Below are 72,089 nucleotides of genomic sequence, written 5' to 3' on the forward strand. Positions count from 1 at the left end.
ATATATATATATATATATATATATATATATAGCTAACATTATATTGTAAATCAATAATTTGTTATATAAAAATAATACTAATAATGAAAATAATAATAATAATCATACTAATAATAATAATAATAATAATAATAATAATAATAATAATAATAATAATAATAATAATAATAATAATCATAATCATTTTTAATGATAATAATAATAATAATGATAAAAATAATAATAATAATGATACTAATATTAAAAATGATACTTTTAATAAAAATGACAATTTTAATTACAATTGATAATAATAATACTTATGTTAATAATAATGATAATACTAATAATTAAAATGTTATATGTTAATACCTATTTTAATAATAATAATAATAATAATAATAATAATAATAATAATAATAATAATAATAATAATAATAATAATAAGTAATAATAATAATAAGTAAAACTACCTCAAGAAAAAGTTCCAAAAAAATAATGCTTATGCTCGGGCTCGAACCCGCGACCTCCCGCTCACAACTAAACACCCATGACCATCTAAACCCATTTGATTTTTCTGATTCATATTACGGTTTACACATATTTATCTTATTTCTGTTTCCCTTTTAACTCAATCGGCCCATCACAAAACTGAATCCTAGTAGCCCAACAAATAAAAAAAATTTCGGCCCACCACCAAAAACAGATTCGTGCTGTTTTCAAACCGAAACCCAGGTATACCTCGTTCATATTTTTATTTCTATCTTTTCTTCAGCAAAGATATACATAGAGTAAATATATATGAAAATAACCAATATAATCTCATGAAATCTTGCGCTGGTCGGCCACATAGCATGTTTTCCCCTCTTTGCAAAAATGATGCGGCTTCTTTTCTTCTTTATGAGAGTCGGCCACCACCAATTTATTCGCTAGTCCCACTTGTAAATGATGACGTTCCACTTGCAATTTAAAATGATGTATGTTCCACTTGCAGTTTAAAATGAGTTCCATGTTTGACCCGTATTGTTTTTGTATATACCCAAGAAGCATCTTCGTTTATTCTTCTCATTATTCGCTATCATTAACACTAAAGTGTGGATGTCGGTTGTTTTTTTAAAAAAAATATATAACGGGTGGAAGTAGTAATAGTAAGGTCGATTATAACCAGCTGCAATCCTCAGTGTTTTGTCCTCTATATTCTTCACCTTTTATCATAAAAATAGCAACAACGAAAATCGTGTGTGGTGGTGATAATCAGATGAAGGTGGCGGTTTTTCTGATTGAAAAGGAGAGAGAGAGAGAGAGAGAGAGAGAGAGAGAGAGAGAGATAGTGAAAGAGTGAATGTTGAGCTGTGGTGGTCCGTAGGGTGATGATGGTGTTGGGTCTCTACTACGAGAGTAAAAGTGAAGGTGGTGTGACGGGTTTTAGTTGATCAATATGGTGACGATTGTGCTAATCGTTGAAGAAAACAGAAAAAGTAGTAGCAAGAACAGTGATCAATTGGTTGTTGTTTAAGAGGAGTTTTGATGGTTTCTTGGTGGTTTGATGGCAATGAATTGATTAGAAATAGAAAACACGAAAATGGTTAAAGAGGATGGTGGTGGTTTTCATGATCAAGGATGTAGAACGAGAGGAGATAGAGAGATGGTGAGAGACGATGGTTACTATGGTTCGATCAAGAAAACAAGGAACAGATAGTGCATCAGCTCGATGGTCATGGTGGTGATTCATGGGGTGGTTCGTGATCATAGAAAAGAGGTTATATGTTTTCAGTTTCTTCTCTTGTCTGTTTCAATTTGAGTTGCTGTAACGGGTAGTGATTATTGATAATGTGATTGACAAGTTCAATCATTTTTTCTAATAACTTTGAGAATTCACTTGTTTTGTAGTTATAATTCGTCGACACAGAAATATTCCGCAGGTGCGAATAGAAATAAAATAATAAAAAATGATTGTGACCTTCAACGGATTTTGTTGGTTTCCTTAATTTGTATTCGATTTGTAGACAAGAAAATAAGGAAAGAAGATATACTGACAGTGATATTGATTTGTACTGATTTTGTTAGTTAGTGTAACTGAATTTGTTTATATCTGTGATTTGATTCCATAGTTGTACGATTCAGGAGGTCAGCAAAACAATTCATATAAAGTTTGAGAGTGATGTCCAATGAATTCTCATTCCCAGCTAATATTTGTGTACTACTTGTATTATAAAACATAATTTTTTTATAAAAGTACATCTATTATTTATTTACATAATAAAAACACTGATTGTTATTAATAATGATAACCTAATACAAATTTTAATACTAATTATCCTAGTAATAACAATTTTTAAGATAATAACTTGTTATTTATAATAATGTCCTTAATGATATTATTAATAATATTATTAATAATTTGTTTTATTGATTCATAATAATAATAGTAATAATAATACTATTAATAATTATCTTTATAATATTAATACTGATTTCCTAATATGTAGTTATATGTATGTGTATTAACATACTTGTTTATCTCTACTTCTTAATTTTTAATAATTTACTAGTATAAATATATTACTTCTATTAGTAACACTAATAATAATATTATCACTAATTATGATGTTAATAATGATAATAATAGTATTAATAATAACAATACTAATAATTAACAAATTATTTGTATCAATTTTTTTTATTTATGTATAATAATAATAACACTGATATTTATATTAGATATTCATTCTAATATTAGTAATGAAAGTAATAATAATAATACTTATTATCAAAGATAACAAACTACATATCTTAAATTATATATATATATATATTTTTTTATAATTTCAAATTAATATACATATACTAACATTTACATATACATATTTATTTATAAATAATTGTTCTTGAATCGTCGGGAATAGCCAAAGGTTCACTGAATTCATATAATGAGTTCTAAGGTCAAATGTATGCATGAAAACAGTTCAATGTTTATGAGACTTCAACATTACATACTTTGCTTATCGTGTCGGAAACATATAAAGATTGAAGTTTAAATTTGGTCGGAAATTCCCGGGTCATCACACTTTAACGTTCTCGCTCTTTCAAAAGCAAGTATGGGTTGAGGAATTACCGAGTAAATCAATAGATAGTGACTTAATGGTTGCATCTGTTATAGAAGAACAGCAAAATTGGATGGACCCAATTTTACAATATATCTGCAGTGATATTCTGCCAGATGATGGTCATGAAGCCCGCTTAGTAAGAGAGCGAGCACCGATGTATATCATCCAAGATGATATTTTATATCTCAAATCATACTGCGGACCAATGATGCGATGTGTTGGCCCAATCGAGGCAGAAATGATTGTTGAAGAAGTACATAATGGTACTTGTGCACTGCATTCAGGCTACAAAACTATCGCAGCAAAAATTATGCGAATGGGATAATTTTGGCCATCCCTATACCGCAATGTAGCAAAAATTGTTAAACGCTGTAAAAGTTACCAAAGGCATGCTCCGCAGAATCGAATGCCGCGCCACGATATGATTCCTGTTAATTCACCATGGCCGTTTAATAAATGGGTTATTGACATTGTAGGGCCATTTCCTACAGGCCCTGGAAATGTTAAATTCCTGATTGTCGCGATTGATTACTTCACCAATTGGGTTGAAGCTAAGGCGGTTCGCACTATTACTGGTGTGCAAGTGTGAAATTTTGTATGGGAATACATTGTTTGCCGATTTGGCATTCCGCGAGAATTGGTTAGTGATAATGGTGCTCAAATAGCGAAAGATCCTTTTAAGACATGGTGCAATGATTTAAATATTATACAAAAGTTTACGTCAGTGGCGCACCCGTAAGCCAATGGGCTGTGTGAAGTAACTAACCGTGATATTGTGAGCGGTATTAAAAAGAGGTTATGTGAAAGGCGAACTGGTTGGGTAGATGAATTACCCAATGTGTTATGGGTACATCGCACTACTTTCAAAAAGAGTACAGGCGAAACACCTTTTAGTTTGGTATATGGTTCTGAGGCAGTTATCCCCGCAGAAATTCTGGTACCAACGCATCGATTTGCTAACTTTGATGGTGAAGCAAATGATGCTGCATTGAGCGAAAATCTAAATTTCATAGAAGAGCGGAGATTAATGGCTGCTATTAGAGAAGCGAATAATAAGCAGCAAATTGCAAAGTATTATAACAAAAGAGTGCGTGTTTTGTCTTTCGCTATAGGCAAATGCGTGCTGCGAAACAATGAAGCAAGCAGAGCAGAAAAGCTTGGCAAGTTGGGTCCTAATTGGGAAGGCCCTTATCAAATTGTGGCAATTAATGCCGCAGGTTCAAATAAGCTCGCAGATATGGAAGGGCGAGTTTTACCTAATGTGTGGCATGCTGTTTTGTTAAAGCGATATTATGCATAGTTTTGTGGAAACTATCAGATGTATATGTATAACGTGCGAAATTGGATATAAAGCATATGGCTGATGTACTTTTTAAGTGTTCTTGTTTTTAATTTCTTGCAAGTCTTGATCACACTTGACGAAATTTCAAAAATAAACACTTGTAAAAGTATGCGAAAAGTTTATATATGAAATGCAAATAGTTATTAAATGTTTTAAAGATTGTTTCATAATGATTATAGTATTTTGCAGTGTTCAAATAGCAAAGTGATGAAATTGCCCACTTTTGCATGCGAATTATTGTGAAAGGAATTTTTAAATCCTAAGTGTTTGATTTTGCCAATGCTTAGATGCTTCGCAATGCTAATTAATTGCCTAAGGATCGTTTCGGCTGACTTAGAAGATTCATAACGTATAAGCATATACGCATACAGATTGTTTCGCAAAAGTATGCATTTATTATGTGCACAATAATATATGTTGGAAGTTGCAAAGGACAAGTTTGTGTTATGAATATTGATAATGAAAGCGCTATAAAAATAGAAGTACTTGCAAAAATATGAAACAGCGAAATTTTATTAATAATACCGCAGAGGCAGCTGTGTGCTGTTATACAAAGTGCGTGCTAATCCTTGTTTAAGTCAAGCTTGATGATGTCATCTGCAGTGACATCTTCTTGATCACTTATTGCGGCTATCTTGGGGAGGGGAATTTCGGCTATGCCCTGCTGAGCAACCGCGTATGCTGATTTCGCATCTTCCAGTGAGCAAAGGTGATCAGCTATTGCAGATGGTAGTGGGTCTGGCAGTGGGCAGCGAATAGCAATCTCATCCATAAATTCAACCCTCTCGCATAGCCTTAATGCGGCGGCAAATGTTGAAAAATTTACAGAAACAGGCTTGGAATTGAGAATCTTTCTATCCAGTTCAGGGAGATGTTGGCGAACCTTGGTGAACTCAAGTTCCGCAGAGGCTTTAGCAGCAAGAGCGTTGTCTCGCTCTGTCGTTAGCTTCGTCACATCCTCTGACAATGCTTTAATGGTGTCTTGCAGTTGTTTTTCTTTCTCAGTCGCAGCAGAAACCTGCTGTTTCAAGTCATCAACGGTAGTTTTGGCTGCGGTGAGCTCATGGGAGAGATCAATACAGCGTTTTTTGCTATTTTCAGCTTTGATCTTCTCAGCATTATACTTCAGTTGTTCAGCTTTAAGAACATTGAAAAATTGTTCCTGACGGCATATAACGTCATATGCTGAATTGACGCACTTGTAGAAATTTTGAACAAAACTATTATGCGTGTCCAGCACAGAGAGTTTAGAGAACTCGCGGCGAAGCTCGCCGGGGATTGCTAACTTCATCTGTTGCCGTTGATCCAGAGCAGTAGCAGCTGAAGCATAAGTGTATCCTGCTAAACCGTCAATCCGCACTCCATAAGAGTCAGGTGGAGTGCGGAACAATTCGGTGATTTGATCAAGAGTATTCGGGCTAGCAAAGATAGGATCACCAGAAGAATCACCTGCAAAATAACATTGTTGGTTAGTCAGCGAAATAAAACTAATGTATATTTTGTGTATGCAATAACAATCCGCAATATACTAGTTTGCTGGTCCCCTTCCGATATAACTGGATTGTCGTGAGGGGGGGTCTCCTGTTGTTTATGTCTTTTGCTTTGCGAAGACGGCGGTGTTTGTAACGGTCGCTTGGTAGAGCTCGGCTTTGTGGAGGGAGATTTGGAGGTTAAATCGACGACTGGAATGGGTTGCTTTTCTTTTGATGATGATGATTTAGCTTCCGGGCTTGTTAATAGTTTGGTGATCAGAGTTTTTGGATCAGCCTTCCTATCTAACTCGTTAATCTTCATATCAAATTAAATACGAGCTGCACGTAATAACTAAAATGATAAAGGTTGATTGACGAATTGAGAAATTTTCTAATACTTTGGAAAAATGAGAAATGAATTTGTGATTTCAGGTCATAATATATTTAGGCGACGGGGTTAATTATGTTAATTAACCGTTGTGACAACTCAAACGGTAACTTTTTCCTATAACGGTAACTAGGTTAATGCGAAATTCTTCAATGCGAATATTGGCTGCGATAACTGTGAATTTTTAGAGTTTATCATGATACATTTGTTTCGCAATATGTATCATAATAAACTGGGGGGACTTGATCATATACATAGCATTGTATATGTATATTTTATTTGCTAAAAGCCAAAGGCAGAACTACGCGAATTATAAGGCAAAGCTGTGCAATATTCACTGAAAATGAGTACCGCGTTTATGTTTTCGCATTAATACAAGACCGCGGTTTAATCCGCTGAGTTTCCGCGGATAGTTATGTAACTCGCAGACCGCGGATATTTCGAATCCTATAAATAGAGAGCTTGGCCTCCCATTTATAGGTTGTTGATTCTCTGCCATTTTACCTAAGCCTTTGTAATTTCCACTTGTGATCTTGCCCAAGGGATTTTTACACCGCACAAAGGTGAATTAAGCTAATTAACAATCAAGACCGGGTCAGGGTGGTTGATCACTTTATAGTTAAAGTGAAAGACGATCATCGGGGCCCAAAATAATCATCAAACATCCCATCCTCCATTACAATCTTATTGCACTCAATTCGTGATTAAGTAACATCATTAATTATGGATTGATCAACATGCAAATGCTTTATTAACTGTTTTACAACATTTATATGTGTGAGTTTCATTACTCCCTTTTTATATATATTTTTGGGGCTGAGAATACATGCGCTGCTTTTATAACTGTTTTACGAAATAGACACGAGTAACTCAAACTACATTCTATGAATGGATTATTAAATCGAATATGCCCCTTTTTATTAAGTCTGGTAATCTAAGAATTAGGAAACAGACACCCTAATTGACGCGAATCCTAAAGATAGATCTATCGGGCCCAACAAGCCCCATCCAAAGTACCGGATGCTTTAGTACTTCGAAATTTATATCATGTCCGAAGGAGGATCCCGGAATGATGGGGATATTCTTATATGCATATTGTGAAAGTCGGTTACCAAGTGTTCACCATATGAATGATATTTTTGTCTCTATGCATGGGACGTAAGTTTATGAGAAATGGAAATATGAAATCTTGTGGTCTATTAAAAAGATGAAATGAATATTTATGTTAAACTAATGAACTCACCAACCTTTTGGTTGACACTTTAAAGCATATTTATTCTCAGGTATGAAAGAAATCTTCCGCTGTGCATTTGCTCATATAGAGACATTACTTGGAGTCATTCATGACATAGTTCAAAAGACGTTGCATTCGAGTCATCGAGTTCATCAATATCATTATTAAGTCAATTATAGTTGGATGTATTATGAAATGGTATGCATGTTATCAACTTTCAATGAAATGAAAGTTTGTCTTTTAAAAACGAATGCAATGTTTATAAAATGTATCATATAGAGGTCAAGTACCTTGCGATGTAGCTAACTATTGTGAATCGTTTATAATCGATGTGGTCTTCGTCCGGATGTATTAGGACGGGTCTTCACAATGAACACATGTACAAACTTTAAAGCATATTGTACAACCTTCATATAATAATTATATTTCTTAATTTTTTAAAAAAATTTAAAGAGGCATTTGTTATTACTAATAATTATTATTAAAAATATAAATAATCATTTTTAAAGAAAATTTTATTATTATTATATTATTATGATTCAAATATAGGTTCTCTTTACGAGATTAATTAGGTTACATATGTATGCGAAATACATGTCTCAATAAAAGATTGTAATGTAGACTTTTTATACCAAGATAAATAGTAATTGTGATGAAAATTGAAAGAGAATGGTGACAGAATAAATGTAGTTCATTTATTCTGATCAAATTAAGTATTTCAATATTAATAATGCTAAAAACGAACATATATTTCATAGCATTATCTCTCAAGAAAGACAAGCTTTTAGTTGCAATTGTTCTATTTACAAGTGATATTCGTTTAAATAATAAAAGGTGAAGACAAAAGACAGATTCGACGAATTGAAGACGCAAATGACCAAAAAGCTAAAAAGTACAAAGTACAATCCAAGTGGTTCAAATTATTGATGAGAAACGTCTAAAAATTACAAGAGTACAAGCCGTGAAACACAAAGTACAAGATATTAAATCGTACAAGATATTAAATCGTACGAAAAGGCGTTCGAAAATCCGGAACCGAGATATGAACCAACTTTTAGTGCGCGACGCAACGGACCAAAAATTACAAGTCAACTATGCACAAGAATATAATATAATATATAATTAATTATATATATTATTATATATTATAATTATACGCAGCCCACGTTTTGGATTTAATCTATGAGCTGGAATCCAGACCTCCACACTCGCGGAGCTGTGAAGCACAAAAGCTCCGCACTCGCCGAGCTGTACAATGAAACGTGGGCCTATAAAAGGCAGCGCATTCTGATTGATAAAACACATCCCTTTTCTAATTCTTACTCTCAATTTATATTTATATTTATAATTATAATTTTAATTTTAATTTAAGATTAATAATAATAAGGTTATGTTATCGAATGTTTTAAGGTTGTAAGTCGAAATTCTGTCCGTGTAACGCTACGCTATTATTAATCATTGTAAGTTATGTTCAACCTTTTCAAATTAATGTCTCGTAGCTAAGTTATTATTATGCTTATTTAAATCGAAGTAATCATGATGTTGGACTAAATATTAAAGACGGGGTTATTGGGCTTTGTACCATAATTGGGGTTTGGACAAAAGACCGACACTTGTGGAAATTGGACTATGGACTATTAATGGGCTTTATAATTGTTTAACTGAATGATAGTTCGTTAATTTAATATAGAGATTTACAATTTGACGTATCTATAAATAATCATATACACTCGATCGGACACGATGGGCGGGATATTTATAAATACTAATAATCGTTCATTTAACCGGACACGGGAATGGATTAATAGTCAATGGACTCATTAAAACAAGGGTGAATTATGTACAAGGACACTTGGCGTAATTGTTAACAAAGTATTAAAACCTTGGGTTACACGCAGTCGATATCCTGGTGTAATTATTAAACAAAGTATTAAGACCTTGTTACAGTTTAAGTCCCCAATTAGTTGGAATATTTGACTTCGGGTATAAGGATAATTTGACGAGGACACTCGCACTTTATATTTATGACTGATGGACTGTTATGGACAAAAACCAGATGGACATATCAAATAATCCAGGACAAATGACAATTAACCCATGGTAATAAATTAAAATCAACACGTCAAACATCATGATTACGGAAGTTTAAATAAGCATAATTCCTTTATTTTATATCTTATCGCATTTTTAATTATTGTATTTTTTAATTATCGCACTTTTAATTTATTGTCATTTTATTTATCGCACTTTAATTATCGTTATTTATTTTACGCTTTAAATTAAGCTATATTTATTTTTAATATTTTACATTAGGTTTTAACTGTGACTAAAGTTTTAAAATCGACAAACCGGTCATTAAACGGTAAAACCCCCTTTTTATAATAATAATACTACTTATATATATATATATATATATATATATATATATATATATATATATATATATATATATATATATATATATATATATACAACTATACTTTAAAAATATAGCGTTAAACTTGGCTAGATCCCTGCGGAATGAACCGGACTTACTAAAAACTACACTACTGTACGATTAGGTACACTGCCTATAGTGTTGTAGCAAGGTTTAGGTATATCCACTCTATAAATAAATAAATAACATGTGTAAAATTGTATCGTATTTAATAGTATTTCGCAATAAAAATATACCTATTTCGTATACACCTCGCAACACATCAAGTATTTTTGGCGCCGCTGCTGGGGAAAACTAAAACGCTGAAGCGAAACGCCATATAAAAAAAGAGATTTTTATTAAGTTTTAATCTATTTTTGTAAAAATATAAGTTTTAAATATTAAAAACAAAAATATAAAAACATAAAAAAAATCTATATCTATATTTTTAAGTTTATTAAAAAGTTTATATTTTTATTTATTGTGAAAAGTTATAAAAAAAACTAATAATTAATTTTTAATATAAGTTTTATTTAAATTACATTTTATATAAAATAAAAATAGAAAATAAAAAAATATTAAAATCTGAACCTACGTAATTTGGGCCTGCAGCTCACTTGAACCTGCATCCTCCGCACTCGCGGTACTTTTAGGCAGCTAGTATCCGCACTCGCGGAGCTGTCTGACAGCTGCAACCTCAGACTGCTTTAATTATGTTTTAGGGTTTTAATTTAATTATTATTATTATTAATTAACCTAATTAGGGTTTATGTTTAATATTAATTAGTTTTAGTTTAATTAAATTTGTATTTTTAAGTATTAATTAGTTTTATTACTTATAAAATTAATACTTTTATAAAATAATAATATAAAAATAATATTTTTATAAAAATTGTATTTTTATAACTTTAAGTTTTATTTTTATATTTTGTATCTTTTTTATTCGTAATTGTATAGTTATCGTTCGTAACTAGTTTTAAGATATAGTTTTTGCCGTACCTATTTTATATTTCTAGATTTCTAGGCTTTGCCGTAAAATCCCTTAAGTGATTTTTCTTTAGACTAATATTTAGGCGCTTTATAATTTTACGACGTCGCTTATCACCTTAATATTTTATAGATTTTAGTGACTTTTAAGTTATTGCCGTTTTGAATATAGAATTCCTTTTAAGCTTTAATACCTTTAGACGTAAGTTTTAATTTTTAGTATTTAGTACCTTTTAAGTTTCGACGCGCTACTCTCTTATTATTATTTTTCGATCTTTGTTTTTGGACGCTTATTTTCGACCTTTTATTTGCCGACGCACTCTTTTTCCTTCTTATTTCTCGACGCTCTAGTTTTTAGGACATAGAATTTTCTATTTCTTCTCTAAAATTTCTTTAAACTTCGACGAAAAATTATTTTAAGTGGTTAAATTGATAGACATCCAAAATTTTCTGGTTCGTAGTAATAGTTGGATTTGTTAGTGGCGAGTTGTGGGCTTCCGATTTAAAGGGTCCTGGCTACCCGCTGCACCTATTGGCTATTCGAAATGTGGGCAAAATCCGAAAAGTATATTAATTTGATAACTTATATAATTTTTATTTTTATAACTAATAGGATATTCTGTGAATGCACCGAGCAAAACGTTCACCACCTTTCATACGTTCACCACCTGTAACTCGATCAAGACATCTAGCCAATATTGTCGCCGTTGATTTTTCTTTAGAATCGTCATCTAGTCGACCAAGTACTCCAATTCAAATTTCCGATAATCCATTTTTTGAACCCGACCTCACAATTGAGAACCCGGAGGATATTCAGGGACAATTCAGAGATCCTGAACCACTAATCATTCCTCCTGGACCACAAATCACTCATATAGAGATTGTCGATGAAGAAATCATTAAATCAGAATCCTCTAGTGATTCAGATTCAACAAATTCAATCATGGAAAATCTGAAACCTCTAAGCATGGAAGACCGAATGAGGGCTAAATGCACTGGCCAAGGTCACGCAATTACTCAACCAGACATTAATGCGCAAGATTATGAAATCAAAGGACAAATCCTACACATGGTAACTAATCAATGCTAATTTAGTGGTGCGCCGAAGGAAGATCCAAACGAACATCTTCGTACCTTTAATAGGATATGTACTCTATTTAAAATCCGAGAAGTGGAGGATGAACAGATCTATCTCATGTTATTTCCCTGGACTTTAAAGGGAAAAGCCAAAGATTGGTTAGAATCATTACCTGAAGGGGCAATTGATACATGGGATGTTTTAGTTGAAAAATTTCTTAAACAATTCTTTTCGGCATCTAAAGCCGTGAGACTTCAAGGAGAAATTGTTACGTTCACGCAAAAGCCAAATGAAACTCTATATGAGGCGTGGACAAGATTTGGAAAGTTGTTAAGAGGATGTCTTCAGCATGGTTTAGACACTTATCAAATAGTACAAATATTCTACTAAGGATGCGATATTACTACACGCAAAGACATCGACATAGCAGCTGGTGGTTCCATTATGAAGAAAACTGCAACTGAAGCTTACAAAATTATTGATAACACTGCTTCCCACTCACATGAGTGGCATCAAGAAAAAGATATCGTTAGATCATCTAAAGCGGCTAGAGCCGATTCTAGCAATGACTTTGATTCCATTTCCGCAAAGATAGATGCTGTCGAGAGACGAATGGAAAAGATGACTAAAGAAATTCACTCAATACGAATTAGTTGTGAGCAGTGTGGAGGACCATATTTGACAAAAGATTGTCTCAGTATTGAACAAACAATGAAACAAAGAGAGAATATTTCATATATAAACCAAAGGCCTGGAAATAATTATCAGAATAATTATCAACCGCCAAGACCAAACTACAATCAAAATCAGAATTATAACTGAAATGTTCCATATAACAACCAACAAGGTCCTAGTAATCAACAAGTATCCAACAATACTTACAATCAGCAAAGACCTATTTTTCCAAATAAACCACCACAAACCGATGATAAAAAGCCAAATTTAGAAGATATGATGTCGAAGCTAGTTGAATCTCAATTTTTCACATCTCAGAAACAAACGAATGAACAAAATGCTCAAGTATTTAGAAATCAACAAGCTTCTATTTAAAATCTGGAACAAGAAGTAAGCAACCTAGCAAGGTTGATAGGTGAAAGAAAACCAGGGAGTCTTCCTAACGATACAAATGCTAACCCCCGGAATGAAACAGCTAAAGCCATTACTACAAGAAGTGGTATTACACTTAAACCACCTGAAATACCTAAAATTTCTGATAACTCTATTCCTACTCCACAAGAACCACAATCTGATCAAGAAAAGGAAAAAGAACCGGTAGTTGAAAAGGTTAATGAAGATAACACAGTTAAGGCTAAACCTTATGTTTCCTTACCCAAGTAAAATGAGAAAAGAAAGACTTGAAGCCGAGCAATCTAAATTCTTGGATATGTTTAAACAAATAAATGTCAATATTCCTTTCATTGATGTGATTTCAGGAATGCCTAGAAATGCTAAATTTCTGAAAGATCTAATCACAAATAGAAAGAAAAGGGAAGAACTTTCTGCTGTTACAATGAATGCTAATTGTTCTGCAGTGCTGTTGAATAAGATACCAGAAAAATTATCAGATCCAGGAAGTTTCACAATTCCATGTTTTTTGGGTAGTCTTAGTTCAATAGAAGCAATGGCAGACTTAGGTGGTAGTATAAATTTAATGCCGTATTCACTATACGCTAAACTAGACCTTGGAGAATTGAAACTAACACGAATAAGCATACAACTAGCCGATCGATCAGTAAAATATCCTAGAGGGATAATGAAGAACATGCTAGTTAAAGTTGGTACTTTAGTATTTCCAGTAAATTTTGTTATTCTAGATATGGAATAAGATTCTCGAATTCCTCTCATATTAGGAAAACCATTCTTAAACACGGCTAAAGCAATAATAGACGTGTTCGGTAAGAAATTGACCCTAAGTATAGAGGACGAGAGTGTTACCTTTTCAGTTGATAGAGCCATGCAAAAACCGCAATCTACAGATGATACATGTTATTATATTCAAACTATAGATTCACATGCAGAATTGTTAGAAGAATTTCCAGAATTACAAGGAATAGGAGAATGTTCTTTAGGAGAAGGAACTGAACCAATTGATGAAACCGAAATGTTAGCTACACTCATGGCTAATGGATATGAACCAACAACAGAAGAAATTCAAATGCTAAAAGAGGAAGACAGATATCGATACAAATCATCGATAGAAGAACCACCGACATTAGAGTTAAAGCCACTTCCAACCCATTTGGAATACGCTTATTTACATGGTGAATCTGAATTACCTGTAATATTATCGTCTTCTCTTACGGAAAATGAAAAATCTCAACTCATTTCTGTGCTAAAAGCTCATAAACCAGCTATTGCATGAAAAATTCATGACATTAAAGGAATAAGTCCTTCGTATTGCACACATAAAATCCTTATGGAAGAAGGCCATAAAACCTATGTGCAACGCCAACGAAGACTAAATCCTAATATGCAAGATGTTGTTAAGAAAGAAATTATTAAACTGCTAGATGCCGGTTTAATTTATCCAATTTCTGATAGTTATGGGTAAGCCCACTTCAATGCGTACCTAAAAAGGGTGGCATGACTGTCATCACAAATGAAAAAAATGAGCTTATTCCTACTAGTACTGTAACAAGATGGCGAGTTTGTATTGATTATAGAAAATTAAATGACGCCACCAGAAAAGATCACTTTCCTTTACCTTTCATTGATCAAATGCTGGAAAGATTAGCCGAAAATAGTGACTATTGTTTTCTTGATGGTTTTTTCGGATACTTTCAAATTCCAATCGCACCCGAGGACCAAGAGAAAACCACGTTCATGTGCCCTTATGGTACTTTTGCTTACAAACGCATGCCATTTGGACTTTGCAACGCCCCTGCAACCTTTCAAAGGTGCATGATGGCAATTTTTCACGACATGATAGAAGAATGCATGGAAGTTTTCATGGATGACTTTTCAGTCTTCGGTGATACTTTTGAAACATGTCTAGTTAATCTTGAACGAATGCTTATTAGATGCAAGCAATCAAATTTAGTTCTTAATTGGGAGAAATGCCATTTCATGGTTAAAGAAGGCATCGTTCTTGGTCATAAAATTTCAAAGGAAGGAATTGAAGTGGATAGAGCTAAAGTAGATGTAATTGCTAAACTTCCACATCCCACCAATGTTAGAGGAGTTAGGAGTTTTCTAGGGCATGCCGGTTTTTACCGATGTTTCATAAAAGATTTTTCTAAAATTGCCACTCCTATGAATAAACTCTTAGAAAAGGATGCACCATTCATCTTTTCGGATGAATGCATCAAATCTTTTAATATTCTTAAAGAAATACTCGCTAATGCGCCGATCATGATAACTCCAAATTGGAATCTACCATTTGAACTCATGTGCGATGCAAGTGATTTTGCAATAGGAGCCGTTTTAGAAGAAAGGATTGAAAAACGATTTAAACCTATTTATTATGCTAGTAAGACATTACAAGGAGCACAAACGAATTACACAACTACTGAAAAAGAACTCCTTACCATTGTCTTTGCTTTTGACAAATTTCGTTCATATCTCGTTCTGGCAAAAACGGTGGTCTATACCGACCATTCTGCTCTTAGATACCTATTTTCAAAACAAGATGCTAAACCACGATTAATCCGTTGGATCTTACTCTTACAAGAGTTCGATATTGAAATTCGAGATAAAAAGGGAGCAGAAAATCTTGCCGCTGATCATCTTTCTCGTCTTGAAAATCTTGAATTAGAAGTTCTAAATGAATCGGCTATACAAGATAACTTTCCTGATGAATATCTTTTGAAGATCGATTATAATGAAATTCCATAGTTTGCAGACTATGCAAACTATTTAGTATGTGGACTCCTTGAAAAAGGGTTGTCGTACCAAAAACGAAAGAAATTCTTTAGTGATATAAAACACTATTTCTAGGAAGATCCACATTTGTTTAAAACTTGTCCCGATGGAATAATACGCCAATGTGTATTCGGAATGACGCTAGTCAAATCTTAAACCATTGTCACACAGGACCAACAGGAGGGCATTATGGGCCTCAACTTACAGCAAGAAAAGTCTATGACGCTGGATTCTATTGGCCTACAATTTTCAAAGATGCACACCTTCTTTGTAAATCCTGTGATGCTTGTCAAAGGGCCGGAAAAATAAGTCAACGTGATGAAATGCCACAAAATGTCATTCAAGTATGTGAAGTATTTGACGTTTGGGGTATTGAATTTATGGGTCCATTTCTAAAATATCTTAATAATCTCTATATTCTCGTTGCCATTGATTATGTATCTAAATGGGCGAAAGCACAAGCTGTCGCAACTAACGATGCACGAGTTGTAGTCAAATTCTTAAAACATCTTTTTGCTAGGTTCGGAACACCGAAAGCTTTAATAAGTGATCGGGGTACTCATTTTTGTAATAATCAACTTGAGAAAGTTCTCAAAAGATATGGAGTAACTCATAAAATCTCAACCGCTTATCATCCACAAACAAGTGGAAAAGTTAAAAATACCAACCGAGCATTAAAACGTATTCTAGAGAAAACCGTGGGATCGAATCTAAAGGAATGGTCCATGAAATTGGAGGATGCACTCTGGGCTTTTAGAACAGCCTACAAATCTCCAATTGGAACCACACCTTTTAAACTAGTTTAGAAAAAAGCATGTCACCTTCCAGTAGAAATTGAGCACAAAGCATTTTGGGCTTTGAAGACATTAATCTTGATTTACATGAAGCTGGACGTCTAAGATTAAGTCAACTAAACGAATTAGAAGAATTAAGACATGAAGCATATGAAAATTCGTTAATCTATAAAGAAAGAACAAAAAAATGGCATGATAAAAGAATCAGAAGTTCAAAAGAATTTAAAGAAGGCGACAACGTTCTTCTTTTCAATTCACGATTCAAGCTATTTTCTGGAAAATTGAAATCAAGATGGTCTGGACCATTTATTGTCAAAAGAGTTTTCCCATACAGAACTGTAGAATTAATAAATTCAAATGGGATTAAATTTAAAGTAAATGGTCACAGAGTTAAACATTAAATAGATAATCCAATGGAAGTTGAAGATGAAGTTAATCACAATTTTGACACCACAGCTAACTAAGTGTGGGAAGATTCGAATCTTTTTAGGGTAATATGTATTTCTGTTAGAGTTAGATATTCTGTTTTCGTGTAGTTTCCGAGAATGGAATCCGAATGGTCTTTCCCTTGCAGACCCTAAAGAACTAGTCTTCTCCCTCCATTCTGAATTTTTATTTCTTTTAGGTTTTACGAGATGATGAATTCCTTTGATATGAACCATGGTCTAATGCTACACGCTATGATTACTAAACGTAATAATGACACACTTTCGAGTGAACTGGTATCATTCATAAGAGAAGAAATGGACGGAGTGAGAAAAGAACTCAGGAAAGATCATCATAAGATACATTTTGGTAAAGGAAAATCAAAATACGCAACAAAAAGAAGAGCATGACACCTTGAAAGATGTCATAAATGCGGAAAATGGTCACAAGAAAGTAAATGTTCGAACAATCAAACATATTCAAATACCGAATTTGTTACTCTATGCAGAGAAGGACCGTTCATATGTTTAGAAGAAAAGATATTGAAGAATCGAGGTTACGCTTATGTAGCTATGGAAAACCAAATCACACGACTCTCCTATGAGTCGGCTAAAGCAGGTCTCTGAGAATTCTTTCTCATAGGTAAGTATGTACAATTTTTATTTTTTTTTATTACTTTTAACCTTTTGATAATAAACCCTGAATCATTCGCTATAAAGTATTAAATTGATATTCAATAAAATTAGGTATGCGAAATCGAAATTATTGATATCATACAAAAATTTATTACATCACTGTGAAATTTACCGTTTATTCTTAAGGTATAAATATCTTTAATTAATCAATCCAAAGTATTTCAGAAATTCGTCAGGAGTAAAACTAGGTAATATAGCCGAAATTACTTTACCCAAAAGAGGGGCGTATATTTTTGATAATATTTGATTGATTAAAGTGGGATAAAAGACCAAAAAGATTTTTAATTTTAATTTTTACCTTGTTTTTATATTAATATTAAATTAATATTGTAAATTTTTTTAAGTTTTTAAATATTTTAAAAATTAATATTTTCAATAAAAGTTTGTAAAATTAATGTATAAAAATATTAATATGAATTTTTAATTTTTTTCGTTTTAAATTTAAGTTTGGTGTGAATTTCAAAACAAAAATTTACTTTATTTCATTAAGTTAAAAATATGATTTCTAAAATTCGTCGTGAGTTGAAGACTAGGTCGTTGAACCGAAATTGCTTTACCCAAGGGAGGGACGAGAAATTTTATTATCATTATTTTTAATCTTATAAATTTAAAGTATGCCAAAAACATTTAAAAAACCCAAAAATCTTTGCTTTTAAAACAAACGCTTTAAAATGACAAATTTTAAAATTTTGTCGAGGGACGGACTAGGTAAACGTACCGAAACAACCTCGTCCTAAATAAAAAGGAAAATTTTTTTTTAAAATTTAGTAATTTTTGTTTATTAGTTAAAGGTTTTTATAAAAAAAAAGAAAAAAAGTAAATCCGCACTCGATGAGCTGGAAAGGGACCCCACATCCGCACTCGCGGAGAAATAAAAATTTAGAAAGGGTTAACTGGTCGAACAGACCAGTCCCCAACACACCACACCCAATTTTCTGCGAAAAACACACACAAAACGCTCTCAAATTCGAAATTTTTCACCGTTAAACATCAAATTTTTTGCTAAAATCATGTTGAGAAGGATCCTACCAAGAAGTTACTATAGGAGATCGGTAATTTCTACATCTAAATACTCTTTAATTTGAATTTTTAGTGTTCTTGAATAAATTTATACCTAATTTGATCTTGATGATTTCTAGTTTAATTATGCTTAAATTGTTTGTGTATTATGCTTGTATAACCTAGATTGATGCTATTTAACATGATTAGAAGCCTTAAACTTCAAATTTTGAGTAATCTAGGGTTCGTGTTCTTGAGCAAAATTGGGGCTTTTTGATATAAACGAGTTATGATCGAATTTTATTGTTAGTTTATACTAAATTGAGTAGTGTAACATGTTTAGGTTGCTAAATTATCAAAACTTTGATCCTAAACATGATTTTAAGTATTAAAGTGGACTTTTTGAGTCAAAAATGCATGAACTCGATTTAATTGATATGAATGCCATTTGGAACTTGTTTAATTGCTAGTAATGATTATTTTGACATGTTATTTGAGATAAAGGCTAAAGAACATTGTATACATTTTCATATATGTTTATTTGTAAAAGTGTAGAATTGTTAATATTGTGAAAATGCGTATAAAGTTTAATATGGATTAAACATGTCATTATGATTGTTTTGATTTATGATTTTGCTAACACTAATGCATATTTGGATGCACAAAAATTGTGGTTAATGTGTTTTGCAGACTGAAAGGGGTGAATCTTCATCCGCATCCCAGGCTCACAATGCTCCTCCTGAGAATGCAGAAGAACAAGAGATTAACAACCAATATAGACAAAATCTACTGCATCAATTCATTTCATATTCAAATATAGAATTGGCAGATTTACACCCTAATTTAAGGTTTGACAGACATTGGATAGATTATCCAAAATATCAGAGGAACTTGCACACCCTTCAGTCTAATGTTGTTGAAGTACCCAGAGTAATAGATTGGGAACCGTTAGAAACAGTGGGATTGGCCGATCCAATCAGAGAATTACTTACACAAAGGTATGGTAATTCTACTTTTAATGATTGGGAACGTTTGTTCAATATACGTAGGCGTGTATATAGAGAATGGTGTGTGGAATTATTATGTAGTGTTGAAATAAATGATCGGGTAGCTACCTTAACCGATCAGAGTTTTATTAGATTTTTATTAGGAGGTGTGATGCGCCATATGTATCTACTAGACATGGCTCAGGCTTTGTGTATATATACGCCTGAGGAACTAGCATCTACTGATTGTCAAAGGTTGATAGTTAATGGTAGGAGGGTTAATGAAAATTTTGATATGAATGGAATATGGATTAGAATGACTAGACATAACCGATTTCGTGGGGGGAATAACTCTTATACTGATATTGATAGAGCTGAGCTAAGAGTAATCCATAGGTTCTTAGCAAACTCGATTACACAACGAGGTAGGAACAAAGAGAAGGTAAATGAGAATGATTTATTTTATCTCATGTGTATTCGAGACCCACAGAGCGCTGTGAGTATACCTTATTGTGTGGGTTATTATTTATCGGTTATGGTTAGGAGTATACGGCCTAATAGTATAATAGGAGGTGGTATCTTTGTTACTTTAATTGCTGAGTATCTCGGTGTCGATAAAAGTCAGGGGGATTAATAATTGCAGCACCAGAACCCCGTGGTACAATTGGTTTGAAAGTATATCATGGTGCTAAGGTTTTAAAGAAACGACATAACGCTGCAGCACCATATGATGGCCATCATCCACAGGTCGAAAGAGATCAACAGCAATGTAATGCGGGAGGGGGGAATCAGATGACAGAAATGCATATTTTTATGGCTCAACATGAGTATGAAATGGCTAGACAACGAGCATTTCAAGATTGGCAGTATCATCAAAACCAAATCATAAGTCATTGTACACACATAAATACAAACTACATTCCTACTCCAATGCCCGTATTTCCTCCCTGGACTATACAGACCCGACCACCATACCCTACATATGACCCAGCTCAAGTATTCTACAGCACATACGGCTATGAATGGAATCCCTACTGGCACCATCCTCATCAACCCTAATTTTCTTTTATGCCTATTTTTATTTATTTGGTAACTTGTAATTTTATACTTTTAATATTTCTTTTGATACTATAATAGTTTTTTATAATTTTCTAACTTTTATTATTAGATTTTTAATAATTTTTGAATGTGGGGTGATATACCCAACTTCAAAAATATGTATATATATGTTTGTAGTTTATCTCATGTACAAAACAGGGTAAAACAGCGCACTTTCAAAGACTGGCATTAAGTCCAGCAAAAGCTATTAATTTTGACAACAAAACGAAAAACAAGTGTGATGTAACAACAGACGGAATGAACAAACGATGTGCACCATTTATCATTCAACATATACAACAATATGTTTGGAAACTTTGGTAAAATTTAATCATTTTTCTACGCTAATCACCCTCAATAATTTAAATTGTTATTGATTTCTTGCAAATGAGGGCATTGCAAGATCTTAAGTGTAGGAAGGGTTTAAATTCTTTTCGATTTTTAAAATTTTAAATTTAAACACTTGGTTACCATTAAAAATACTAGTAACGCAGTAGTTGTATTAGAATCTAGTGCTCTCTGATAATAAAGAACAGCCCTAGTCTTATATACTGACTACCCAATTCTAGTAAAATTTTTCAAAATTTTCAACTAAATGAACTCAAAATCATGTTTATACATATTTATGAACGATAAAACTTGGTGTTAACACCGAAATTATTGTTACCTAGGAAAGGACATAAATTGAGAAACAACTCAAAACGCTTGAATTCATTTAAAATGGAATAGAGGAAAATAAAAAGGCAAAGAAAGGAAAATAAAAGCAAAGTATGGGAAAATTTACCAAGTTATTTAGAACATATATCACATATTTTTGTATAAATAATTGAAGATACTTTTGTTTTGGACGATATTAATCAGTTTTACCCAGTTTATTGTAATATAAATGGAATTTAAAAGGAAGTAAAGTCTTCCGAGAAAAAGACACGCGCTTCTTGATTTAGGTCAGGAAGTTGTCGTCCAGACCAGTTGTAGAGTCTACGAAAAACCTTGAAAAGTTTTCTCGAAAATCAGCTAGAAATCCACGGACCTCAGCATCAAACAGGGTCGCCATGTGGTCAGACTTATCCTAACCATGAGAGGATCTGTCTCGTACAATGGGGGCACCGTCCAAATTAGCTTATAAGACTAATGAATCAGATCGCCAGAAAGGATAATCTCCTTAAAGATCAAAAATTAGCTTTTACGACAAATATTACTCAATCCTTGAGATTGACCTTAAAGATTGAGAATTCAAACTCATGGAATTCGATGATATCTAAACTCGAGCTTGAACGAGAAAATATTTTGATCAAATTACAAATCGATTTGTTTTCTGAAAACCCTATTTTCAATGCGTTCATTACCATTGAACGTAAAATCCTAGGAATTCACCTGGAATTCATTAGGTCACCTGAACCAAATCGGGTGTCAACCGTAAGAACGGTGGTTGCATAGCATGGTCAAAGACAGGACCTTGTGCCAAACCGAAAAACTATATGGTGATCTTTACTATTAATCCTACCAAGGATAGTAATTGCATCCGATACGATATAGACCATAATCAAAAGCATGTCACGGGACATTGCCTTAACAGTTGCTTGTTCAACGCTTTCCTTTACAACCGGACGGTAGTTTACCGAAAGGTAATATACAGAGCAAGTAAACTGGATGTGTTGCTTTCCTAATACAAGGTTAGCAAGTGGGTGACACAAAACCACAAGTTTTGAGCTAAAATTTTAAAATCTGAAACCCACAAAACCCACAAAAACATTTTTGCAAACACCGGTGAAGGGTTTGTAACATCCCGCCTTTTTCTGTTTACTTTTTCATTTATTTATTTAAAGTCTGTTATATGTTTATAACATCTCCCGTTGATACGCGTTTTAAAAATATCTCGTTTAGGTAATTCATGCAACCGCAACCGAACTCGAGGGACTAGTTTCGCTAAGGGAGCAAAGATGTGACTAGCTTTTGACTAGTCAACACCCACCTCCCTTTCTTTTTCTTTTTCATTTCTCTTTTTCTTTACTACTTCCATATTTCTCTCTCAAACTTCATCACAAAGATTCATCATCCAAATCAAATCTAGCAAGCTTCAATCCAAACAAATTACATATTTGGAATCCTTGCAACTTTCTCTTCGATTCCATACCATACCGATTACATCTCATTTGGGTAACTTTCTAAAATCACTAGATTTTGTGTTCTAGATTTTTTTAACTTATAAAGTTTTTAATTAGTGTCTATGGCTCAAGTCTAACATGAATATATGATTTATATGTTCGATCTTGTTATTTTTAGTAACTAGCATGAACTTGAAAGTTTGGTGTGTTTGATTGATGATTTGGTTGCTTAAATGTTGTTGTTATGATAAAGTGCAAGTATTAAATGTGTTCCTAGTATCACTAGCTTCAATTTGATGTGTAGGTTGCTCTAGAAAACTTCATGAACTTGATTAGTGATTTTGGTGAAATTGGGTTAGGGTTTGATGAACTTGAAATGGACTTTTGATGCTTTGAATGACATGAAATGTTATTTGTAAGTGTTAGGTTGTATTGTATGCTTGATTACCTTCGAAACGGCATATCATTCATGTAAATTGGTTGCCGAGTCATCGAATTGTATTTGTGAACTTGGATGCATTAAATGAGGAGTTTTGAATGTGATTTTGGTTGTTGAAAAGGTAAATGATTTGATGAAATGTGTTTAGTTGCTTTCCTTGTCAAAATACCTTTCCGATTATATAAGATACATGTTTTGGTTGTTTGCGGGTCATAAATGGTGATTGTTTGAAGTTAGGTTCGTGCATTAAACTTGAAAACTACCAGAATTTCTGTGTACAGGTACTGACGCGGCGCGCCATAACCCCGCGCGGCGCGCCAAAGTGGGCTGACCAACTTTTCATTTAATGGAAAAATGTTTGATATGCTAGGGACCTCCGATTCATATGAAACTTGTTCTAATATGCTTATATATGAATAACTAGCACAGAAAAATAGTTCGGGGCCCGACCCGAACGTGTTGACTTTTTCGTTAACTTTGACCGACCAAAGTTTGACTTTTTGTCAAACTTAACCAAATGATTATGCAATCTTTCTAACTTGTATTTATACTTGTATCTTGCATGAAACTTGACAATTTGATTCACATGCTACATAATCGAGTCGTAATGAGCCATAGGACTAATTAAATATCTTTGACCTATCGTGTTTACCGTTATTGATACGACCTATTTGTTTAGGTCAAGACTAGCATTGTTCTTTGCACACGTTACTTGTTGAAGTACTACTTACTCGTGCACACAAGGTGAGATCATAGTCCCATATTTCAAACAACTTTTATGCTTTAAACTATGGGATGAGAAACATATACGTATCATACTTTTACACTTTGAACACAAGTACGAAAACGAACATTCCACGTACGGGTTTGAACAAAAATCCTCAATTCAATTATCATTAGTTACACTTGCAGGGTGTAAACGAGAACTTATATTATGTGATTACATGGGCTTGACGAGCCTCATTCGGACGGTTCGCTACCGTTAGTGGATGAAATATATTTTCGAGTATAGTGTATGTTCTAACACTACGTAACAGGGTGCAAAACAGTTAAGTTTGAAAATTGGGTGCCCGCGAAACAAATAACAACTTTGGAATGCAAATGATTTTGATAATCATCTTATATTAAATCTTGTGGTTCAAATGCAACGTTTACTAAAACACCTATGATTTCACCAACGTTTTCGTTGACAGTTTTCTATATGTTTTCTCAGGTCCTTGAATGCTTAAGGATACATGCTTCCGCTTACTTTATGATACTTGCTTGGATGTCGAGTATACGTGCATAGTTGGAGCGTCTTTTGACTACTTTTATAAATTGTGTCACATAGGTTTCATTAGTACGTTAAACAATGAAATGTAACTAGTCACTGAACTACTTTTGTAAACTTGAAACATCCTTTTACTTATGAAATGAATGTGACATATTTTGGTCAAACGTCACGTTAAAGACTTATGACCACGTAACGGGACCTAAGTAGTCGGCGCCGTCAAACATGATTTGGTCGGGTTGCTACAGATGGTATCAGAGCGTTGGTTGTAGGGATTTAGAGTTCATTGGTGTCAACCCCGAGTCATAGGGTACATTAGTGAGTCTAGACTACAACCGGCATATAGACTTGAAGTAGGAATTACTTGACTACTTATACATTTATACTCGAACGTTTCTACTCATATCTACTCTTATTTCATCTTAATCTCACGTTGTTTAATTTAATTGACACGCCACCTTGACTTAGTGAAATAATGTCGAATGCACATATGAATTAGGGTAATATAATTTCTGGGATTATATTACGGTGACTCATATGAACGTTCCGACATTATGGCATGAAGAATTTAAGGCGAGTCAAGGAAAATTTTTCTCTATCCTTATTCCATATCATGATTAGTATTATTGAAAATACTAATCAGCGGTATTCTTCTGTTTTGAAGGAACAATGCCTCCTCGTCGTGTACCACGCCATGAGACTCCCGAACAAGCTCTACAACGAATGATAGCCACCGCCATGGATGCGGCCATGGCCGGTCACTCCTACAACAACAACAATAACAACAACCACAACAACTACAATCAAGGGGCCGGTAACTCAAGCGAAGGGTGCTCCTATAAAGCTTTCATGGGGTGCAAACCTCATACTTTTGATGGGACCGGGGGACCGGTTGTGCTTGTGACAACCCGGAAATTTCCAACCAAATTTAAACTTTAATCTTTATATGTTTCCGACACGATAAGCAATATTTGTTAAGTTAAATTTCAAGAATTTTAAACTATGTTCATACATTCATTCAACCTCGACCAAGTTCCAACAATTCACGAACTATTAAACGAATATGATTATATATGTATATGTGTATATATATTATAACTTGAAACGTAAACAAAATATTAGATTAAATACTTTATATGATTGTATCTGTTTCAAAATGTTTATCAATGGAATTAGAAGATAAGATCAAATGATTGAATTATCAGATATATTGAATTATGATTACAAGTCTCTGTTGAAAGGCCCACGTTGATTTGAGAAATCTTTTCATTTTAACAATATTCAGAAAATGGTAAAGTGATTTATAAATAAGAACAAATTGTCAATCATTGAGAACTAGACAAAGGATAGTGGAAGATTGAATCTCATAAAGACTCGTTTGATCTATTTAGTTTCAAACGTACAAAAACGTTTTCAGTTTAAAAAGAACTTTATTATTAAAACGTATATAACTTTTATAAATATCTAGAACCACTTTTGACAACTCATTACTTAACTAGTATGATAAAGATAACGATATTTATATTTTATTTTATTAAATATATATAACGATTTAAATTAATATTATATATATTTATACGCGTATTATACGTACATAGTTTTATACTTTTACTATACTTAAACTTTACCTTTACTTTATTTTTACTTTACTTTAACTTTAATAATTCATACTTTAATAATTTACTTTAATAATTCATACTTTAATAATTCACTTTAATAATTCATACTTTAATAATTCATACTTTAATAATTCACTTTAATAATTCATACTTTAATAATTCACTTTAATAATTCAAAAATCTATTATAAATAGAATTCAATAGGTTTCATTATTTCATAGAAACTTGAAAATATTTTTCTCTAAACTCTCTCAATCGATTTACATATATATATTTACTCCGTATTATTTCAAGATATTATTAGTATACATAAAATATTACGACGGAGTGCTGTCCAAGTGATTTCGAAATTGTTTTTCGAGTAGGATATGATTAAGGAAATTATGGGTTATAGCTATGGAGGTGATTGAGTATGGTTCATGGGTATGCTCGCGAGGTCAATATAGTGTTTATCATTTCCGTTGCGTCTACGTACTTTTCCTACAATATTGAATATCAATATTGATACGTGAGTACTCATAATTTAACTTTTACATACTAATAGTGTATCCCTGACTAGTGCTCGAGTATTTAGGATTATGCATGCTTGTACTTTTGATATTGCCCTTAGACAGGTTAGGTTGAATCTTGAATTAGTTACACTTGCGGTTGAGATAAGGTATAAGATATGCATGTCCTTGGAAAGCTAGCGAAAAATTAAGAACTTTTCCTTTAGATATCGAATGGTTTCGATGAACGGATTAGAAGTTATAATCAATTGAATTTTTGATATTTTTATTAAAAATGATTATTATTATTATTGTCGTTTTTATCGTCGTTCTAGTTTTATCTTATTATTATTATCATTATTATTATCTTTATCAATAAAAGGGATTTATCATTAAAAATTGTTATTTTTTTATTATTACTATCGTTATTATCGTTAAAGTTATAATTAGTATTATTATTATTATTATCCAATTATTATTATTATTATTATTATTATTATTATTATTATTATTATTATTATTATTATTATTATTATTATTATTATTATTATTATTATTATTATTATTATTATTATTATTATTATTATTATTATTAGTATTATTATTATTATTATTATCATTATTAATATATATATCATTATTTAAAAATGGTTATTGTTATTGTTATTATTATTACTACTATATTATCATTAAGATAATTATTAGTATTATCGTTAATAATGTTATAGTAACTATCATTATTAATATTAGTGTAATTAAAACAAATATTTGTAACACCTAATTATTTTGATTACTATTATTATCATTATTATGAACACGATATAAAAGACGATTAAAAGCTATTAAACGAAACGATTAGGAAATAATGAGTAAGAGTATCATGATGAAATTAAAATATTATAAGATATTGATTTAGATAAAATTATCGTTCTTATTTTTTTTTTTTGAAAGGCAAACCTACAATCTACACACGAAACCACGAATATTTACATCTCACTGCCTCAAGTGAGGCTTGAACCCACAACTTCTTGGTTGAAGAGTTCCTCTCATACCACTAGGCCAAGGGCCCTTTGGTATTATATCATTACTATTATTATTAAAAGTATCGTTAGTATTAAAACTATCATTTTAACAAAAAATATCATTTTAATAGAAATGTCATTGTTACTATAAAATATCATTATTATTATTATTTTAAATAGAATTATTATTTTAAAGATAATATTAAAAATTATCGTAAATATTAAAGTTATCATAATTAGAATTATCGTTTTATCATAATGTCATTCTTGTAATTATAAATATTGATATTTTTATAATAATAATTATTATTACAAAATAATACAACTTTTACTTACTATCATTATAGATATTATTTTATCAAATAAATATGTGATACAAACATATTTTACTACGTCTAATAACTTACTTTAATAATACCTATCATATTATCTTTATGATATTAAATGAACCCTATAAATTTTATTACTTAATATATATAAAAGTATATTTTATTATATAAATTTAATATAAAATTTTATTTATTAATAAATAAATTATATTATTTACTCTAATAAATCTTTTAAAAATATTTAAAAATATAAAACGACGATATTTAAACTCTATATTAATCATGTATAGATTTTTGGAAATTATTTTGAGTCAAATTTACTTTTGTTGACTTTTGCATATTAGTCTCGAGCATTAGGATTGTGGTACACTATGACTTGACCTAATTTGTTAGACAAATATTGACCAACATATAAATATATATAATTAATTTAGGTTCGTGAATCCAAGGCCAACCTTGCACTTGTTCAATGACGTTATATGTATTTTTACTACGAAATACAGTATGGTGAGTTTCATTTGCCTTTTCACCCTTTATATTTTTGGGCTGAGAATACATGCGCAATTTTTATAAATGTTTTACGAAAAGGACACAAGCAATCGAAACTACATTATATGGTTGAATTATCGAAATCGAATATGCCCCTTTTTATTAAGTCTGGTAATCTAAGAATTAGGGAACAGACACCCTAATTGACGCGAATCCTAAAGATAGATCTATCGGGCCCAACAAGCTCCATCCAAAGTATCGGATGCTTTAGTACTTTGAAATTTATATCATGTCCGAAGGAGGATCCCGGAATGATGGGGATATTCTTATATGTATATTTTAAATGTCGGTTACCAGGTGTTCACCATATGAATGATATTTTTGTCTCTATGCATGGGACGTATATTTATGAGAACTGAAAATGAAATTCTTGTGGTCTATTAAAATGATGGAAATAAATGATTGTGATAAACTAATGAACTCACCAACCTTTTGGTTGACACTTTAAAGCATGTTTATTCTCAGGTGTTAAAGAAATCTTCCGCTGTGCATTTGCTCATTTTAAAGATATTACTTGGAGTCTTTCATAGCATATTTCGAAGAACGTTGCATTCGAGTCATTGAGTTCATCAAAGATTATTATTAAATCAATTTATAGTTGGATAGTGGATATTATGAAATGGTATGCATGCCTGTCAATTTTCGATGTAAAGAAAGTTTGTCTTTTAAAAACGAATGCAATGTTTGTAAAATGTGTCATATAGAGGTCAAATACCTCGCAATGTAATCAACTATTGTGAATCATTTATAATGTATATGAACGGGTCCTTTCAGTTGGTATCAGAGCGGTGATCTTAGCGAACCAGGTCTGTATTAGTGTGTCTAACTGATAAGTCGATAGGATGCATTAGTGAATCTGGACTTCGACCGTGTCTGCATGTCAAAAGTTTTGCTTATCATTTTGTGTCGAAAATTAACTACTTATCATCCTCAGGAAATTACCTACTTATCATTTTTAGTCTAAGATACGTCTTGCTGCATTGATTGCATGAATAGTGTATAGACAAAAATTCATATCTTAGCATATCTGCTAAATCATATCTTATCGTATCTGTTACTTTAAACTTTGCCTGACATATCCCGCAAAGTCCTCTGTAATCTACGAAATCTTTTGATATATATATATATATATATATATATATATATATATATATATATATATATATATATATATATATATATATATATATATATTCTATGTAATTAGAATACCATCCGTTAGCCAAAATCATTTCATATCGAAAAAAAAATCCTTTATCCAATCGTACGAAATGGAATTCGTCATCAGTTCAAGTCACTCAGTTTCCGAAATGGAATCCCATTCAAGCTCCGAAAGCAGTGTGACCGAAATAGATCAACCAATCAGTCATCACCTATTCTGGATGAATTGGGGATGGGTTCGTAGCCTCCTCAATCATTGGAGACAAGAAGAAGGTGATCCCTTCCATTCACCACATTGCCTTCTTGACGAAGAACCTGAAGCACTTACCGGCGAACCTGTCCAAAACACCATTTTCTCGCTCATTTCCAGAGTATCTCGTCACGATTATATATTACATCAAATTTTAGATTTTATTTATCCGCTCGTCCGAACCGACAATCACCCCGGTGTAATAGAAGAAGTCAACGAGCTTCGCGCTCGAGTAGTGGCTTTGGAGAATATGGTGCAGAGATTACAAACGCCAGCAACAGCATCAGCAGCATAACCAGTACCACCATCATCAACGCCAACAGTACCATTACCACCTCCAACCACAACCGCGTCGTAAATCTCAACTTCACAATCTATCCCACGAGCATCAACGTCATACGCACCATAGATACCAAGGAGTACCAACAACAATAACTGACGAAGTATTAATTCATAACTTCATTGGAGAAACATTCCGCGGTGATTATGTAATCTCTAAAGTCTTAGAGATTATCTAATCTAGCCCTAACCATAAATCAGTTAAGCGAACCAAAATGATAGAAGGAAGAGTAGAAACCCTGACAAAAATGGTGTGTGATTAACAAGCTAAACTTGCTTTACCAAAAGCATCAATAATACCGTCAGCGTTACCAGCATCGTCAGTACAGTCAACATCCGAATCAACAACACCGATAACATCACAAACTCCGTCAGTTCAAGAATCACTGTGGACATCAATACGAATCAATAACGTGTATATTGTATCAACGAGTTATGAAGAATTAACTCATTCCCTCTGAAGAAATTATATGTATATTATATATATATATATATATATATATTTTGAAATAAATCTTTCCGTGCTAAGCTATTGTGTGTGAATCTTAACTACTCGGTTAATTCATATTACAAATATGCAATAATGTACGTCCTTCGGCCGCAACTTAACCAGCGTTAACTACAATCTTTGTCGCAATTCAACAAATTCCAATTCATAATAAATCAAGTATATATTTGATTTTACACTTTCATCATCGATGTACCCGAAACTTTTCAGATAACATCATTCGTACTTTGAGAAATTCACAAGAATTTCACGAACCGGACATCATACATCAACAAATAACGAAGTATTGATTCATAATTTCAATGTCATTAAAGAAATACTGCGTAAAAGTTATGTACTTTTTAAAGCCTTTAGGCATTATTCAACTCTAGTTTCAACCGTAAATCAAATGAATTTAATTTAACATTAACTCATTAAATCTATGTTACATATGAAGAAAATATACATATATATATATTTTCATAAAGACTGTAATAAAATTCTTTTGTACAAAATATTAATTGTGAAATTTTTTTTAACGGGTAGGTAATACCCGAGAGATATATAAATTCACAATTAATATGTTACATTCTTCGAATCTGATTCAGAAAATCATCCATTATACTCCCTACTTTCACAACAATATACATTATTTTATAGAAATCAAAACAACCATACTCATTCAAAATTTAATTACATATTCTGATTTTGAAATCTCAAAATTTAACTTGAGATATGACCAAAATCATCACTCTTAGATCCTTACATCTTTCACAAGCTATATTTTGACTTCAAAACTGTGTTAGAACATCAAATGTATGTTAACGATTGCAATCTGTGTTGAAACCCTTCGAAAATTTCTGAAGAAACTTCGAATGATGAGCAATCGAGATAATGATCAAACCACATGTTACCCACAGTTATATACCCGAAAAACTCTTGAAACCAAAGTAAAATTTTAAACAACGTATCCGCGTCCGATTCTTTGGCATTTATTAGCAAAAATAACTTTGCGACTCCTATTCAAAGTAGCCAGTTTTGTCACAGCTCCAGCAAGTCAACTTCGACTTTTCAGTCAGACTAACCTTATTATAACCTTGAGATATACACCATCGTTACCAGGGAACCTTTTACATTCCACCACATTATTAGCAGATGTACCAACAACTTCATTACCCTTTGACTTTAGCCTCTCCAAAAAGTCATTATAATTATTCATTGAAACCCCATCATTTACTCATTCGCATCTTGTAATGAGAATTGCCATATGAATCATTGAGAATTAGCAATCAGTATTTTAAAATCTCGCAGCATGTCTACGCCAACACTTATATGTGTATATATAACGTCTATCTTCTGGACTTAATTTGAATGTGAAGTTTCTGAAAAACACTCCGAACTACGAATTCGTTCTTCGAAAATGGAAAAATTGCTGATGAAGCAGCAAAAACTATAAACGACTTTAAACGGTAAAAGTTGGATGATAATGATGAAGTGTGCTGGCAAAGCGCAGAAAAAGAGAAGTTTTGGAACTGGAAAACGGATTGAGCAAAGTAGGAAGGAGGTTGTGGACAAATTACAAAGACTAAACCTGACTTCAAAGGATCCAAATGATTCAGTACCTGCTGAAGTCATTAACGAATACCTTACTCCCGACTCTAAACCCCTGCGGACAATATTCTTCATCATCCTCTGATATTAGAAATTCTAAAATATCATCATATCTTTCATTATAAATATCCTCCATATTTCTGAAGTTATTTTCTTAATTTTTCTTATATGAAATCATTTACCTCTTCGCGCTATCTGTATTACATCATAAAAGAAACTATTTTAGTTTCTAAATTCTGAAACATTCAAGTTTAAAATAGGAATATTTTGAAGTAGTGTTGGGAACTGAAGCATGAATTAGTATAATATAATGACACTTGATCAATGTGATTATATTACAGTAAGTCATGATGAGTTTCTAAATGGAACGTGATGATTCACAGATCATAACATCATCATGTGCCATGTTATACGACTCTTGTATTCTATTTAACCTCTAAAATATCAAAAAAATATTTCTTGATGATTCGGCCTTTTCCAAGGTATTCTAGTAATTTGACAAGTCGAGATCGTGCCATCACAATTTCCTTCCTAGAACATTAACAATGTTCATTCCGAAATTCATATCTGTGAATTCTGGACCATTACAAGCGGTGCTTAATCGCAAGAAGAAGAAACGAAAGGACAAAACTCCGAAATAGAAATTGGGTATAAATTGCAGCAAATAAAAGAGAGCATTAACTGTGAATGATAATGATTATAGAAGACAGAAGCAGAGACTTTGAAATATAAGGGAACATATAAAGCCCAACGACAAACCAGAAATTATAAACCATATATATCGATGCATATAGCAATATAAAGACACGGGAGAACTAGAAACACTATAAACCCAAGAGTATAGTAGAAGTAAATAGATTCTTCCTGCGGTAGATGAAAAAGAAGAATGACCGATATGAAAGTTAGAAGTATATCGAGAATCAGAACTGGATGGAGCATATTGATGAATACTTTAAAATATGAGTTGAAGGGGAAAGAATAGAAGGTGATGAAACATGACTAGGAACTTAGAAATCAACAGATTTAACTCACACAATGGCGGAATAAGTGAATCAAATCCTCTAGTGAATAGGTTAAGTTTTTTTTGATTAATTTAGTTAAACCACAACTAAATCAAGTGTGATTAGATCAACACCTAGAGCTATTATTCACCACCTGGGTGATTTGGACTGAGAGAGAATTGGAGGAGCTCACTAGATCTGAGTGTGTGTAACAAATGAGAGGCTTAACTTAAAATGAAGAACATAAGACTTTATATACCCCTACTGTTGAATCACCCATACGATTCATTCATCACACGTACGAGTTGGCTTCATCAGCCGTACGGGTGATCACTCACTCGTGTCTTCTCATTTAGGTTGTAATTGTGACTTAGCTCAGCATCAACCGTGCGTATGAGCCTGTCAGCAGTACTAGTGAGGCTTCACTCGTACGTCTGACTAAGTCTAACATAGTCAAACATCTAAATCACGTTCCTGCAGTTCCTGTAACCACATACAAACATGGATAGGATAATAACGAGCAATCATGGTGGCCTGTTAACTGTTGTACCTGCAATGGACGTGGGTAGATGTCTAGGGACTTGCATAAAATGCATCAACAGAAGGTGTGAGTTGTAAGGAAACGAAGGAGGTGAATTTATAAGAAAATCTCCGATAGAACAATTAAAATGGACGATCGCATTTAAAGCGGATCCTAATTCCCTTGATTACCGGAGAGTCAAATCTTATTAAGAAGATTTTCTTTAAATCCCTTGAAATCTGGGAATCAATCATATCTACGTCAAATGATAAGATGAATCTACACTTACTCATTTCACTCTTCTATGTTAGCTTCATTCGTACTCTTTATATAAATGGATTGTTTATTCAAATTATTGGCTGATGATAAAACTCTAATTTTCAGCCCGTATGCATCATGAAAACATACTTATTATCATTCACGACCTTTCCACTCAAATATCGGGACGAAATTTCTTTAACGGGTAGGTACTGTGACAACCCGGAAATTTCCAACCAAATTTAAACTTTAATCTTTATATGTTTCCGACACGATAAGCAATATTTGTTAAGTTAAATTTCAAGAATTTTAAACTATGTTCATACATTCATTCAACCTCGACCAAGTTCTAACGATTCACGAACTATTAAACGAATATGATTATATATGTATATGTGTATATATATTATAACTTGAAACGTAAACAAAATATTAGATTAAATACTTTATATGATTGTATCTGTTTCAAAATGTTTATCAATGGAATTAGAAGATAAGATCAAATGATTGAATTATCAGATATATTGAATTATGATTACAAGTCTCTGTTGAAAGGCCCACGTTGATTTGAGAAATCTTTCCATTTTAACAATATTCGAAAAATGGTAAAGTGATTTATAAATAAGAACAAATTGTCAATCATTGAGAACTAGATAAAGGATAGTGGAAGATTGAATCTCATAAAGACCCGATTGATCTATTTAGTTTCAAACGTACAAAAACGTTTTCAGTTTAAAAAGAACTTTATTATTAAAACGTATATAACTTTTATAAATATCTAGAACCACTTTTGACAACTCATTACTTAACTAGTATGATAAAGATAACGATATTTATATTTTATTTTATTAAATATATATAACAATTTAAATTAATATTATATATATTTATACGCATATTATACGTACATAGTTTTATACTTTTACTATACTTAAACTTTACCTTTACTTTATTTTTACTTTACTTTAACTTTAATAATTCACTTTAATAATTCATACTTTAATAATTTACTTTAATAATTCATACTTTAATAATTCACTTTAATAATTCATACTTTAATAATTCATACTTTAATAATTCATACTTTAATAATTCACTTTAATAATTCAAAAATCTATTATAAATAGAATTCAATAGGTTTCATTATTTTATAGAAACTTGAAAATATTTTTCTCTAAACTCTCTCAATCGATTTACATATATATATTTACTCCGTATTATTTCAAGATATTATTACTATACATAAAATATTACGACGGAGTGTTGTCCAAGTGATTTCGAAATTGTTTTTTGAGTAGGATATGATTAAGGAAATTATGGGTTATAGCTATGGAGGTGATTGAGTATGGTTCATGGGTATGCTCGTGAGGTTAATATAGTGTTTATCATTTCCGTTGCATCTACGTACCTTTCCTACAATATTGAATCTCAATATTGATATGTGAGTACTCATAATTTAACTTTTACATACTAATAGTGTATCCCTGACTAGTGCTCGAGTATTTAGGATTATGCATGCTTGTACTTTTGATATTGCCCTTAGACAGGTTAGGTTGAATCTTGAATTAGTTACACTTGCGGTTGAGATAAGGTATAAGATATGCATGTCCTTGGAAAGCTAGCGAAAAATTAAGAACTTTTCCTTTAGATATCGAATGGTTTCGATGAACGGATTAGAAGTTATAATCAATTGAATTTTTGATATTTTTATTAAAAATGATTATTATTATTATTGTCATTTTTATCGTCATTCTAGTTTTATCTTATTATTATTATCATTATTATTATCTTTATCAATAAAAGGGATTTATCATTAAAAATTGTTATTTTTTTTATTATTACTATCGTTATTATCGTTAAAGTTATAATTAGTAGTATTATTATTATTATCCAATTATTATTATTATTATTATTAGTATTATTATTATTATTATTATCATTATTAATATATATATCATTATTTAAAAATGGTTATTGTTATTGTTATTATTATTACTACTATATTATCATTAAGATAATTATTAGTATTATCGTTAATAATGTTATAGTAACTATCATTATTAATATTAGTGTAATTAAAACAAATATTTGTAACACCTAATTATTTTGATTACTATTATTATCATTATTATGAACACGATATAAAAGACGATTAAAAGGTATTAAACGAAACGATTAGGAAATAATGAGTAAGAGTATCATGATGAAATTAAAATATTATAAGATATTGATTTAGATATAATTATCGTTCTTATTTTTTTTTTTTTTAAGGCAAACCTACAATCTAACACGAAACCACGAATATTTACATCTCACTGCCTCAAGTGAGGCTTGAACCCACAACTTCTTGGTTGAAGAGTTCCTCTCATACCACTAGGCCAAGGGCCCTTTGGTATTAAAATATCATTACTATTATTATTAAAAGTATCGTTAGTATTAAAACTATCATTTTAACAAAAATTATCATTTTAATAGAAATGTCATTGTTACTATAAAATATTATTATTATTATTATTTTAAATAGAATTATTATTTTAAAGATAATATTAAAAATTATCGTAAATATTAAATTTATCATAATTAGAATTATCGTTTTATCATAATGTCATCCTTGTAATTATAAATATTGATATTTTTATAATAATAATTATTATTACAAAATAATACAACTTTTACTTACTATCATTATAGATATTATTTTATCAAATAAATATGTGATACAAACATATTTTACTACGTCTAATAACTTACTTTAATAATACCTATCATATTATCTTTATGATATTAAATGAACCCTATAAATTTTATTACTTAATATATATAAAAGTATATTTTATTATATAAATTTAAGATAAAATTTTATTTATTAATAAATAAATAATATTATTTACTCTAATAAATCTTTTAAAAATATTTAAAAATATAAAACGACGATATTTAAACTCTATATTAATCATGTATAGATTTTTGGAAATTATTTTGAGTCAAATTTACTTTTGTTGACTTTTGCATATTAGTCTCGAGCATTAGGATTGTGGTACACTATGACTTGACCTAATTTGTTAGACAAATATTGACCAACACATAAATATATATAATTAATTTAGGTTCGTGAATCCGAGGCCAACCTTGCACTTGTTCAATGACGTTATATGTATTTTTACTACGAAATACAGTATGGTGAGTTTCATTTGCCTTTTCACCCTTTATATTTTTGGGCTGAGAATACATGCGCAATTTTTATAAATGTTTTACGAAATGGACACAAGTAATCGAAACTACATTATATGGTTGAATTATCGAAATCGAATATGCCCCTTTTTATTAAGTCTGGTAATCTAAGAATTAGGGAACAGACACCCTAATTGACGCGAATCCTAAAGATAGATCTATCGGGCCCAACAAGCCCCATCCAAAGTATCGGATGCTTTAGTACTTCGAAATTTATATCATGTCCGAAGGAGGATCCCGGAATGATGGGGATATTCTTATATGTATATTGTGAATGTCGGTTACTAGGTGTTCACCATATGAATGATATTTTTATCTCTATGCATGGGACGTATATTTATGAGAACTGAAAATGAAATTCTTGTGGTCTATTAAAATGATGGAAATAAATGATTGTGATAAACTAATGAACTCACCAACCTTTTGGTTGACACTTTAAAGCATGTTTATTCTCAGGTGTTAAAGAAATCTTCCGCTGTGCATTTGCTCATTTTAAAGATATTACTTGGAGTCTTTCATAGCATATTTCGAAGAACGTTGCATTCGAGTCATTGAGTTCATCAAAGGTTATTATTAAATCAATTTATAGTTGGATAGTGGATATTATGAAATGGTATGCATGCCTGTCAATTTTCGATGTAAAGAATGTTTGTCTTTTAAAAACGAATGCAATGTTTGTAAAATGTATCATATAGAGGTCAAATACCTCGCAATATAATCAACTATTGTGAATCGTTTATAATGTATATGAACGGGTCCTTTCAGTGCTCACCCGATGGTTTGAGCAAACGGAAGCCGTCTTTAGCATAAGCGGTTGTCGGGACCAAGACAAGGTCAAATATTCCACCCACACCTTTACCGGTATCGCCCTCACGTGGTGGAATACGTATGTACAATCGGTGGGTACCGATGAAGCTCACGCCCTCTCTTGGGCCGATTTAAGGGAAAGGATTGTAGTGACCCGAACTTTTCCATGTTTATATATATATTAAATGAAATTGTTATTTACATGATTAAGTGTTTCCAACATGTTAAGCAATCAAACTTGTTAAGACTTGATTAATTGAAATAGGTTTCATATAGACAATTGACCACCCAAGTTGACCGGTGATTCAGAAACGTTAAAACTTGTAAAAAATATATGATGACATATATATGGTCATATATATAGTTAACATGATATTATGATAAGTAAACATATCATTAAGTATATTAACAATGAACTACATATGTAAAAACAAGACTACTAACTTAATGATTTTGAAACGAGACATATATGTAACGATTATCGTTGTAACGACATTTAATGTATATATATCATATTAAGAGATATTTGTACATCATAATATCATGATAATATAATAATTTAAAATCTCATTTGATATTATAAACATTGCGTTAACAACATTTAACAAGATCGTTAACCTAAAGGTTTCAAAACAACACTTACATGTAACGACTAATGATGACTTAACGACTCAGTTAAAATGTATATACATGTAGTGTTTTAATATGTATTCATACACTTTTGAAAGACTTCAAGACACTTATCAAAATTCTTCTACTTAACAAAAATGCTTACAATTACATCCTCGTTCAGTTTCATCAACAATTCTACTCGTATGCACCCGTATTCGTACTCGTACAATACACAGCTTTTAGATGTACGTACTATTGGTATATACACTCCAATGATCAGATCTTAGCAGCCCATGTGAGTCACCTAACACATGTGAGAACCATCATTTGGCAACTAGCATGAAATATCTCATAAAATTACAAAAATATGAGTAATCATTCATGACTTATTTACATGAAAACAAAATTACATATCCTTTATATCTAATCCATACACCAACGACCAAAAACATCTAAAAACACTTTAATTTTTCAATTTTCTTCATCTAATTGATATCTCTCAAGTTCTATCTTCAAGTTCTAAGTGTTATTAATAAATTCTACAAGTTCTAGTTTCATAAAATCAAGAATACTTCCAAGTTTGCTAGCTTACTTCCAATCTTGTAGAGTGATCATCCAACCTCAAGAAATCTTTCTTATTTACAGTAAGATATCTTTCTAATATAAGGTAATACTCATATTCAAACTTTGATTCAATTTCTATAACTATAACAATCTTATTTCGAGTCGAAATCTTACTTGAACTTGTTTTCGTGTCATGATTCTACTTCAAGAACTTTCAAGCCATCCAAGATCCTTTGCAGCTAGATCCATTTGTCACTTTTCGAGTAGGTTTATCCACAAAACTTAAGGTAGTAATGATGTTCATAACATCATTCGATTCATACATATAAAGCTATCTTATTCGAAGGTTTAAACTTGAAATCACTAGAACATAGTTTAGTTAATTCTAAACTTGTTCGCAAACAAAAGTTAATCATTCTAACTTGACTTTTAAAATCAACTAAACACATGTTCTATATCTATATGATATGCTAACTTAATGATTTAAAACCTGGAAACACGAAAAACACCGTAGAACTGGACATACGCCGTCGTAGTAACACCGCGGGCTGTTTTGGGTTTGATAATTAAAAACTATGATAAACTTTGATTTAAAAGTTGTTCTTCTGGGAAAATGATTTTTCTTATGAACATGAAACTATATCCAAAAATCATGGTTAAACTCAAAGTGGAAGTATGTTTTTCAAAATGGTCATCAAGACGTCGTTCTTTCAACTGAAATGACTACCTCTTACAAAAACGACTTGTAACTTATATTTCCGACTATAAACCTATAATTTTTCTGTTTAGATTCATAAAATAGAGTTCAATATGAAACCATAGCAATTTGATTCACTCAAAACGGATTTAAAATGAAGAAGTTATGGGTAAAACAAGATTGAATATTTTATTCATTTTTGTAGCTACGGGAAATATTAACAATTCTATACAAATCATATCCTAGCTAACTTATATTGTATTATACATGTATTCTAATATATTATGTAATCTTGGGATACCATAGACACGTATGCAAATGTTTTGACATATCATATCAACCCATGTATATATATTATCTGGAACAACCATAGACACTCTATATGCAGTAATGTTGGAGTTAGCTATACAGGGTTGAGGTTGATTCCAAAATATATATACTTTGAGTTGTGATCTAGCCTGGGACGTGTATATACTGGGTCGTGGATTGATTCAAGATAATATATATCAATTTATTTCTGTATATCTAACTGTGGACAACTAGTTGTAGGTTACTAACGAGGACAGCTGACTTAATAAACTTAAAACATCAAAATGTATTAAAAGTGTTGTAAATATATTTTGAACATACTTTGATATATATGTACATATTTGTTATAGGTTCGTGAATCGACCAGTGGCCAAGTCTTACTTCCCGGCGAAGTAAAAATCTGTGAAAGTGAGTTATAGTCCCACTTTTAAAATCTAATATTTTTAGGATGAGAATACATGCAGGTTTTATAAATGATTTACAAAATAGACACAAGTACGTGAAACTACATTCTATGGTTGAATTATCGAAATCGAATATGCCCCTTTTTATTATGTCTGGTAATCTAAGAATTAGGGAACAGACAACCTAATTGACGCGAATCCTAAAGATAGATCTATTGGGCCTAACAAACCCCATCCAAAGTACCGGATGCTTTAGTACTTCAAAATTTATATCATATCCGAAGGGTGTCCCGGAATGATGGGGATATTCTTATATATGCATCTTGTTAATGTCGGTTACCAGGTGTTCACCATATGAATGATTTTTTATCTCTATGTATGGGATGTATATTGAAATAAGAAATCTTGTGGTCTATTGTTACGATTTGATATATATAGGTTAAACCTATAACTCACCAACATTTTTGTTGATGTTTTAAGCATGTTTATTCTCAGGTGATTATTAAGAGCTTCCGCTGTCGCATACTTTAATAAGGACAAGATTTGGAGTCCATGCTTGTATGATATTGTGTAAAAACTGCATTCAAGAAACTTATTTCGTTGTAATATATTTGTATTGTAAACCATTATGTAATAGTCGTGTGTAAACAGGATATTTTAGATTATCATTATTTGATAATCTACGTAAAGCTTTTTAAACCTTTATTGATGAAATAAAGGTTATGGTTTATTTTAAAATGAATGCAGTCTTTGAAAAACGTCTCATATAGAGGTCAAAATCTCGCAACGAAATCAATTAATATGGAACGTTTTTAATCAATAAGAACGGGACATTTCAGTTGGTATCCAAGCATTGGTCTTAGAGAACCAGAAAATTTACATTAGTGTATTTTATCGAGTTTGTTAGGATGCATTAGTGAGTCTGGACTTCGACCGTGTTTTCTTTAAAAATGATTGCTTAACATTTTTGTTGGAAACTATATATTATTAACATGTAAATATTATGTGATACTAGTATATTAATCTCTTAACGTGTTTGATATTATGTGATAGATGTCTACCTCTAGAACAAGTCCCATTGACTCACCTAATAATAATGAAGAGTCAAATGTAAATCGGAATGATTCGTGGACTGATTCACAAGTTCCCGAAGAGGAACCGAAAGAAGAGTCGGAACCGGAAGAAGAATCGGAACCGGAAGAAGAATCGGAACCGGAAGAAGAAATAGAACCAGCGGGGGAAATAATAAAACGGTTAAGTAGAAGAAAATCCTTAACCAACCGACCAAAGTTAATTCTGGTCAATGGTGTTTCCGCCAAGGAAGCAAAGTATTGGGAGGATTACCAATTCTCTGATGAATCGGATCCCGACAAGGATTCCGATGATGTTATAGAAATAACCCCAACACAATTTAATAAGGAAAAAGAGAACAATAAGGGAAAGGGCATAAAAATAAAGAAATTTGATTCCAACCCCGATGAACTTTATATGTATCGTCAACACCCGTATTTCTTAAGTTGTGACAATAACCCGGGAACCTCTAAATCACCAGGTTTTTCTTAACCGTGTGGAAAACAACAGCTCGTATTAGGGGAACATCATATATACCTAGAAACTTGGCAAAATGAACCAAAACCGAAGAAGAAGAAACGAGCGAGTCAAAATAAGATAGTTGTATTAGTGTGGTGTAATATATGTAATATAGTGTGCTTATGCTTTATGATATATGTAAAAATTGCTTGTATTAATAAGTATTTTTTTTATGAATCTAACTCTTGTCTATTTTACAGTATAAAAACACAAAATGGATAGACAACCCAATATTTTAAGAGACCTACCCGGAGACATGATTGATGAAATCTTGTCTAGAGTCGGTCAGAATTCCTCGGCACAACTATTTAAGGTGAGATCAGTTTGTAAGACATTCGAAGAACGTTCCAAGAATGCCTTGGTTTATAAAAGGCTTTCGTTCTAAAGATGGGGGATATCACATTGAGAAATCCATAAGTTACGATGTGTTACTTTGACGCATATATTGCGGGGAACCCAAATGCAATTTTATGCAACGGGTTAAGAAATTATTTTGACTCAATATATCCGAATATAGGACTTCGTGATTTAGAAAAAGTGGCTAACATGCAACATAAAGAAGCATGTTATGCTTACGGGTTAGTAATGTTCGCTTCTCACCAAAGTGAGAACAAGAACATCGGGCTACAACTATTAAACAAAACGTTCCCACAAGTGACGGAGTCGGTAATTGGGGTAAGAAATGAGGTTTTTAGGTTATTACGAGACTGTTGGTCATTACGTAACCTTCATCCTTTTGACGACGTTACAACACATTGTCATACTATCGGTCACAATAGTTATGTTCCACAAAACCAAGGATGGGAACTGGTATTAGTAAAACCAGAATGCATGACTTGTTTCTAGACGTATGAATTACGTGTCTTTATTGCCTTTGCTGAACGCCTTATTTATTAACTAGAATTATCTTCGCAACTACTTTGTATCAAAGTTTTATGAGCTATATTTCAAGCTATATGTAAAATAGCGGTATTGTAAGTTTGCAAGTTATTGTATAAAGGTTTGAATATGATATTTTTTTTTTGTGATTAGTTTTTCATATAGAATTGTAGTAGTTGAAATGGTATGTTAGCTACTAAGTATGAACTTAACGGGTAGGTACTACCCGAATTAAAGAGTATAAAACGCTAATATGAAGAAAGAGCTTTTATAAATAAGTTCATATTACGCTACGAAATACTATTGACTACTCTTGATATTCTATATGATTAACTCGTTTCATTTGACTATTTTGAAGAAAATGGCACCGACTGCTCGACACACCTTGAATATGAGCGAAGAGGAATTTCGTGCCTTTCTTGCTACAAACATAGCCGCAGTACAGGCCGAGCTACATACCAACAATAACTCTGAATCTAGCAATACAGCTAACGGCACAAGAAATCGTGTAGGATGCTCCTACAAGGAATTCACTGCCTGCAAACCTTCAGAATTTGATGGGACTGAAGGACCAATCGGATTGAAACGGTGGACCGAGAAAGTTGAATCGGTCTTTGCCATAAGTAAGTGTGCTGAAGGAGATAAAGTGAAGTACGCTACGCATACCTTCATAGGTATTGCGTTAACATGGTGGAATACCTATCTAGAGCAAGTGGGACAAGATGCTGCTTACGCGCTACTGTGGTCAGCATTCAAGCACTTGATGAACGAGAAGTACCGTCCTAGAACCGAGGTTAATAAGCTCAAGTCAGAACTTAGAGGGTTACGAACACAGGGATTCGATATTACTTCGTACGAAAGACGATTCACAGAATTGTGCCTATTGTGTCCGAGAGCGTTCGAAGATGAGGAAGAGAAGATCGACACGTTTGTGAAAGGGTTACCGGAGAGAATCCAAGAAGATATAAGTTCACACGAGCCTGCCTCCATACAAAAGGCATGTATAATGGCTCATAAACTAGTGAACCAGATTGAGGGAAGAATTAAAGAACAGGCGGCCGAAGAGGCCAACGTGAAGCTAGTCAAAAGAAAGTGAGAGGAAAACGGTGATAAGAGTCACCAATACAACAACAACCATCCCAACAATCGCAACATCAATCGCAACAACAACAAACGATACAACAACAACAACAACTACAACAATCATCCCAACAACAATAACAACCGCAACAACAACAACAACAATCAGAAGCAGCTATGCCAAAGGTGTAAAAAGTATCACTCGGGGTTCTGCACCAAATTTTGCAACAAGTGTAAAAGAAATGGTCATAGCGCGGTGAAGTGTGAGGTCTACGGACCAGAGGTTAACAGAACAAAAGGAACAAATGGTGCCAGAACGAGTAATGGTGGAGCAAGTAGTGTCGGAGCAAGTTTTGCCAATGTAGTTTGTTATAAATGTGGAAAACCGGGCCAGATTATTAGAAATTGCCCGAACCAGGAGAACACGAATGGACAAGGCCACGGAAGAGTTTTCAATATTAATGCGGCAGAGGCACAGGAAGACCCGGAGCTTGTTACGGGTACGTTTCTTATTGACAATAAATCTGCTTACGTTTTATTTGATTCGGGTGCGGATAGAAGCTATATGAGTAGAGATTTTTGTGCTAAATTAAGTTGTCCATTGACGCCTTTGGATAGTAAATTTTTACTCGAATTAGAAAATGGTAAATTAATTTCAGCAGATAACATATGTCGGAATCGAGAAATTAAACTGGTTAGCAAAACATTTAAGATTGACTTGATACCAGTAGAGTTAGGGAGTTTTGATGTGATAATCGGTATGGACTGGTTGAAAGAAGTGAAAGCAGAGATCGTTTGTTACAAAAATGCAATTCGCATTATACGAGAAAAAGGAAAACCCTTAATGGTGTACGGAGAAAAGGGCAACACGAAGCTACATCTTATTAGTAATTTGAAGGCACAAAAACTAATAAGAAAAGGTTGCTATGCTGTTCTAGCACACGTCGAGAAAATATAAACTGAAGAAAAGAGCATCAATGATGTTCCCGTCAAAAAAGAATTTTCCGATGTATTTCCGAAAGAATTACCGGGATTACCCCCACATCGATCCGTTGAATTTCAAATAGATCTTGTACCAGGAGCTGCACCAATAGCTCGTGCTCCTTACAGACTCGCACCCAGCGAGATGAAAGAACTGCAATGCCAATTACAAGAACTTTTAAAGTGTGGTTTCATTCGACCAAGCACATCACCTTGGGGAGCTCCTATTTTGTTTGTCAAGAAGAAAGATGGTACATTCAGGTTGTATATCGACTACCGAGAGTTGAACAAACTTACCATCAAGAACCGCTACCCACTACCGAGAATCGATGACTTATTTGATCAACTACAAGGCTCGTCTGTTTATTCAAAGATTGACTTACGTTCCGGGTATCATCAAATGCGGGTGAAAGAAGATGATATTCCAAAGACTACTTTCAGAACACGTTACGGTCATTACGAGTTTATGGTCATGCCGTTTGGTTTAACTAATGCACCAACTGTGTTCATGGACCTTATGAACCGAGTGTGTGGACCATACCTTGACAAGTTTGTCATTGTTTTCATTGATGACATACTTATTTACTCAAAGAATGACCAAGAACACGGTGAACATTTGAGAAAGGTGTTAGAAGTATTGAGGAAGGAAGAATTGTACACTAAGTTTTCAAAGTGTGCATTTTGGTTGGAAGAAGTTCAATTCCTCGGTCACATAGTGAACAAAGAAGGTATTAAGGTGGATCCGGCAAAGATAGAAACTGTTGAAAAGTGGGAAACCCCGAAAACTCCGAAACACATACGCCAGTTTTTAGGACTAGCTGGTTACTACAGAAGGTTCATCCAAGACTTTTCCAGAATAGCAAAACCCTTGACTGCATTAACGCATAAAGGGAAGAAATTTGAATGGAAGGATGAACAAGAGAAAGCGTTTCAGTTATTGAAGAAAAAGCTAACTACGGCACCTATATTGTCATTGCCTGAAGGGAATGATGATTTTGTGATTTATTGTGACGCATCAAAGCAAGGTCTCGGTTGTGTATTAATGCAACGAACGAAGGTGATTGCTTATGCGTCTAGACAATTGAAGATTCACGAACAAAATTATACGACGCATGATTTGGAATTAGGCGCGGTTGTTTTTGCATTAAAGACTTGGAGGCACTACTTATATGGGGTCAAAAGTATTATATATGCCGACCACAAAAGTCTTCAACACATATTTAATCAGAAACAACTGAATATGAGGCAGCGTAGGTGGATTGAATTGTTGAATGATTACGACTTTGAGATTCGTTACCACCCGGGAAAGGCAAATGTGGTAGCCGACGCCTTAAGCAGGAAGGACAGAGAACCCATTCGAGTAAAATCTATGAATATAATGATTCACAATAACCTTACTACTCAAATAAAGGAGGCGCAACAAGGAGTTTTAAAAGAGGGAAATTTAAAGGATGAAATACCCAAAGGATCGGAGAAGCATCTTAATATTCGGGAAGACGGAACCCGGTATAGGGCTAAAAGGATTTGGGTACCAAAATTTGGAGATATAAGAGAAATGGTACTTAGAGAAGCTCATAAAACCAGATACTCAATACATCCTGGAACAGGGAAGATGTACAAGGATCTCAAGAAACATTTTTGGTGGCCGGGTATGAAAGCTGATGTTACTAAATACGTAGGAGAATGTTTGGCGTGTTCTAAGGTCAAAGCTGAGCATCAGAAACCATCAGGTCTACTTCAACAACCCGAAATCCCGGAATGGAAATGGGAAAACATTACCTTGGATTTCATCACTAAATTGCCAAGGACTGCAAGTGGTTTTGATACTATTTGGGTAATAGTTGATCGTCTCACCAAATCAGCACACTTCCTGCCAATAAGAGAAGATGACAAGATAGAGAAGTTATCACGACTGTATTTGAAGGAAGTCTTCTCCAGACATGGAATACCAATCTCTATTATCTCTGATAGGGATGGCAGATTTATTTCAAGATTCTGGCAGACATTACAGCAAGCATTAGGAACTCGTCTAGACATGAGTACTACCTATCATCCACAAACTGATAGGCAGAGTGAAAGGACGATACAAACACTTGAAGACATGCTACGAGCATGTGTTATTGATTTTGGAAACAGTTGGGATCAACATCTACCGTTAGCAGAATTTTCCTACAACAACAGCTACCATTCAAGCATTGAGATGGCGCTGTTTGAAGCACTTTATGGTAGAAAGTGCAGGTCTCCAATTTATTGGAGTGAAGTGGGGGATAGAAAGATTACGGGTCCGGAGATAAATAACAACTTTGGAATGCAAATGCAACGTTTACTAAAACACCTATGATTTCACCAACGTTTTCGTTGACAGTTTTCTATATGTTTTCTCAGGTCCTTGAATGCTTAAGGATACATGCTTCCGCTTACTTTATGATACTTTCTTGGATGTCAAGTATACGTGCATAGTTGGAGCGTCTTTTGACTACTTTTATAAATTGTGTCGCATAAGTTTCATTTGTACGTTAAATCATGAAATGTAACTAGTCACTGAACTACTTTTGAAAACTTGAAACATCCTTTTACTTATGAAATGAATGCGACATATTTTGGTCAAACGTCACGTTAAAGACTTATGACCACGTAACGGGACCTAAGTAGTCGGCTCCGTCAAACATGATTTGGTCGGGTTGCTACAGATGGTATCAGAGCGTTGGTTGTAGGGATTTAGAGTTCATTGTTGTCAACCCCGAGTCATAGGGTACATTAGTGAGTCTAGACTACAACCGGCATATAGACTTGAAGTAGGAATTACTTGACTACTTGTGCATTTATACTCGAATGTTTCTATTCATATCTACTCTTATTTCATCTTAATCTCACGTTGTTTAATTTAATTGACACGCCACCTTGACTTAGTGAAATAATGTCGAATGCACATATGAATTAGGGTAATATAATTTCCGGGATTATATTACGGTGACTCATATGAACGTTCCGACATTATGACATGAAGAATTTAAGGCGAGTCAAGGAAAATTTTTCTCTATCCTTATTCCATATCATGATTAGTATTATTAAAAATACTAATCAGCGGTATTCTTCTGTTTTGAAGGAACAATGCCTCCTCGTCGTGTGCCACGCCATGAGACTCCCGAACAAGCTCTACAACGAATGATAGCCACCGCCGTGGATGCGGCCATGGCCGGTCACTCCTCCAACAACAACAATAACAACAACCACAACAACAACAATCAAGGGGCCGGTAACTCAAGCGAAGGGTTCTCCTATAAAGCTTTCATGGGGTGCAAACCTCATACTTTTGATGGGACCGAGGGACCGGTTGTGCTCGCCCGATGGTTTGAGCAAACGGAAGCCGTCTTTAGCATAAGCGGTTGTCGGGACCAAGACAAGGTCAAATATTCCACCCACACCTTTGCCGGTATCGCCCTCACGTGGTGGAACACGTATGTACAATCATTGGGTACCGATGAAGCTCACACCCTCTCTTGGGCCGATTTAAGGGAAAAGATTGTAGTGACCCGAACTTTTCCATGTTTATATATATATTAAATGAAATTGTTATTTACATGATTAAGTGTTTCCAACATGTTAAGCAATCAAACTTGTTAAGACTTGATTAATAGAAATAGGTTTCATATAGACAATTGACCACCCAAGTTGACCGGTGATTTACGAATGTTAAAACTTGTAAAAACTATATGATGACATATATATGGTTATATATATAGTTAACATGATATTATGATAAGTAAACATATCATTAAGTATATTAACAATGAACTACATATGTAAAAACAAGACTACTAACTTAATGATTTTGAAACGAGACATATATGTAACGATTATCGTTGTAACGATATTTAATGTATATATATCATATTAAGATATAATTGTACATCATAATATCATGATAATATAATAATTTAAAATCTCATTTGATATTATAAACATTGGGTTAACAACATTTAACAAGATCGTTAACCTAAAGGTTTCAAAACAACACTTACATGTAACGACTAACGATGACTTAACGACTCAGTTAAAATGTATATACATGTAGTGTTTTAATATGTATTCATACACTTTTGAAAGACTTCAAGACACTTATCAAAATACTTCTACTTAACAAAAATGCTTACAATTACATCCTCGTTCAGTTTCATCAACAATTCTACTCGTATGCACCCGTATCCGTACTCGTAAAATACACAGCTTTTAGATGTATGTACTATTGGTATATACACTCCAATGATCAGATCTTAGCAGCCCATTTGAGTCACCTAACACAAGTGGGAACCATCATTTGGCAACTAGCATGAAATATCTCATAAAATTACAAAAATATGAGTAATCATTCATGACTTATTTACATGAAAACAAAATTACATATCCTTTATATCTAATCCATACACCAACGACCAAAAACACCTAAAAACACTTTCATTTTTAAATTTTCTTCATCTAATTGATCTCTCTCAAGTTCTATCTTCAAGTTCTAAGTGTTCTTCATAAATTCTACAAGTTCTAGTTTCATAAAATCAAGAATACTTCCAAGTTTGCTAGCTTACTTCCAATCTTGTAGAGTGATCATCCAACCTCAAGAAATCTTTCTTATTTACAGTAAGATATCTTTCTAATATAAGGTAATACTCATATTCAAACTTTGATTCAATTTCTATAACTATAACAATCTTATTTCGAGTCGAAATCTTACTTGAACTTGTTTTCGTGTCATGATTCTACTTCAAGAACTTTCAACCCATCAAAGATCCTTTGAAGCTAGATCCATTTGTCTCTTTTCCAGTAGGTTTATCCACAAAACTTAAGGTAGTAATGATGTTCATAACATCATTCGATTCATACCTATAAAGCTATCTTATTCGAAGGTTTAAACTTGAAATCACTAGAACATAGTTTAGTTAATTCTAAACTTGTTCGCAAACAAAAGTTAATCCTTCTAACTTGACTTTTAAAATCAGCTAAACACATGTTCTATATCTATATTATATGCTAACTTAATGATTTAAAACCTGGAAACATGAAAAACACCGTAAAACTGGACATACGCCGTCGTAGTAACACCGCGGGCTGTTTTGGGTTTGAAAATTAAAAACTATGATAAACTTTGATTTAAAAGTTGTTCTTCTGGAAAAATGATTTTTCTTATGAACATGAAACTATATCCAAAAATCATGGTTAAACTCAAAGTGGAAGTATGTTTTTCAAAATGATCATCAAGACGTCGTTCTTTCGACTGAAATGACCACCTCTTACAAAAACGACTTGTAACTTATATTTCTGACTATAAATCTATAATTTTCTGTTTATATTCATAAAATAGAGTTCAATATGCAACCATATCAATTTGATTCACTCAAAACGGATTTAAAATGAAGAAGTTATGGGTTAAACAAGATTGGATATTTTATTCATTTTTGTAGCTACGGGAAATATTAACAATTCTATACAAATCATATCCTAGCTAACTTATATTGTATTATACATGTATTCTAATATATTATGTAATCTTGGGATACCATAGACACGTATGTAAATGTTTTGACATATCATATCGACCCATGTATATATATTATTTGGAACAACCATAGACACTCTATATGCAGTAATGTTGGAGTTAGCTATACAGGGTTGAGGTTGATTCCAAAAATATATATACTTTGAGTTGTGATCTAGCCTGAGACGTATATACACTGAGTCTTGAATTGATTCAAGATAATATATATATCGATTTATTTTTGTACATCTAAATGTGGACAACTAGTTGTAGGTTACTAACGAGGACTGCTGACTTAATAAACTTAAAACATCAAAATGTATTAAAAGTGTTGTAAATATATTTTGAACATACTTTGATATATATGTACATATTTGTTATAGGTTCGTGAATCGACCAGTGGCCAAGTCTTACTTTCCGACGAAGTAAAAATCTGTGAAAGTGAGTTATAGTCCCACTTTTAAAATCTAATATTTTTGGGATGAGAATACATGCAGGTTTTATAAATGATTTACAAAATAGACACAAGTACGTGAAACTACATTCTATGGTTGAATTATCGAAATCGAATATGCCCCTTTTTATTAAGTCTGGTAATCTAAGAATTAGGGAACAGACACCCTAATTGACGCGAATTCTAAAGATAGATCTGTTGGGCCTAATAAACCCCATCCAAAGTACCGGATGCTTTAGTACTTCGAAATTTATATCATATCCAAAGGGTGTCCCGGAATGATGGGGATATTCTTATATATGCACCATATGAATGATTTTTATCTCTATGTATGGGATGTATATTGAAATATGAAATCTTGTGGTCTATTGTTACGATTTGATATATATATATAGGTTAAACCTATAACTCACCATCATTTTTGTTGACGTTTTAAGCATGTTTATTCTCAGGTGATTATTAAGAGCTTCCACTGTCGCATACTTAAATAAGGACAAGATTTGGAGTCCATGCTTGTATGATATTGTATAAAAACTGCATTCAAGAAACTTATTTCGTTGTAATATATTTGTATTGTAAACCATTATGTAATAGTCGTGTGTAAACAGGGTATTTTAGATTATCATTATTTGATAATCTACGTAAAGCTTTTTAAACCTTTATTGATGAAATAAAGGTTATGGTTTGTCTTAAAATGAATGCAGTCTTTGAAAAACGTCTCATATAGAGGTCAAAACCTCGCAACGAAATCAATTAATATGGAACGTTTTTAATCAATAAGAACGGGACATTTCAAGGATGATCGTCAAATTTTTCCCTCGTGAAGAAACCCGAAAGCTCGAACAAGAGCTAAGAACTTTAAAGGCAGTCGGAAACGATCTCAAGGCCTACAATCAACGATTCGCCGAACTATCCATGATGTGTCTCAACCTCGTGAACCCCGAATCTCAAAGGGTTGAACTCTATATGGATGGTCTTCCAAAGAGCATCAAACAAGGAGTGATGTCATCCAAACCCGCTAACCTACAACAAGCCTTAAACATGGCCCGCCAATTGATCGAAACGGTTGACGAAATCGTAGTTCCGGCACCTAAGGCCGAGGATAAATTGGGCGGCAACAAAAGAAAATGGGAAGCCCCCCAATCAAGCAACAACTACAACAACAACTTCATCAAAACGCCTTTCACCTTCGACGCCAAGAAAAGTTATGGTGGAAATAAACCCTTTTGCAACAAATGCCACAAACACCACTATGGTGAATGTAGCAATCTATTTTTTCACCGGTGCCAAAGGGGTGGTCATGTGGCCAACGATTGTAGAAGTGCCGCTCCCGTCGCTCAAAAGGTGCCCAATGCACCAAAACCGGGTACTTGTTATGAATGTGGCCAAACGGGTCATTTTAGAAATGCATGTCCGAAGAAGAAAGCCAAACCCAACACACACGGCCGAGCTTTCAACATCAACACCGAGGAAGCCCGAGATGACAATGAATTAGTCACAGGTACGTTTCTCCTCAACAACACTTATGTTACTTGTTTATTCGATTCGGGTGCCGATAAGAGTTTTGTATCCAAGACTTTGACTCATTCTTTTAGCACTCCACCACGTCCACTAGATACCACTTATACCATTGAAGTGGCCAACAGGAAACTATTGAGTGCCGACACATATTATCGGGGGTGTACGTTAAACATTTTGGGTAATGAGTTTGAAATTGACTTAATACCCATGGAACTAGGAAGCTTCGATGTAATAATCGGTATGAATTGGCTAGCCAAAATGAAATCTCACATCCTTTGTGATCTTAACGCAATCCGAATTCCTATCGAGAATGGTGAACCCTTGATTTGTAACGACCCTGGTTTTTCCAACGTTATTTATTAATAATTATTATTATTAATACGCTTGATTAAACGAATGTATGTTATTACATTTACATGTTGCTTTAATTGCCCGTACTTGAACTTTAAATGCCCGAAACGTCTTTGTGACACCCGGAACTTGCACGAATAATATTTTAAGATATTATTTACATTCATGATTAATTTTATTAATCATTTTAATTAACTAAGGTGATAGATTAATTACTTGGGCTTTATTTGGTTTAACTAGAGATTTATTGAACTTGGGCTTTAATTAATGAAATGGACTCATGACTTGGGCTTCCAAGCCCACCCTACACTTATTAATGGGCATTTAGCCCAACCCTTGCAACTTGTAAGTATTAGTTTCATGTTAACTAGCTAGTTTTATTCATTAGGAATCTTGTTACTCACTATCCCCATGCACACCCATCTAAGATCCAACTTTAAGCCTCTTTACATGCAATTATCCAACAAACCAAAACCTCCCCCTTGACCCACCTGCTGGCCGTCGGCCTAGTATGCCCATATGGGGTGTTTTGGTTTCCATTTTTCATTCACATCTTACTTGCATTTCCCTCTCAAATTCACACACACAAACTTACTTCCATTTTCTCTCAAATTCTCTCTTGTTCTTGTAAGTTAACTTGAAGTTTTTCTTCTTCTTTTTCCTTGTGAAAACCGAACCCAAATGATACATGAATCATCATCATCAATTGTTGTTATTACTTGTTCTTGTTTAAGGTTGATTACTTGTAAGATACTAGTTATTATTTACTTACTTACTTGTCTTTCTTTACCAAGTTACAAGATCAAACTTTCTAGTTTTGATTCTTCATCTTTATCTTGTTGTAACAAGAACATCAAGAACATAATCTATCTAGTTATGTTCTACATATTTTGTTTCAAAAGATTAAAGTTCATAGTTGTATAAACTCATTACTTGTAGTTCTTGAAGTAACTTTGAAGTTACTTCACTTAAAGATCAACTTGGGTTGAATCTTTAAAAGTATGAGTAACTATGAATCATTTTCTTGTTTAATTAGTTTTCTACTTTATTTGTTTCATAGATTATGAGTTCTTTGTTGTTAAAATCATACTTGCAAGTCATGGAAGTAAACTTGAGGTTTACTTTACTTAAAGATCAACTTTGGTTGAATCTTTAAAGTATGAACAACACTTGAACTAGCTACTTGTTTAATTAACTTGTTTCTTTACTTTTGTGCACTTAGATTACTTGGTTGTTGGTTTGTTGGTCAAGTGCTACTAGTTAGTCTTGATCTCATAATACTCTTGAACTTAAAAGTTAACTTATAAGTTTCAAGAACATAGAAGTGTAACTTACAAGTTACAACTTCAAATACCTTTGAAAGATCTAAGTTATCTAGCTTATGGTCTTCTTAAATTGTCATAAACAAAAGCTATAAAGCTTACATACACTTTACTAGTTGTTGATTTAAGTTTATAACTTGTTTTTACTTCTAAAGTTCATGTAAGTGTTGAAACTAAGCCTTGATGTAACCTTGGTTCATCAAACACTTACAACACTTGCACTTGAGTTATGATGGACAAACCTTGGTCAAAATGATGTTAACAGATCAACGAGTTGTACACTTGAAGCTATACGCATCAAGAATGAGAACCGTGATGAACATCAAGCACCGAGACAACCGGAACTCTCCAAAACCCACTGTTCTGTCCAAAACCTACTGACCTGATGCTTCTGGAACAGACCAGTAGACCTGGGCTGTTCTAACCTTGATTTTTAGATAGAACTTTTCGAGTAGATAACTTTTCATATAGGACTCATCTTAATCCGAGTTACGGTTTAGGATTTATGGCCCTCCGATCGTTACCATGTCCTTTAACGTTGTGCAGAAATTTCTGACCTACTCGTACTTAGACCGTCGCCACGGTCAAACCAAGACGAGTTTGCTTCTGTAAATTTTACCACACTTAAGGGACTCATAGACGGAGCCATGACCACTGGTCTCACCTTAATTCAGTAAGGGTAGAGGCTGTGGTGACTGACCGAAGTCAGCCTTTGTTTTAAACGACTTTCATAAACGAGTCTTACTTGTTACCTTTTGTTTAATGATGATTGATGATGACCCTTATGACCTTAATTACGTACTTGTAAACCTTTTGAGACGACTTATTGACTTAGTGCTATTTGACTTAGGTTGAGGACGTTTGGACCGTTACTTGCACACCACTTTCCGACTACTACCTTACCATTACTACTAATCATTGTGAGTTATAGCATTCCCTTTTTACTTTAACTTATTTTGGGAACTGAGAATACATGCGGATTTTATGTTTTACATACTAGGCACGAGTACTTAAACTTTATATATGTGTGGGTTATATAACGGCAGAAACATTCCCTTTAGCTCGGTAACGTTTAATCATTGGTTTTTGAACCGTGAACGCGAATCTTAGATATGGATCCATAGGGTTTGACATCCCCACTCGGGCTAGTAGCTCTAGCATTTAACGAGTGTTTAATACTTCGAGGTTATACGCACTTGCCAAGTGCACTTTAAGGGGGTACATTAAACGTTAAGTTAGTTACCGGGTGCCCACGGTTAAGCATATACTTTTACATACTTTTGAAACGCTCGTTGTAGCACTGAAATCTCGTGGCCTACTTACATTACTGTTATACTTAAACTATAGCTCACCAACCTTTGTGTTGACCTTTTTAAGCATGTATTTTCTCAGGTGCTTGAAGTCGCTTCCGCTATCTTACTAGTCGTGCTGTAGAACCCGCTGCCTAGAGTTGTTATCGCATGACTACTTATGTTGCATTCAAACTTTTTACTTATGAACTTATGTTATGTAACGAGCATTATGGTCACGTACCCTTATTTAATGCTTCTACTTAGTGAAGCATACTTTTGATTTGTAAAACAATTGACGTATGTTATGACATCACTTTTATTAATGAATGCAAACTCTGTTTTTAAAGCGCATATAGTACTTAACCTTGTAATGATCCTGTTGATGATGGTCCGTACATGATGATTTAGTACGGGGCGTCACATTTGGTATCAGAGCATTGGTTGTAGGGAATTAGGATGCATTAGTGAGTCTAAGACCGACCCTAGTAGGATTCACTAATAGGGCTAATCTACAACTTGTTGGTTTACTTGTTTCCGCTGAACTTACTGCATGCTGCTGCTTACTGTTACTGCTATATGCCGTATGCTACTACGTGATTTCACTACTGCATGCTATTACTTGCTTTCGATTGCATGCTAGTTTCGTACGATTACTGATATTACCATGCTACTTATTGTTATACATGATTTAAACTGTTGGCCTATTATTTGCTTGCTTTATGACATAGTGACATGGAAAATTTATTTTTCCTTGTTCAGATGTCGGACGTTCCACCTGCTGACATCCCGAGCGGCTCAGACCCCGTTGTTCCACCCACTGCTGCACCTATTGCTGCTGCTGCTGCTGCCGACATTCCGGCCCCGACACCCACTGGTGACCCCGGCGCCTCTAGTTCTGGAGCTAGCTCTAGTGTGCCTATCCCGGCGTCTTCTTCCAGACCCCCGAGGCAACTGGCTCGCATTGGTGGCATGGAGATCCCCGCGGAGTTCGGGGAAGGTCCCTTCCGTAATCACTGGCGCACACCTTGCCGACGCACTGCGGACGGCCGCTTAGCCGTGATTACGCCAGGCCGACACCGACAGATGATGGCCGCTTTCGGATATGTTGAGCCACCCGCGCCACCACCGCATGATTCAGACGACGGTTCTTCCACCGATGCTTCTTCAGACGACACCTCATCTGACGACTCCAGTGATGAGGAGGATCCCGCTGACCGACCGATTCAGGCACCTTCTACCCCGCCAAAGAAGCGGTATCGCTTCGCTGGCATAATTCCTGGTCGTACTGTCACTGACGCTTATGGTCGGCGTCGTAGGATCACTGCTCGTAAACGGCTGGTGCCGTACCCCGCCGACCCACAGATATTACCGTCTCCACCCAGAGCCGGACCATCCACTTCAGCACCACCGGCTCCACCTGCACCGCCAGCACCACCTGCCCCACCATCTTCCTCTAATGAGAAAATGAGGCGGGAGATTGAGATTCTCCAGACTCGAGTTACTGAGCTCGAGGAGCAGTTGACTCATGTTTTGGACATCTTGTACCCACCATCGCCGTAGGACTTAGTACTAGATTCTGTATTGTAATTTCTTTTGTAATTTCATATTTCACTTATGTAATGTACGAACTTATTGTAATGTATGAACTTATTATCATTAATGAATGGAATTTGTGTTGCTTACTTCTTGCGCAAGTGTTCTATTTACGTTATCATCTCATGGTTTTGTGGTACTTATATCTGCTTGCGTTATTTAATCAACATGTGTTGTGCTGTTTTCATGTTGGTTGTTATATAATGTACTATTATTATTTGCATAATGGATTTTGACTTGAGTCAAAATGTTTGTATAGAACATCATGGCCAACGGGAGATCTATCCCCACCGCGGCACAAATTGAGGAAATGATTAACGAGCGAGTCGCTGCTGCACTAGCTGAAAGACAACCCCAAGCTCCACCACCACCGCCTGTCAATCCACCTGTCGTTCGAGATGGGTGTACTTACAAGGAATTTCAAAGCTGCAAGCCACACTACTTCAATGGCACTGAGGGACCCGTCGGTCTCACCAGATGGTTCGAAAAGTTGGAATCGATATTCAGGGTTAGCAATTGTTCTGAGGCTAACAAAACGAAATTTGCATCTTGCACACTTTCTGATGGCGCGCTTACATGGTGGAATACCATGGCCCAAGCGCAAGGAATTGATGAGGCGTATGCTACGCCTTGGGAAGAATTTAAATGTGCTATGATCGAGGAATACTGTCCGAGAACCGAGATTCAAAAGATGGAAATCGAATTTATGCAATTGAAAACCGTAGGGAACGACCTTAACAGCTACAACCGTAGGTTTTTGGAATTGGCTCTTATGTGTCCAACCATGGTCACCCCCGAATTTAAGCGTTTGGAGAAATACTTCTCGGGACTTCCTAAGTCCATCAAGGGTAATGTTACCTCATCCAAGCCACCAAGTGTTCCCGAAGCAATGCGCATGGCGCATACTCTCTTGAATCAAATCATCCTTGACGAGCCGGAGAAGGCTAAGTTTGAAACTGTTAGTGGTGAAAAGAGGAAATGGGACAACAACCACAACAACAACAGGGGTAGGAACTATGATCAAAACCCGGCAAAACGACATGAAGGGTTCAGGCAAAACAACAACATACACAACAACAACACCAACCCCAACAACAACAACCGCACCAATCCGAACTACAAAGGAACCTTACCACAATGCAATAGGTGCTACAAGCACCACACTGGGTATTGCAATGTTATCTGTGAGAAGTGCCAACGATCTGGACATGTTGGCAAGGATTGCAAGGTTACCACTTTGAATGTGAAGCCAAACCACAACAACAATGGGCCTAAGAAGTGTTATGAATGTGGAAAGACGGGCCATTTCAGAAACGAGTGTCCTAACAAGCGTAAGGATGGCGGACCACCACGTGCTAGAGCCTTCAATGTTAATGCAAGAGATGCACGCGACAACCCCGACTTGGTAACAGGTATATTCAAAATCAACAATCTTTTAGCTTCTGTCCTATTCGATACTGGTGCCGATAGGAGCTATGTGTGTAGACATTTTTGTGATAAGTTAGATTGGTCGTTAGTTCCTTTGAAGGAAAGTATGCTTGTCGAGGTCGCCAATGGAAAACTTGAAAAGGTTGACCATATTAGTCGTGGAGCTATTATCAACATAGCTGGTGCAGATTTCGAAATTGATTTGATACCTATCAAACTGAGAAGTTTTGACGTGATCGTCGGTATGGATTGGTTGAGCAAGATAAAGGCCGATGTTATCTGTGGAGATAAAGCACTTCGCATACCACAAGGAGATGGCGAACCACTGGTTATCTATGGAGAGAGATGTACCTCGAAGTTGAACCTCATTAGTTGCGTGAAAGCGCAAAAGATTATGAAGAAGGGACGCTTTGCTGTCCTAGCACATGTGAAAGCGGTAGAAACTGAGGTGAAGAACGTGAACGACGTTCGAATTGTGAACGAATTTTCTGATGTCTTCCCAGAGGAATTGCCTGGATTACCGCTGCAGAGAGCAGTAGAGTTTCAGATTGACTTAGTGCCAGGAGCTGCACCTGTAGCTCGCGCACCTTATAGACTCGCACCTTCCGAGATGCAAGAATTACAGAGTCAACTACAAGAGCTATTAGATCGAGGGTTTATCCAACCAAGCTTCTCGCCTTGGGGCGCACCTGTGTTGTTTGTAAAGAAGAAGGATGGATCCTTCCGTATGTGTATCGACTACCGTGAACTCAACAAATTGACTATCAAGAATCGATATCCTCTTCCACGAATTGATGATCTTTTTGATCAACTACAAGGATCGAGCGTTTATTCAAAGATCGATTTGCGATCCGGATATCACCAGCTGAGGGTGAAGGAAAGTGACGTGATGAAAACTGCATTCAGGACCCGTTATGGTCATTATGAGTTCATCGTGATGCCATTCGGTTTGACAAATGCCCCTGCCGTGTTCATGGATCTCATGAATCGTGTCTGCAAGCCTTACTTGGATAAGTTTGTTATCGTCTTCATAGATGATATCCTCATCTACTCTAAGAGCGAAGAAGAACATGAGCAACACCTTCGGCTAGTGCTTGAACTCTTAAGACAAGAGCAACTTTACGCCAAATTCTCCAAGTGCGAATTTTGGTTGAAGGAAGTACAGTTTTTGGGTCATGTTGTGAGCGACCAGGGTATCAAAGTTGATCCCGCCAAGATTGAAGCCATCAGCAAGTGGGAGACCCCCACTACTCCAACGCATATTCGCCAATTTCTAGGTCTCGCCGGTTATTATCGAAGGTTTATCGAAGGATTTTCTCTGATTGCGCGTCCTTTGACCGCACTGACTCACAAGGGTAAGAAGTTCATTTGGGAACCCACACACGAATCAGCATTCCAAACTTTGAAGAAGAAGTTAACCTCCGCACCTATCCTATCACTTCCTGAAGGCAGTGACGACTTTGTTGTTTATTGCGATGCATCGAAGAGTGGTTTTGGTTGTGTATTGATGCAACGATCAAAGGTTATTGCCTATGCCTCCCGCCAATTGAAGATTCACGAGCGGAACTACACTACACATGATCTTGAACTTGGAGCCGTTGTCTTTGCACTCAAATTGTGGAGACATTATTTGTATGGAACTAAGAGCACTATCTTCACCGATCACAAGAGTCTCCAGCACATCTTCGATCAGAAGCAATTGAATATGAGACAGCGTCGATGGATCGAGATGCTCAACGACTACGATTGTGAACTCCGTTATCACCCTGGCAAGGCCAATGTTGTAGCTGACGCTTTAAGCCGAAAGGAGAGGACGGCACCTCTCCGTGTTAGGGCTCTGAACATCACCATCCATTCGAACCTCAACAACCAGATCAGAGTAGCCCAAGTTGAGGCTCTCAAGGAGGAGAACATATCTCACGAGCATTTGAACATACTTGTCTCTCGATTCGAGGTTAGAGAGTCTGGACTCCGATGTTATGCCGGAAGAATTTGGGTACCTTACTATGGAGATCTACGAAGCCTGATACTTGATGAAGCACACAAATCGAGATATTCGATTCACCCCGGTGCAGGTAAGATGTACCACGACCTTAAAGAACAGTATTGGTGGCCGAATCTTAAGAAGGACGTTGCGACTTATGTTGGTAAGTGTTTGACTTGCTCGAAGGTTAAAGCCGAGCATCAGAGACCTTCTGGGTTACTTCAACAGCTGGAAATCCCACAATGGAAGTGGGAAGGGATCACAATGGATTTCATTACTAAGCTGCCGAAGACGGTGTGCGGATCCGATACTATTTGGGTTATTGTTGACCGCCTCACCAAATCTGCACATTTCCTAGCGATGAAGGAAACTGATACAATGGAAAGACTTGCTCAGCTGTACATCAAAGAGGTTGTATCTCGTCATGGTGTACCTTTATCAATCATCTCCGATCGCGATCCCCGTTTTGCTTCCAGATTTTGGCGTTCTTTGCAAGAAGCCATGGGAACTCGTCTTGACATGAGTACTGCTTATCATCCTCAGACTGACGGGCAAAGTGAACGAACGATTCAGACCTTGGAGGACATGCTGCGTGCATGTGTCATTGATTTTGGAAAGGCCTGGGAAAGGCATTTGCCACTCGCCGAATTCTCGTACAACAACAGTTATCACTCAAGCATTAATGCTGCACCTTTTGAAGCATTGTATGGTCGTAAGTGCTGATCTCCTATTTGTTGGGCTGAAGTAGGCGAAAAGCAAATCACCGGACCCGAGGTAGTTCACGAAACCACGGAGAAGATTGCTCAGATCCAAGCTAGACTTAAGACTGCCCGTGATCGCCAAAAGAGCTATGCCGATCTTAAACGGAAAGACTTTGAATTTAATGTTGGTGATCGTGTAATGTTGAAGGTTGCACCTTGGAAGGGTGTGATCCGTTTTGGAAAACGTGGAAAGTTGAACCCACGATACATTGGTCCTTTCGAGATCTTGGAACGTGTTGGACCAGTTGCATACCGTTTGGATCTACCAGCACAATTGAGCTCAGTTCATCCTACCTTCCATGTGTCAAACTTGAAGAAGTGTCTTGCTGCACCTGAACTCATCATACCATTGGAAGAACTTACTATTGATGACAAACTAACCTGTTGAGATTATGGATCGTGAGATCAAAACTTTGAAACGCAACAAGATTCCAATTGTACGAGTACGATGGAATGCCAAACGAGGACCTGAGTTTACTTGGGAACGAGAGGATCAAATGATGCGGAAATATCCTCATCTTTTCCCGACTCCTCCATCTACTTCAGCTTAAATTTCGGGACGAAATTTTCTTTAACAGGTGGGTAATGTAACGACCCTGGTTTTTCCAACGTTATTTATTAATAATTATTATTATTAATATGCTTGATTAAACGAATGTATGTTATTACATTTACATGTTGCTTTAATTGCCCGTACTTGAACTTTAAATGCCCGAAACGTCTTTGTGACACCCGGAACTTGCACGAATAATATTTTAAGATATTATTTACATTCATGATTAATTTTATTAATCATTTTAATTAACTAAGGTGATAGATTAATTACTTGGGCTTTATTTGGTTTAACTAGAGATTTATTGAACTTGGGCTTTAATTAATGAAATGGACTCATGACTTGGGCTTCCAAGCCCACCCTACACTTATTAATGGGCATTTAGCCCAACCCTTGCAACTTGTAAGTATTAGTTTCATGTTAACTAGCTAGTTTTATTCATTAGGAATCTTGTTACTCACTATCCCCATGCACACCCATCTAAGATCCAACTTTAAGCCTCTTTACATGCAATTATCCAACAAACCAAAACCTCCCCCTTGACCCACCTGCTGGCCGTCGGCCTAGTATGCCCATATGGGGTGTTTTGGTTTCCATTTTTCATTCACATTTTACTTGCATTTCCCTTTCAAATTCACACACACAAACTTACTTCCATTTTCTCTCAAATTCTCTCTTGTTCTTGTAAGTTAACTTGAAGTTTTTCTTCTTCTTTTTCCTTGTGAAAACCGAACCCAAATGATACATGAATCATCATCATCAATTGTTGTTATTACTTGTTCTTGTTTAAGGTTGATTACTTGTAAGATACTAGTTATTATTTACTTACTTACTTGTCTTTCTTTACCAAGTTACAAGATCAAACTTTCTAGTTTTGATTCTTCATCTTTATCTTGTTGTAACAAGAACATCAAGAACATAATCTATCTAGTTATGTTCTACATATTTTGTTTCAAAAGATTAAAGTTCATAGTTGTATAAACTCATTACTTGTAGTTCTTGAAGTAACTTTGAAGTTACTTCACTTAAAGATCAACTTGGGTTGAATCTTTAAAAGTATGAGCAACTATGAATCATTTTCTTGTTTAATTAGTTTTCTACTTTATTTGTTTCATAGATTATGAGTTCTTTGTTGTTAAAATCATACTTGCAAGTCATGGAAGTAAACTTGAGGTTTACTTTACTTAAAGATCAACTTTGGTTGAATCTTTAAAGTATGAACAACACTTGAACTAGCTACTTGTTTAATTAACTTGTTTCTTTACTTTTGTGCACTTAGATTACTTGGTTGTTGGTTTGTTGGTCAAGTGCTACTAGTTAGTCTTGATCTCATAATACTCTTGAACTTAAAAGTTAACTTATAAGTTTCAAGAACATAGAAGTGTAACTTACAAGTTACAACTTCAAATACATTTGAAAGATCTAAGTTATCTAGCTTATGGTCTTCTTAAATTGTCATAAACAAAAGCTATAAAGCTTACATACACTTTACTAGTTGTTGATTTAAGTTTATAACTTGTTTTTACTTCTAAAGTTCATGTAAGTGTTGAAACTAAGCCTTGATGTAACCTTGGTTCATCAAACACTTACAACACTTGCACTTGAGTTATGATGGACAAACCTTGGTCAAAATGATGTTAACACATCAACGAGTTGTACACTTGAAGCTATACGCATCAAGAATGAGAACCGTGATGAACATCAAGCACCGAGACAACCGGAACTCTCCAAAACCCACTGTTCTGTCCAAAACCTACTGACCTGATGCTTCTGCAATAGACCAGTAGACCTGGGCTGTTCTAACCTTGATTTTTAGATAGAACTTTTCGAGTAGATAACTTTTCATATAGGACTCGTCTTAATCCGAGTTACGGTTTAGGATTTATGGCCCTCCGATCGTTACCATGTCCTTTAACGTTGTGCAGAAATTTCTGACCTACTCGCACTTAGACCGTCGCCACGGTCAAACCAAGACGAGTTTGCTTCTGTAAATTTTACCACACTTAAGGGACTCATAGACGGAGCCATGACCACTGGTCTCACCTTAATTCAGTAAGGGTAGAGGCTGTGGTGACTGACCGAAGTCAGCCTTTGTTTTAAACGACTTTCATAAACGAGTCTTACTTGTTACCTTTTGTTTAATGATGATTGATGATGACCCTTATGACCTTAATTACGTACTTGTAAACCTTTTGAGATGACTTATTGACTTAGTGCTATTTGACTTAGGTTGAGGACGTTTGGACCGTTACTTGCACACCACTTTCCGACTACTACCTTACCATTACTACTAATCATTGTGAGTTATAGCATTCCATTTTTACTTTAACTTATTTTGGGAACTGAGAATACATGCGGATTTTATGTTTTACATACTAGGCACGAGTACTTAAACTTTATATATGTGTGGGTTATATAACGGCAGAAACATTCCCTTTAGCTCGGTAACGTTTAATCATTGGTTTTTGAACCGTGAACGCGAATCTTAGATATGGATCCATAGGGTTTGACATCCCCACTCGGGCTAGTAGCGCTAGCATTTAACGAGTGTTTAATACTTCGAGGTTATACGCACTTGCCAAGTGCACTTTAAGGGGGTACATTAAACGTTAAGTTAGTTACCGGGTGCCCACGGTTAAGCATATACTTTTACATACTTTTGAAACGCTCGTTGTAGCACTGAAATCTCGTGGCCTACTTACATTACTGTTATACTTAAACTATAGCTCACCAACCTTTGTGTTGACCTTTTTAAGCATGTATTTTCTCAGGTGCTTGAAGTCGCTTCCGCTATCTTACTAGTCGTGCTGTAGAACCCGCTGCCTAGAGTTGTTATCGCATGACTACTTATGTTGCATTCAAACTTTTTACTTATGAACTTATGTTATGTAACGAGCATTATGGTCACGTACCCTTATTTAATGCTTCTACTTAGTGAAGCATACTTTTGATTTGTAAAACAATTGACGTATGTTATGACGTCACTTTTATTAATGAATGCAAACTCTGTTTTTAAAGCACATATAGTACTTAACCTTGTAATGATCCTGTTGATGATGGTCCGTACATGATGATTTAGTACGGGGCGTCACATGATTGTTTATGGCGATAAGAGTTGCACCGGACTCAACCTCGTTTCGTGCATTAAAGTTAGAAAACTACTCCGTAAGGGTTGTTTTGTGATCCTTGCTCACATTAAGAAAGTCGAGTCCGATGAGAAGCACATCGATGATGTGCCAATTGTTAGTGACTATTCTGATGTATTTCCCGACGAATTGTTGGGTATTCCACCTCATCGACCGGTTGAATTCCAAATCGATCTTATTCCGGGAGCCGCACCCGAAGCACTTGCACCATATAGACTTGCTCCATCCAAAATGCAAGAATTGCAAAGTCAAATCCAAGAACTACTTGACCGTGGTTTTATCCAACCTAGCCATTCACCATGGGGCGCTCCGATTTTGTTTGTTAAAAAGAAAGACGGATCCCTACGAATGTGCATTGATTATCGTGAACTAAACAAATTGACGGTTAAGAACCGATATCCTCTTCCTCACATCGATGACCTCTTTGATCAACTACAAGGGTCCTGTGTATATTCGAAAATCGATCTCCGCTCGGGTTATCATCAATTAAGGGTTAAGGGGGAAGATGTCTCCAAAACTGCTTTCCGAACTCGTTATGGTAGTTATGAATTTCTTGTTATGCCATTTGGTCTCACTAACGCACCGGCGGTGTTCATGGATCTTATGAACCGCGTGTGTAAACCGTATCTCGATAAATTCGTTACTGTGTTCATCGATGACATCTTGGTCTATTCTAAAAGCGAAGAAGAGCACGAACAACATCTCCGACTTGTGCTCGAACTCTTGAGACAAGAACAACTCTATGCCAAATTCTCCAAGTGTGAATTTTGGTTGAAGGAAGTTCAATTTCATGGTCATGTTGTAAGTGATCAAGGTATTAAAGTCGATCCATCAAAAATCGAAGCCATTAGTAAATGGGAGACTCCTACTACTCCTACTCACATTCATCAATTTTTGGGTATTGCCGGATACTATCGTAGATTCATCAAAGATTTTTCTTTGGTTGCTCGTCCTCTAACCGCGTTAACTCAAAAGGGAAGGAAATTCACTTGGGCAACCGAACAAGAATCCGCATTTTAAATCTTGAAAACAAAGCTAACCACCGCTCCTATCTTGTCACTTCTCGAAGGCAATGACGATTTTGTTGTATACTGCGATGCCTCGAAACATAGTTTTGGGTGTGTATTGATGCAACGAAAGAAAGTCATTGCTTATGCCTCTCGACAACTCAAAATTCATGAACGCAACTACATGACACATGATCTCGAACTCGGAGCCGTTGTCTTCGCACTAAAAATGTGGAGACACTATCTTTATGGAACCAAGAGTACTATCTTCACCGATCACAAGAGCCTCCAACACATCTTTGATCAAAAGCAACTAAATATGAGACAATGACAGTGGATTGAAACTTTAAACGATTATGATTGTGAGCTTCGTTACCATCTCGGGAAGGCAAACGTAGTAGCCGATGCCTTGAGTCGAAAAGAAAGAGCTGTGCCTCTTCGTGTTCGAGCTTTAAACATCACCATCCACACCAACCTTAATATTCAAATTCGTGTAGCCCAAGACGAGGCTCTCAAGGATGAAAACATCTCTCTCGAGCATTTGAATGTCCTCACCTCTCGATTCGAAGTTAAAGAAACCGGACTCCGATATTTCGCCGGAAGAATTTGGGTGCCTAGTTATGGGGACTTGCGAAGCCTTATTTTAGACGAAGCCCATAAGTCACGATACTCGATTCACCCCAATGCCAATAAGATGTACCATGACCTTAAAGAACAATATTGGTGGTCGAACATTAAAAAGGACGTTGCTACTTATGTTGGAAAGTGCCTAACTTGCTCCAAAGTCAAGGCCGAACATCAAAGACCGTCCGGACTACTTCAACAACCCGAAATCCCGCAATGGAAGTGGGAAAGGATAACGATGGATTTTATCACCAAACTACCAAAGACGGTTGGCGGATATGATACTATTTGGGTTATTGTTGACCGTCTCACCAAATCCGCACAATTTCTTGCTATGAAAGAAACCTACAAAATGGAGAAACTTGCACAACTTTACATTAAGGAAATCGTAGCCCGACATGGTGTACCTTTATCGAATATTTCCAACCGAGATGGCCGTTTTGTTTCTAGATTTTGGCGTACTTTACAAGAAGCATTGGGAACTCGATTGGACATGAGCACCGCATATCATCCTCAAACTGACGGGCAAAGCAAACGCACAATACAAACCTTGGAAGATATGTTATGGGCGTGCATTGTCGATTTTGGAAAAGCTTGGGACAAGCACTTACCTCTCGCCGAATTCTCTTACAACAATAGTTATCACGCGAGTATTAACGCCGCACCATTCGAAGCTTTATATGGCCAAAAATTTCGTTCACCTCTTTGTTGGGACGAAGTAGGCGACACACAAATCACCGAACCCGAACTCATTCATGAAACAACCGAGAAAATCATTCAAATCCGAGATAGGCTTAGGACGACCCGAAGTCGTCAAAAGAGCTATACCAACAAACGACGCAACGACCTCGAATTTCAAGTCGGTGATCGAGTAATGTTAAAAGTCGCACCTTGGAAAGGTGTAATCCGTTTTGGGAAACGCGGGAAGCTAAATCCGCGGTATATTGGTCCTTTCGAAATCTTGGAGCGTATTGGAACCGTTGCTTATCGTTTAGATCTTCCACCTCAATTGAGCTCCGTTCATCCTACCTTCTATGTATCTAACTTGAAAAGTGTCTTGCTGAACCCGATATCGTCATCCCTCTCGAGGAACTTACTATTGATGACAAACTTCATTTTGTGGAAGAACCGGTTGAAATTGTGGACACCTCCGTCAAGACGTTAAAACAAAGCCGAATCTCGATTGTCAAGGTTCATTGGAATACAAAAAGAGGACCCGAGTTTACTTGGGAAAGGCAAGATCAAATGCAAAAGAAATACCCTCACTTGTTCCCGGTTCCGGAAACGCAAGATCCCGAGGAAGAAACAACGACTACTACGCCCACTTAAATTTCGGGACGAAATTTCTTTTAAGGAGTAGGTAATGTAACATCCCGCCTTTTTCCGTTTATTTATTTAAAGTCCGTTATATGATTATAACATCTCCCATTGATACGTGTTTTAAAAATATCTCGTTTAGGTAATTCACGCAACCGCAACCGAACTCGAGGGACTAGTTTCGCCAAGGGAGCAAAGATGTGACTAGCATTTGACTAGTCAACACCCACCTCCCTTTCTTTTTCATTTTCATTTCCCTTTTTCTTTACTACTTCCATATTTTTCTCTCAAACTTCATCACAAAGATTCATCATCCAAATCAAATCTAGCAAGCGTCAATCCAAACAAATTACATATTTGGAATCCTTGCAACTTCCTCTTCAATTCCATACCGATTACATCTCATTTGGGTAACTTTCTAAAATCACTAGATTTTGTGTTCTTGATGTTTTTAACTTATAAAGTTGTTAATTAGTGTCTATGGCTCAAGTCTAACATGAATATATGATTTATATGTTTGATCTTGTTATTTTTAGTAACTAGCATGAACTTGAAAGTTTAGTGTGTTTGATTGATAATTTGGTTGCTTAAATGTTGTTGTTATGATAAAGTTCAAGTATTAAATGTGTTCCTAGTATCACTAGCTTCAATTTGATGTGTAGGTTGCTCTAGAAAACTTCATGAACTTGATTAGTAATTTTGGTGAAATTGGGTTAGGGTTTGATGAACTTGAAATGGACTTTTGATGCTTTGAATGACATGAAATGTTATTTGTAAGTGTTAGGTTGTATTGTATGCTTGATTACCTTCGAAACAACATATCATTCATGTAAATTGGTTACCGAGTCATCGAATTGCATTTGTGAACTTGGATGCATTAAATGACGAGTTTTGAATGTGATTTTGGTTGTTGAAAAGGTATATGTGATTTATGAAATGTGTTTAGTTGCTTTCCTTGTCAAAATACCTTTCCGATGATATAAGATACATGTTTTGGTTGTGTGCGAGTCATAAATGGTGATTGTTTGAAGTTAGGTTCGTCATTAAACTTGAAAACTGCCAGAATTTCTGTGTACAGGTACTGGCGCGGCGCGCCATAACCCCGCGCGGCGTGCCAAAGTGGGCTGACCAACTTTTCATTTAATGGAAAAATGTTTGCTATGCTAGGGACCTCCGATTCACATGAAACTTGTTCTAATATGCTTATATATGAATAACTAGCACAGAAAAATAGTTCGGGACCCGACCCGAACGTGTTGACTTTTTTGTTGACTTTGACCGACCAAAGTTTGACTTTTTGTCAAACTTAACCAAATGATTATGCAATCTTTCTAACTTGTTTCTATACTTGTATCTTGCATGAAACTTGACAATTTGATTCACATGCTACATAATCGAGTCGTAACGAGCCATAGGACTAATTAAACATCTTTGACCTATCGTGTTTACCGTTATCGATACGACCTATTTGTTTAGGTCAAGACTAGCATTGTTCTTTCCACACGTTACTTGTTGAAGTACTAATTACTCGTGCACACAAGGTGAGATCATAGTCCCATCTTTCAAACAACTTTTATGCTTTAAACTATGGGATGAGAAACATATACGTATCATACTTTTACACTTTGAACAGAAGTACGAAAATGAACATTCCACGTACGGGTTTGAACAAAAATCCTCAATTCAATTATCATTAGTTACACTTGCAGGGTGTAAACGAGAACTTATATTATGTGATCACATGGGCTTGACGAGCCTCATTCGGACGGTTCGCTACCATTAGCGGATGAAATATATTTTCGAGTATAGTGTATGTTCTAACACTACGTAATAGGGTGCAAAACAGTTAAGTTTGATAATTGGGTGCCTGCGAAACAAATAACAACTTTGGAATGCAAATGATTTTGATAATCATCTTATATTAAATCTTGTGGTTCAAATGCAACGTTTACTAAAACACCTATGATTTCACCAACGTTTTCGTTGACAGTTTTCTATATGTTTTCTCAGGTCCTTGAATGCTTAAGAATACATGCTTCCGCTTACTTTATGATACTTGCTTGGATGTCGAGTATACGTGCATAGTTGGAGCGTCTTTTGACTACTTTTATAAATTGTGTCGCATATGTTTCATTTGTACGTTAAACAATGAAATGTAACTAGTCACTGAACTACTTTTGTAAACTTGAAACATCCTTTTACTTATGAAATGAATGCGACATATTTTGGTCAAACGTCACGTTAAAGACTTATGACTACGTAACGGGACCTAAGTAGTCGGCGCCGTCAAACATGATTTGGTCGGGTCGCTACAGGGTTATTCCGAAAAACTTGTCTAGGGTAAAATCTAGCTTGAATTTTCAAAAGATCAAATATTTTCATAAAGATCCAATTTCCTTAAAGGATCTAAATTTTTATAAGTCATGTGGGACTGTAAACCACATCGTTACTATCATTGTTTATACCGCCGTATTAAAATCACTATTGTACAAAGTGTGAGAATAAAAAAAGTGATTAGAGTGAAGTGTGATTTAATTTCAAGTTCTATATTGCTTGAGGACAAGCAACGCTCAAGTGTGGGAATATTTGATAATCCTAAAAACAAACATATATTTCATAGTATTATCCCTCAAGAAAGACAATCTTTTAGTTGCAATTGTTCTATTTACAAGTGATATTTGTTTAAATAATAAAAGGTGAAGACAAAATAAAGATTCGACGAATTGAAGACGCAAATGACCAAAAAGCTAAAAAGTACAAAGTACAATCCAAGTGGTTCAAATTATTGATGAGAAACGTCTAAAAATTACAAGAGTACAAGCCGTGAAACACAAAGTACAAGATATTAAATCGTACGAAAAGGCGTTCGAAAATCCAGAACCGAGATATGAACCAACTTTTAGTGCGCGACGCAACGGACCAAAAATTACAAGTCAACTATGCACAAGAATATAATATAATATATAATTAATTATATATATTATTATATATTATAATTATACGCAGCCCACGTTTTGGATTTAATCTATGAGCTGGAATCCGGACCTCTACACTCGCGGAGCTGTGAAGCACAAAAGCTCCGCACTCGCTGAGCTGTACAATGAAACGTGGGCCTATAAAAGGCCGCGCATTCTGATCAATAAAACACATCCTTTCTCTACTTCTTACTCTCAATTTATATTTATATTTATATTTATAATTATAATTTTAATTTTAATTTAAGATTAATGATAATAAGGTTATGTTATCGAATGTTTTAAGGTTGTAATTCGAAATTCTGTCCGTGTAACGCTACGCTATTATTAATCATTGTAAGTTATGTTCAACCTTTTTAAATTAATGTCTCATAGCTAAGTTATTATTATGCTTATTTAAATCGAAGTAATCATGATGTTGGACTAAATATTAAAGACGGGGTTATTGGGCTTTGTACCATAATTGGGGTTTGGACAAAAGACCGACACTTGTGGAAATTGGACTATGGACTATTAATGGGCTTTATATTTGTTTAACTGAATGATAGTTCGTTAATTTAATATAGAGATTTACAATTTGACGTATCTATAAATAATCATATACACTCGATCGAACACGATGGGCGGGATATTTATAAATACTAATAATCGTTCATTTAACCGGACACGGGAATGGATTAATAGTCAATGGACTCATTAAAACAAGGGTGAATTATGTACAAGGACACTTGGCGTAATTGTTAACAAAGTATTAAAACCTTGGGTTA

This window comes from Rutidosis leptorrhynchoides, chromosome 5, assembly GCF_046630445.1.
Source record: "Rutidosis leptorrhynchoides isolate AG116_Rl617_1_P2 chromosome 5, CSIRO_AGI_Rlap_v1, whole genome shotgun sequence".
Classification (NCBI taxonomy): domain Eukaryota; kingdom Viridiplantae; phylum Streptophyta; class Magnoliopsida; order Asterales; family Asteraceae; genus Rutidosis; species Rutidosis leptorrhynchoides.